Below are 68,355 nucleotides of genomic sequence, written 5' to 3' on the forward strand. Positions count from 1 at the left end.
TGAAGCCCGCTGTTAGGAGATTGCCGACCTCCTCCTGGATGGCTTGCTTTCTGTCCTCCCCAAATCTTCACTATTTCTGCACCACATGCTTGGCGTCGAGTTTCATAGCTAGTCGATGATCAATCACCTCCCTAGGGACCCTAGGCATGTTAGACGATTGCCACGCAAACATGACCTGGTTTGCCCGGAGGAAAGTGACGAGCTCGATTTTTTATTTGGGGTCGAGGCTGGCCCCAAACTTGACCATCTTGGCCGGTTCAGACGAGTCGAGGGGCACTGCCTTGACACCACCATCAACCTTCTTGTCCTTGGCGTCGTCATTGGTATCACCCTTGGCAGCATCGTCAGACTTGGAAGTAACGGCAAAACTTACTAGCTTGGCATCCTTGGCACTATCTTTACCCTTGGTGGCAGCTTGATGCTTCTGACGCTTGAACTACGCACCTCTTGAAGTAGTTGTCGTTCAACAGAAGTGTTTGACCATATCCAAGCTCTTCTTGTCACACTTTACCGCTGCATGCTGATCCCCCTTGATGGTTATGATGCCTTTAGGGCTTGGGATCTTAAGCATTTCGTACACAAAATGTACGACGGACATGAACTTTCCCAGCATTGGGCAGCCTAAGATCACACTGTAAGCCATCTCGAAGTCCGCAACATCGAAGGTTAGCTTTTTTGTGCGAAAGTTGTCAGGCTCGCCGAACATGACTGGCAACTCGATCTAGCCGAGAGGTATGGTCGATGAGTTGAGAGTTATACCGTAAAAAGGCTTGATTCCTACCTTAAGCTCTGTCCTTGAAATTACCATCTTGTCTAAAGTTTTAGCGAAGATGAGATTAAGTGAACTACCCCCATCGACCAACTTTCGATGGACCTTGATGTTAAGGATAGTAGGCTGGATGATGACTGGGTATCGACCAGGGTGTGGAACCGCAGGTGGGTGGTCAGCTTGGTTGAAGGTAATCGGAACCTCCGACCACTTTAGGTACCGAGTAGGCCCTGTCAGAGCCAGATTGACTTCTCTCTCGACCTCTTTGTGCTGCCTCTTGGACTCATACATGGAGGATCCTCTGAAGATGTGTGCCAAGTTCTGATCGGCCCCACAAAATTCGGGCTCATCATCTTTAGCATCCGGCTTGGGCTGTTTACCGTGATAATCAGCAATAGAAACCTTAAGCTTATCATCGATTTTTTTTCTTGATGATGTGGCATTCGTCAAAGTCGTGTTGGTTGGTCCGATGAATGCGACATCACTTCTTGCCACCACGACCCAAGCCCTTGTTATCTCCAGTGTTGCGCAACTTGCTCCTATCGACTGTGACTATGGTCGTGTCTGAACCTTGCGCTTGTCACCAGGCTTGTTCTTTTCCCCCTCATTCTTCGAGGACTCAGGCTTGTCCTTGTAGGACTTAGGGTTCTTTGCATGCGCCTGAGCTTCATCATGCTTTGCACAATTTTCGGCTAACTCAAAGAGCTCTTTGACCATATGTATCTTCTGGGTAGCCAGTTTCCCGACCAGATCTTCGTCTTTGACATCTCTCTTGAAGGTGATGATGACTGACCCGTCCGAGATTGTATTACGTCTATCATTGAAACCGCAAATGAAGTCACAAAGAGATTCGTCTATGCTTAGCTGATGAAGGTCATCTTCCATTCCCGGGAGCTCGAACGTACCCTGAAAATTGGCATTGAACTGAGCCTTCAGCTCAGCCCACGACTGGATTGAGTTGGGTGGCAGTTCAGCAGCCAGGACCTCGCAGTTCCATCAAGGGCGGATAACAGGTAATTGACCATTACCCTGTTGTCGCCACCCGCTACTTGAATAACAGTGGTGTAGATCTGCAACCACTCATTGGGATTGATCTTCGCGTCATACTTCTAAATAGGACCCGCTTTGCATTTATCGGGCCATTGTATTGACCGGAGCTCGGTCGTAAAAGCTTTGCAACCTCCGTCGAACTCTTCAGGAGGAGATGGAGGAGTACTATCAAGCCTGTTACTTCGAGCAGGGGAGTCATGTCGACCATCTTGTCCTGGGGATCTACGGTCATGATAACGATGGTTGTCCTCACGGTGTTCCTCACGGCGGTTGTCTATCACTCTCCGTAGATCGTGCCTATCATGAGGAATACGGTTCCTCAGGTCTTCCTAATTCCTACGCCTATGAATGGGGCAGTTACATTTTTGCCCGCGGGGTTACGCTTGGGCTCGACCACCTGAACTTCCCATCTGTGATCCCTCGACTCGGGAATGTCCACGTCTGTGGCGTCTTGAACCGGTGCCTTTCCGACTGGGGTGCCTAGAGTTGCTAGAGTTTTTTACTCGAGCAGTTTGGATCTGAGTCGCATCGAGTAGAGTCTTCACCTGGTTGACTATTGGGGTTAAAGGATTCACCGAATCCATTGGCGGAGGTAGCGCCTAACCAGGAGGTGTTTTCACCGCAAGTCGTTGTCGAAGATCCGGGTTCACCGAAACCTTCGCAACCCGTCGATGATGAGTAGTATCAAGGGCATGCAAGGCATCAGCTGTAGATGTCCCTGGTGGTAATTCGATGCTTGTACCATGGGCAGTGGCTGCCGCTGCTAGATCCTGAGGTATTCCCACACCATTATTTACTGTGGCGTTTGGATCTACCGCCATCAGGTCATCGAGTGGGGCACCAGCTCCTCTGGCCATGAACACAAATCGATCTGTTCGACTGCTCTGGCTGTTGATGGAGTTGTCATCGCCACTCTCCTGATCTTCTCCATCGCTATCTGTGTCCATGCACTGGAGAATGTTACGCTCCTTGGGATCCCAATCGAGATGTCCCACATTGTGGTATGTATCCAATGGGCTATACTCGAGAATACCGGTGTCGATCAGTCCACCTAAATTGTCCCAGTGGTAAACCATAGTTCCGAAGAAGATCTCAGATCCCAGTGGCGATGAGTAGATGACTGGTACTGACTCGAAGTTGTCATAGAAACTGGCATCAGAAAATCCAGTGCGGATGTGTTGTCGAGACAATGTCGATCCTGAAAAAGAGATGAAGGCCCCTAGCTGGTGCGCCAACTGTCCAATATTAGTTGCCCACGATATGTCCGTAATTGACTAGGGTACCTTCGAGATCAGGGATCAAGCATGAAATGTGAAAAACGATGTAGACAGGTTCGGGCCTCCGACTGGAGTAATACCCTACGTCAGCATCAAAATTGTATGATGTAGCCCCCGACTCTCTACTTGATAAATGGATCGAGTGGAGAGCAGAGCATAAGCATAAAAAATGTGCGATGTAGCCCCCAGTTCTCTGGTCGATGTGATAACCAAGATAAAGGAAGGAGCGTAGGCATCGATACATTATTCTCGAACACATGCTCGAGAGTGCTAGCCCCTGAATATATGGCTGTAACTTTACCACGGTCATCGAGTGAACTTGAACAGGTAGGTGAGCATTAAAAACCCACTCTGGCTTGTGCACGTTTTCACCACAACTCTTGATTTGACGCGCCATAACTACTACGCACCCCTCTTTGCCATAGAGATTAGACGGGTCGTAAACACCCGCTGATGCCTCGTCTTCTGTCAACTGCGACCGAGGCGGCCTCGTTATCCCGTCCGATATCATCGGATCTTGTCGGCTCTGTTCACACAGTGCGACCCGCCCCCGCCGCTATAAATAGAGGGGACTCAAGCCGTTTGTCTTTCACTCCGTCTTCTTCCTTTTTTCCAACGCATTGTTCGGTAGAACTCGTGGAGCTTAAAGCCATGACCTCCACTCCACCGTTGTCTCCCAAGCCAAGCCTAGAAATTGAAGGAGTAGAAACCCTCTCCCCAAGGCCTCTCGCCATGGTTCCACTCAGTTTCATCATCATTTCTTCCGATGTGAAGGAATCAAGTGAGAGGTCTAGGAAGGGAACAATGTCTGCCGGGTGTCATTGGCCCTTTACCCACAACCTCCAACGTTTCCTCACCACCGACATCGTGGAACGAGCGGCACAGGCTGCGTAGGAGGAAAACGAAGGCGAGAGTGATCTTGACAAGATCATTGACCAAGTCGCCGACGAGGTCTTTGGCAATGAAGTCCCCCGAGTTGCCGGTGGCAAAGAAAGCACGGTCATCTTCTCCGTCCACAACCGCCAGATCGCCTCTGCGTCTACGAAGGGTCCCTCGGGCTCACCGGCGCCAGTCAGCAGCTCTAGCAGGGTCTTTGCATCAGCCACTTTTCTAGCCCCTGCGCTGGCCGGCGTCCAATTTCCGGGGTGACCAGCTGCCACCCCAGGGAAGAATATAAAAAGATTCCTTGACTCGACCAAGGGCAAGTAGGGGTCCACGTGATTTTGAACTCATGGAAGTGGTGGATGTCCACTATTTGCAAGAGCTAGGCGGATCCTTTCTGTCAAATTTGCGTTAGCCATGCAGAGCAGAAGGAAAATGCAATAGGATAGTTATTCTAAGTGAATGTAATCAACTTACCTGTAACTTACCTTTCCTATGAATAAAACTGTCGGTGTTGGTCGATGTTCCACGAGTGCTGGAGTATCTCACCGTTTGTACTAGATAGCTGCACTCATCTAGGTTGAGTGACTTCAACTACTACGTAGGGTCCTTCCCACTTAGGTGATAACTTATGGCATCTGGCCTGTTTTTGCACCTTTAGTAGGACAAGATCCCCAACAACAAGTTTCTTGGGCTGGATTTTCTGACTATGGTATCTACGCAACGCTTACTGATACTTAGCCGCTCGGATGGATGCTCGATCATGGTGCTCCTCAAGTAGATTTATGTCGTCCGCTCGCAACTGCTCCTACCCCGCCTCCGAGTAACCTTCCACTCTAGGTGATCCAAACTGCAATTCAGTCGGGAGCACTGCTTCTGCTCCATAGACTAAAAAGAATAGAGTTTCACCGGTGGCCATGTTAGTCGAAGTACAAATGACCCATAGTATTGAGGGAAGCTCTTTCACCCAGCGTTTCGAGTAAGCCTTTAGCCTGTCAAAAACTCGAGTTTTGATACCCTCGAGATAGGCTTATACGGAGTCATCCAAGTCGGTTCGCGTTCGAGTAGTGCAACATTCGTGTCTGTGGGTTCTGCCTCGCTGACTGGACCAGACTACTAGTCAAGTTGGGCAACATCCATTCACTGAACTGTCAGGAAAGATGGTTTGATGAGTTTCTCGACAAAGACTCCTATGGGTACCAGAGCTTGAGAAGAAGCAAGTCTAGCACGTTCATCTGCACTAGAGTTATAACTCTTCCTGATGTGCGTTACTTCTAGCCCTTCGATCTTCTGCTCGAGTTTTTGCACCTCGAGTAAGTAGGCCGTCATGTTGTCGTCCGAGCATTGGTACTCCTTTTGAACTTGGTTCATGACTAGTTGTAAGTCCCCTTTCATGAGAAGTCACTTGATTCCAAGTGATGCAGCTATGCAGAGCCTGTTTACGAGTCCTTCATATTCTGCAACATTGTTGGAAGCTTTAAAATCTAATTGAACAACGTACCTGAGTTCATCGCCCGTTGGAGATTTGAGCACAATGCCAACCCCCGAGCCCTGAAGCGTGAGCGATCCATCGTAGAAGAGTGTCCAGTGGTCCTCGACCATGCTTGGCCTTGTTTCTTCAATGCTTATCCATTCAACGATGAATTCTGCTAGCATTCCCGACTTCAATCTTGTGCGTGGTGCATATCCTATGTTGAACTCATTGAGCTTGACCGCCCATTGTGCGATTCATCCAGTAGCCTCCCTAAATCGATTTGACATTCGCGCAGTTTGAGCATACTGACATCAAAAAAACAATTACAACTATAATAAATCATCGTATGACATCCTTCAGTGGATACGTCGTCACGACGGTGACCTTGTGCGGTTGGAAGTAGTGTCGTAGTTTTTGGGAAGACGTCAAGACTGCGTATAGCAACTTCTGCACTTGAGGGTATCGTAGCTTAGCATCGTGTAGGACTTCACTCACGCAGTAAACATGTTTTTGGACCTTGGCCTTTTTCTCGGGGCATTCCCGCTCGATCACCAGGACCATACTTACTACTTGCGGGGTAGCTGCAATGTACAAAAAGAGCTCTTCTTTTTTGTTAGGCGGTGTAAGAATTAATGGAGACAATAAATACCTTTTTAAGTCCTGAATGGCGTGCTCCGCTTCTTCCGTCCACTCGAACCGGTCATGTTTCTTTAGCAGCTTGAAGAAAGGCATCCCTCGCTCGCCCATCCTGGAGATGAATTGACTAAGAGCTACAATGCATCCTCTTAGTTTTTAAGCCTCTTTCAGTGTTCAAGGTGACTGCATCTGGTCAAGAGCCTTGATTTTGCCTGGGTTGGCCTCAATGTCCCGACTTGACACCAAGAAGCCGAGAAGCTTGCTGGACGGAACACCAAATATGCACTTTTTTGGGTTAAGCATCATACGATACTTCCTGAGGTTGTCGAAAGTCTCCTTGAGATCGTCAACCAATGAATCTCCGGTTCTCGATTTGACTACAATATCATCGATATAAGCTTCCACATTGCGCCCAATCTGGGGCTGCATACAGTTTTGAATACACCGTTGATAAGTAGCACCAGCGTTCTTTAAACCGAAAGGCATCTTTATATAGCAAAATACCCCAAAAGGGGTAGTAAAGGCAGTTTTTTCCTCATCCTCTATTCCCATGCTAATTTGGTGATACCTCGAATAGGCATCTAGAAAACATAACAACGCACTACCCGTCGTAGAGTCGACAATCTGGTCGATGCGTGAAAGAGGAAAAGTGTCTTTGGGATGGGCTTTGTTGACGTCGGTGAAGTCGATGCACATTCTCCATCTGCCATCAACTTTCTTGACGAGGACGGGATTCGCGAGCCATGCAGGACGACGAACCTATCGAATAAAGCCCACTTTTAGGAGTTTGTCGACCTCCTCCTGGATGGCTTGCTTCCTATCCTGCGCAAATCTTCACCGCTTCTGCACCACAGGTTTGGCATCGGGTTTAACAGCTAGTCGATGCTCGATCACTTCCCTAGGGACTCCAGGCATATCGGACGACTACCATGCAAACACGTCTTGGTTTGCTCGGAGGATAGTGATGAGCTCGAGTTCCTATTTGGAGTTGAGGTTAGCCACAACCTTGACCGTCTTGGCTGGTTTAGACGGATCGAGGGGCACTGCCTTGACGTCACCATCAGTTCTCTTGTCACTGGCACCGCTGTTGGTGTTATCCTTGGAGACATCGTTAGATTCAGAAGTGCCAACAAGACTTACAAGCCTAGAGTCCTTGACTACAACGGCGGCTTGATGCTTTTGGCGCTTGGAATTCGCGCCCCTAGAAGTGATTGCTACTCGACTGAAGTGTTCGACCATATCCAAGCTCTGCTTATCGCATTTGATGCTGCACGTTGATCTCCCTTGATCGTTATGACCCTTTAGGACCAACGCCCTGCGAGCTGTGGGGCCTAGAACCGCTAGGATTATTCGCTCAAGCAACTTGGATCTGAGCCGCATCGAGTAGGGTCCTGACCTGATTGACCATGGGAGTCAAGGGATTCGCCAGGTCCAGCTCCAAAAGAGATCTTAGAATCAGATGGGCTCCCTGGACATTAGCATATGGGGTGCTGAAAACATCACTACCGAGGCTTAGCCACGGTTGAGCCGAAGATGCCTCATGATGACTACCTTGGGGGAGTCCATCCCTAGATCTTGGTATCGATGCTGGTGGAGGTGTGCCCATCGGAAGTCATCGCTGAAGACTAGGAGGCACCTAACCTCCTGTGGTCCATTGATAGAGAGTTGTGTCAGGGGCATGTAAGGCTCCAACTGCAGATGCTTCTGATGGTATATCTCCGGCAAGTCGATGCCATGACTAGCGGCTATTGCTACTGGATCTTCAGGATTTTTTGGGCCATTATTTACCACGGCATTTGGATCTACCGCCATTGGGTCTGCATGTAGGATCTCAACTCCTCTGGCCATGAACACGAATCGATCTGTCCAGATGCTTTGGCTATTGACAGAGTCGTCACCGTCACCCTCATTGTTGTCAATGTCCATGCACTGGAGAACATTAGGCTCTTTGGGATCCCACTCGAGATGTCCCACCTCGCGGTATGCGTCCAATGGCCTGGACTCGGTAATACCAGTGTGGATCAATTCACATTGATGGTCCCAGCGGAAAATCATGGTTCCGAATGTGATCTCTGATTTGGCTGGGGGCGATTCGAGAGCGATCGTTGTTGACCCGAAGTGGTCGTAGAAGCCGACGTCGGAGAATCCGGTGCGGATGTGCACTCGAGACATAGTCGATCTTGAAAAAACAGAAGCCCCCTACCTGGCACGCCAACTGTCGAGGGTTAGTTCCTGACAATATGTTCGTAAATGCCGGTGTTACCTTCATGAATCAAAGATCGAGCATGAAGTGAGGCACACACGATGTATACAGGTTCGGCCCCCTAATTGGAGTAATACCCTACGTCCTGTGTGGATGATTATGTATATGAATTCATCCGAGTACAAGCAATATGTCTAGACCTATTACAGGGAGTAGATCGGATCTAGGCTATGCTAAGCTATGGATGAAGACGTTGAGTATCTCCTATGCTCAGGTCCTGATGCTTGCGTCTGGTTGCTTTGCGCCCAAAAAAAAACCCCTTGTGGGGTTTAAGTCTCCACCTTATATAGAGGTGATGTACCGGCTCCTATCCAGCCGTAGTTGATAGGAAGTCCTGTTTTTTGATGTTCAAGTAGATAGACGTTCAAGTAGATAGATCTACCCTGGATACTAGTCTTCTCGACTTGGGTAACCAATTGAGACCTTCCTAGTATTCGTCTCCTGGATCTCCAGGAGTATCAGGTACCGCGGATTTGGTTCTGTAATATCTAAAGTTATTGAACATACACAAGGTATACTCTGTCTATGTATAATATACTCCTTATATATATATACCTTATAATTAGATATTTGACACATCTTATACTGGAACACATTTCTACCTTATTTTTGAGGATTAGTATCAAGCGCTGATGCACTCATGCTCCTTATATCTTGCTGGAGTCAAAGATGGACCGTCTTGAATACTCTCAGCTAAGGAGAAGCCGTGGTACCACTACTTTTTATTTTATTCCCGTAACTAATTCTACATGTTCCTAACGTTATCTACTTGAATCCTGTCAGGATCAAACGGTATACGGAATACATCACTTGTGTGAGTTCACCGGGAAAATGAAACGTGGCCAGAATGCCAATGTTTGTCAGGCAAGTCGCATAGCCTATGTTTTTTTTTCCTTTACGGCATGTTTATTATATAATTTGTGACCAGTCCCACCTGAACTGTTGTGTATTCTACCTTAGATACTCATTCTGAATAGGTGTTTTGAATTTCAGGTTTCATCATCCATTCCTGTAGCTATCTGATCTTCCTCAGAGCGAATTGTTAGGGTAAAAGAGTCAGACCTTTTCCAGTTTTGCCATAGTTTGAACTTTGAATACTCATTTGCTGACTATGTTCTCTTCCCTCTTACCTCAGGCTACTTCTTTGTCTCGTCCTGCTGCTCGTTTAGCTCTGGAACCAATCTCACATGTAGCTGAATCTCCTAGAGCCGAGACATCCCAGGTTTCACCTGCAGTTGAATCGCCTAGAGCAGAGGCATTGCAGGTTTGCTTTGGTTGGAGTCTTTATTTGGCTGATTGTATTCAATGATTTTAATCTGTTGTGCTTGACATTTGTATTGCAGGAGCTCCGGGGTGTTGTCACTTGTCAGCCGAACATCTTCTACAAGGAGAGCATCATCTGATGCCAGCACATGTCACCTCGTCCTCGACTGAAGCTATCATGAGCACACGTGACCCAAGCTCGAGCCGATTTGGTGGGCTCAGACTATCTGGACTTTCAAGTTAAAGATGGTGGCACTGTCGGTGCCACGAGGTCTCAAACGGGGGCAACATCTACCATATATTTTTCTTGTAGTTAGGTTGTGCTACGGATGAGTCTCCTTTTGTCCAAGAGCCTCTCAATTTTCTAGAAAGGGGTGTCTCTGTATCTATCATCTATGGCGTCGTCTTGGCAACATGATAAGATTTTCTTATGTTTTCTTGTCATGACCGATGAATCACAACAGAAGTGGGAGCGCAGAGTACGAGCTTGGACGGCTAGGGGTGTATCTGTACGTACTTGCGGCCTACCTGGGGATGTATGTATGGTTGAACAATCTCTTTCTCGTTGTCTTGACAAGTTGAGATGGCGATGTTGATACTGTATCAAGAACATACAATACATGTAACAAGGTTTGGCACCTCATGAAGCCTAAGGTATTGGATAGTGAGGTAGGGAGATATCAGATCGAATACGGACGGATAGTATTAAACAATATTAAATACGAATATAATCATCTCATATTTAAATAGTGTCGGATACTAATGTCGAATTCATCCCGTTTGCACCCTTAGTACATCTGTCTCTGCACGTGCACATTCTTTTGGCCGCATCTACTCCACGGCACTGTCCGCCGCGCCGCCTCCAGAAAACCCTCCCCGGGCCGACGCCACCGCCGCCCTCCCAGGTTCCTATCCAACCTCCCTTCTCTCTCTCTCTTTCTCTCCCTCTCAGCTTGACTGAGCTCGTTTGATTGGATTGGATTCGACTGTTCTTGGCAGCTCGGAGGCAGGTGCAAGCTTTCCTGGAAGCCGCGCGCGCCGGCGACCTCGATTCCCTCAAGAGTACGTGCCAATTTCGACCTCTCTCCTATTCCTATTCGTTCCCGTTTCGGTTTCATCGTCGACTCAGCTTGCGCACCATCCCAAAATAAAGGGGACCATAAGCGAGCATCAAGTCTAGGGTTTACCTGCAAAGAGCCGCCATGGAGCCATCGCCGCCGCCGGAAAGAGCATCTTGGAGGACTTGTTTGTGCGATCTGCAGGTAAGCAAACACGACATCCACATCTGGTAGATGATCCCTTTTGATCTTGATTCTTCTGCTATCTTATCTTGGACAAATAATTTTCAATAGCGGCGGGGACTTGTTTGCAGGGGTGGATTGATGTCATCCGATTCCCGGGGCTGATTGATCTTGTCTGTTCCCTGGGCCTGCCGGTGCTGATTCACTTGGTCCTTTGCCCGCCGCCGCCGCCGCCTGCAGCACCTGGTTCCAACTCCCCCATGGGCACCAGGCGTCGTGGCCAGGCCATCTACGAGGCGCTCATTACTCCACCACTGGGGCTGATTGACCTCGTCCGTTGCTCACCGCTGCCTGTGGCTAGGCCTCCACCGCCGTCGCGTGCGGCAGTTGGCAATGTGGATGACAATGAACGGCAGCCACCGCCCACGGTAGGTTCCAGCCAACCCCTCGTGTGGATTTTAAGAGGCCAACCCCTCGTGGAGATATTTGCCGTGTATGCCAACTTCCCTTTCGTTGGCACCATCTTTGTCTGTGATGGGCGTTGGGGCAAGAGCACTTACTGGCGCGAGGACTGGGCCGGAGCATATAGGGATTTTGTTTCAGCAAGAAAAAAATGGCTATCAAACCATAGCAGAGGACATGCTGCCCACTCTGAATTCAAGGTATGCTGATCGTGCCATCTAGCTAGAATTCATCATCCCCGGCCTTGTGAATCGTGTGGATCCAATTCATCATATGATGCTCTCGCATATATGCATGCAGGATAAGCTGGCTCTCACCGGACCAAATCGTTTCATATCCGCCGATGGTGGCTTTCTCATTGAAGTTGTTATCCCCGCGACAAAGAAGAGACACCGTGAAATTTGTAAACTATTATGGAATTGGGACGATTTGAGCATGTATAACAAACCCAAGACCTGCACCATCATAACCAGCAGGGGCTGCGTATATGTCACCTGTGCGGTGCTGAGTGACGCCGTGGAGGCCACTGTGAAAGTCATGCTGCGCCTACCCTGGGAGTGCGCCAAAGTCCATGGTCACATCAGTGCGCGCATCAACACATTTAGCATTGAAAGCACACTATTTAGCAAAGACGTCGACAAGGCGGTGGATGTCTCCATCTCCAGTTACACGCTTGATTCTCTGCCACAGGGACATTCTGACCTTGAATTTTACCCCCCTGTAAGTCTTCCGTTGGCGCGATCTGTTCTTGCGGTGCCAATTGGAGCATGCCTTGAGGTTAAGGGGGAGCTGGTATTCAACGGATCTCATGTCATATCTGTCAACCATTCTATCCCGATCCAAGGTGAGAGTGTCAAGAGCGAATGGGTCCAGGACAACTACTGCTTTACTACTGTACGCATGGAGATCAGGTCGCCATTCTAGTGTACGATGGTGAGCAGGCCCCTATCAGGTTTTTCTGAAGATGGGGTCATCAAACATTTGAGAGCTTCTATGGCAATGCATCTGTTGTGATGGTTTTATCTCTACCTGCTTAACTCTGTTAGTGGGTGGTGCCCACTGTATATTCTGATTTAGGTTATTTAACTTTGTTAGTTCGTTTGTATTTTGTTATGAAATTTTAGTTAGTGATTCCAGCTACCGCCGACTGCTCTGGAGTTAGTTTCACCAATTCCGCTACGATTCTATATATATATGTTTCTAATCTAGTTAGCATATGCTTAAGATTTTATGCACAAACAAATGAGCAACTTGCATATCACTCACAAAACGGTGCGCGCAGTAACAGCTTGTCGGTACTCTGAATAATTGAAGGCACAGCACGCTCGTGAAAGATCTCAAGATTACAATTGCTACGGATATACAGCAACAGCAGTCAGTGTAAATCAGTAACTTACTGATCTTTTTGCACACGAAATTCCGGAGCAGTAGCAGCAGCAACGAACGAAGGCAATAGAGGAATGTCCCGTACAAGCCAGAATGCCAGATCATTGGTTGGCATAGATTTGTTTTGTTGGGGTGGGGTGGCCAGCGCTGGCGCTGCCACGGATGGAGCGGAGACAGTCGAGCCACTGCTCCTTGGGGACGCTGACCCGTGCACAACGGCGGCGCGGCGCTGGTGCTTGTTCTCTAATCTGAACGCCCATGTTACCGCCTCACTCGTCGACGAGCTTCCTTATCTGTTGAAGCCAGGTTATGCTCAATCAAGTCTACATACTTTCCTTAATTTCCTCATGGTGTGTCTCACTGCATGACTAGGCTGAGCTGAGAGCAAGTGTCTTTGAGGCCATAGAAGAGGAGGATCGTGTGGTAGAGAATTACGATGCTTGCTTTCTCAATTTGTCCTTCTCCCTTCTTATATGAGCATTCTTTTTCTTGCCCCCCTCTGGGTTTGAGTCACAACCTCTGCTATTGTGGCCAGGTTTGTTGCAAATTTTACACGTAATAATTGTACCAACTTTTGTCATTTTTGTAGCTTTAGGTTTCTCCCTAGCCTCCCTCCTCCTCTCTTTTCTGGGCCTCCCCGACATTGTAACATATCCTGGTGGTGCAGGTTTTGGGTGCCCAGATTCAGGCCATTTCTTTTCTCCTTCAACTGGCTACAAACAAAACTCATATGTTATCTTATAATCCTGAATGGTGTAGCACTTGTCAATGAAGTCATCTAAGCTCTGTGAGGACATATAGATAGCACTAATAGTATGACAACAAGGGAGCCTACAGAGCTGCTAATATCTACATGGGGATGTCTTTTCATACAGGTTCACAGTGTATCTCCTCTTATCATCATCTTTGACCTCAAAACCATCTTTTTCATTCCATAGAACATGACAAAGAGTTGACCTGTTAATGTTGATCTTCAACTTCTTGAAGATGTTAGGGCATATTTTCCTTTGCCACTTGTTAGTTTTTTCCCTGTTTTGTTGGATCCTTACCATGATTTTACACCTAATTGCCTCAAGCATTGAAATAATTGGAAAGAACCTGGCCTCAATGATGGAGTTGTTGAAAGACTCACACATGTTGTTATCAACTGAGTCACAGTTCGAGCCCAACTTGAACCAGGCTCTACTCCAGTGGATTGGTTCAGTGTTCATCATATCCTTAGCACCATCAGGAGTTATTTGAGCTAGTTTTGCTTTGCAATTGTTGAATAGGATTCTACAAGAGGCCTTTGCACATCTCTAGAACCTCTTCTGAAGTTTCTGGTCTATGTATTTTTTCTTCCAATTGGCATAGATTTGTCTGGCACACATTCTATGTTCTACTCTTCGAAGATATTTGCTGATGGCACCGAGCAACCCCTGCAACCATTAAATTGGCTCAAAAAATACAAGTGCATGCAACATCAAAATGCGAGGAAATAAAATGAGTTTTCAAGTAAGTACCTTTTGCTGATCTGATATGAAAACCCAACCTTCACCATCTGCACTGACGCCTAGATCCTTAATCAACAATCCAATGAACCATTCCCATGAAAGTGTTGCCTCCTTCTCCACAACTGCCCAGGCTATAGGGTACATTTGATTATTTACATCTCTACCTATAGCACACAATAGCTCTCCATTACATGCTCCCTTGAAGAAGCATCCGTCCAGCCCAACCACCCTTCTACAACCAGCTAGGAACCCCATTTTGCAAGCATCAAAGCACACATAAAACCTTTGAAACACATGTTTGACTATGACTTCAGGGTTCAAAGCAACTGCAATTGTGCTACCAGGGTTGCTTCTAAGTAATTCAGCTTGGTAATCAAACACCTTTGTGTACTCATCTTTAGTTTTATCTAGCACTTTCTGCAGCACAATGGATTTAGCTCTCTTGCACTTGGATAGAGTCACATCAGCCTTCATCTCCCTAAGAACAGTTTGTTGGATGTTCTGAAGCTTCCAGGTAGGATTGGCCTTTATCAACTCCCCGTACCTTTCATCAATTACATTTGCAGTCACAAGTTTGTTATCCCTCCTACGTGGGCAGTTCTGCTCATCAACAAGTGTGATAACCTGAAACCATTCACATTGGCTACGTCTCCCACCATAAATCAGTTAGGGACATCCTGCCCATGAACATTTAGCCTTGATGCACTTTCATCTTTCGGAAATATCAAGTGTCTATGGGTGGTCAATCCATACTTAATTAGAGATTTCTTCATTTGTTTCTTGCCTCTAAAGGTCATGCCAACTAAGAAGTGTGGAATAGTAGCTTTGGAGTCATACCTCAGCCAATTGCTTTTCCTCCTAACCACATAATTATTGTTTTCATCGCTTGCTTCATCATAAGAGTACTCCTCACTAGAGTCAAAGTACAGAGTGTCATACCCATCTTCTAAATCTTCAACCATGTTCCCTTGTGCAGTTTCAATCAAAGCAGCCACCATCGTAGAATTGCCCATATCTACCTTCTTGCCCTTCAGCTTTTGCTTGTAAATCTTGGCAAACAATTTGAGCTCTTTGGCTTCCTCATCATCTGCAGATGAATTGTCACTATTGGGCTGATAATCACTATCACTGTCCTCAGTCTGGTAGGGTTCAGAGTATTCAGGTTGAGAAGTCTTCTTACGCTTCTGTTTAGGTGTGTGTACCCCATCAGCAGCAACAGCCATGTCACTCACATAAGGCAAGGGCACTTCCACATAAATGTTAGCCACTCCTTCTGTTATGCAATCGCTCATGACACAACATACCTTGTCGTCTATTAATAATTGAAGGCATGAAGACAAATCTTTCCCAGGAAACAACCAATGCAGCTGCATTTCATCTGTAACTATCACATGATCACCAAGGCGCCCTTTGATCTCAGGCAAAGAAACCTTGTCTCGTTCCACATAGGACATTGCACTAATTCCGCCTAAGCACTGACCATCTGTACCAATATTCATGAACTCGTACCAATATTCATGAACTCATCATTGTAATGAAATCGGACTGGAAGCGAACCTAAATTTTCCATTGCAGCACAAAGATCCTACATGGTAAAGTGTAACTTTCAGTTTACTCGTACAAAAAATCTGTATGCAAAAACAAGTTGAATCATAATCCTATTTGACAATGTGTAATATTCAGTTTCCTTATACACACGAAGCATCAGGTATTCAAATTATGTATACTTTCACATTTTAACAAAGGTTCAATCATAATCCAATTTTGTCGCCATGAGTTACTAAAAAAAATTAGATTCCACAGAAATTGTGCTCCTGTAGTATGACTAAAAAGAGTACATTCTTAATTTCCATCACTATAGGAGCACATGTTTACTTATATATAAAATCTGCATGCAAAATTTCAGATGTCATGGAACAAGAGCACCTTGCGATTGGATTAAACCCCAACCAAGCCGCACTACTTCTTCCAAATCGAACTAAAACACATGTGCAGTACTCGAGCCAAGATCATGGATAGAAAGTAAATTTTGATGCATCTACAATCCCTAACTGAAATCCGCCAAAATCGCAAACCTAAACCTCAACGAGGAATAATACAAGGTCAAAGGAGACTAAGTGGTGTGAGAACTCACCTTTGCCTTGTCAACTCCGATCGGCCAATCCTTTGCGGATCGCAGGATCACCTCCCTATCGCCGCCATGGTCGCCGTGACAACGGAGGAGTCAAGGATGAACAGAGTTCATGCAAACGATACATTCGTAGGATCAGTTCACGTCATTATAGGTTAGAGTCCAGCGTGGCGTCTGATATAAGGATGAACAGAGTTCATGCAAACGATACATTCGTAGGATCGGTCCACGTCATTATAGGTTAGAGTCCAGCGTGGCGTCTGATATGGCCAAAACCGCCCATCAATTAGGCTATGCAAGCAAAACCGGTATGTAAAACTGAATTAAGGGGTTAATTGGCTGTCCATAAAAAGATGTAGATGTTAAATACCCGGTTTAGAAGATTGGGGGGTTATGCAAATGTCCGCGCATAGTTCTAGGGGTTATCCGGACTTTTTTCCTATCATAATCATTTCTTGAGTTAATTAGCATCGACAAAACATGTCTGCACTAGTGTAGATATATATAGTGACTGATGTTCTTGGTGTTCTTGGTGCTGCCATACGTACTTATCTAGCAAGCTTGAAATCTTCTTGAGAGTGGCCTCAGAGCAACTCTAAAAGCCTCGCTATCGTTCACGCCATCAGAGTGAGTAACCAAAATGAGCAAAAAATGCTCTCCAACAGTCTCGCCATTGTCCACGCCATTTTTGCGAGCGCACTATCCCAGTCCTCCCACACGTCAAGTCTGGCGTGTCTCTCCCCCACGTCATCCTCCAATTGCCGCTCGCTCCCGCCACTATCCGGCCTCCGCAGCTCTGCCCCGAGCCCCCAACGCCACCGGCCTCCGCAGCTCCCCTCCGGCCTGCATGCAAGAGCATGGCAGTGCCACTACAACACCACCCCAAGCCCCAAATCCCACACAGCCGAGCCCGATTTCGCCCAACCGAGCCTCAAATCGCGAAGAGGAAGGTCGCCCAGGGTTGTCCCCACCGTTTCCCACACGAATCCTCCATTTCCCCTGCTGAATTGAGCTTTTGCGCGTCATCTTCCCCAACTCCGGCGGTTTCCACTCAATCGCCTGGTCTCCAAGCAGAGTAGCCACCTCTCTCTCTTTCTCTCAGAAACCAATCTGATGCCGCCGTCACCCATCACGTGCCGCACGTCTGCGGCGCGGCACCCACTGCTGCTCCACGGTGCTGGGGCGGTGTCTTATTTTCCTGTGTTGTCTGCACATGATTGTGATTCCTTTGACATTTTAATTTTTTGATTGCTAGCTTGAAGTTGCAAGCTAGAGAGATGGAATTGCATACTGTATGAGGGCAAGGCTACCTGGTTTCTTGTGTCAATTCTTGCGCAAGCAAGCTTCTGTGTGCACAAATTTGGTTGAATTGGATTGGGTATGGTTAGTTAAAAAATTTTAATAAAATACAGGAGAGTGTAATATGGATAGTCTATTAGAGTAGGAAAAGATATAGAAGAAGAATCTTTTTAGATAGCCTTTCATATGGAGATATAAAGAGTGTAATTTGACTAGTCTGTTAAAGATGCTCTCACAAGATGTAGGACATCATCATTAAGGAAGAGATATCTGTTACAAGATATTTGAGATGTCGGTATTCCGATGCCGCTTCCCGCAGTGCATCAGCTTTCCTCTCTGGCCAGTTGAAGTGCTTCAAGATGGCGGTCTCGTCAGACTGCAAAGTTGTAAATTATTTGAGCACAAGTTACATCAGTAATAATAACAAGCGTGGACGGATATATAGAGAAGGAAAGGTGATTACCAGAGTTGAAAGTTGCTGATCCAGCCAATCCACGAAGGTGACTACTTGTTCTACACAATGCCGTGACCATGAATGAATGATTTTGGTAGTTGGTAGAAACATGTACTACTTACTAGCTAGCTAGCTAGTAGTATCTTGTGAATCATCAATCAATTGGAATTCTTTGCACGATCGAGCTCAGCTGTCCCATCAGGCTTCCTGCCTGCCTGCCCTCAGCTCTACCACAACACACCAGTTAGCGATCGAGTACTCTCTCCACTTCACAATTCATAATTCAGTGAACACAGCCTGCTATTGTCACCTCATATATATAGGCAACACTTACAGAAAGATATTAACGAAAGAACCAAGGGCAAACAGGATCACAACCAAGTAATTCATCCTTGAAACAAGAATCAGGACTCGCAGAAGATGATTCATTAATTTACCTGCAAAAATGTAAGATGGGCACAAAGAGGCACCTGGATTATATTTTGTAGAATGCAAGCAAGTGACAAGCAGCTCAGCTCTAAATTAAGGAAATTAGTGGGGGGACAGAATACTGGAGAAGTGCCTGCTGCTACTTATAGCTGCCAACAAACAACAACGCTGTTGGAGACGGTGGGAAAGTAGGCACGACAATTGGATCAAACAACAACACTCCTTCCCTTGACATCACTGATGGCTCAACCATATATCAACCCAACCGAAGCTTAAACAATTCAGAGCAGTTTTTGAGGAAGAAAAATGCAGAGCAGTTTCCAGGAGGCAAATCCCCCCTTGGTCGAGTTTTCAACCAATAATGCGCTAACTACTGTTCTGGATCAAAAGAAATTTTATATGATGCTTTCATTTCATGTCCTACCAATGCACGGGTTGGTCTTTGTTTGTTCAAAAACTAGCTAGTAGTACAGCTAACCTGAGTAGTTTGTGGTTGCTGTTGGACATGACGCGTTCAAGACTGATCACCTAAACTTTCAGATGGTTCAACTGAAAACGCACTCGACTGAACATTTGTGGCGTCTTAGGTTTTCCTATCAAACAAACTGCTAGCTGCAGGGAAGAACATAATATGCATGTACCAGCACACTTTGATCTGATGTCATGAAACTGCTAGTGCTTTTCTGGGACCATGTTATGCTAACAACTGAATTAAAAATATCTAATTTGAGTAGCAGCTCACACCTTATCAGCTTCAGACGTCTGTTCATAAATTGATAACTAACTAAACTCCAAATTTCAACACTACAAGTTTGAGTGTAGTGATAACCTATTAGCAGAGCAGAACCGCACAATGTTTGAGTTTCATTTTGTTCAGCTCACTCACCCATAAAACGGTTTTACCTACAACTAGATCGATGAGAGGCAAAGCAGTACTTGCATTACAACTAGTAGCAGCTACATCTACTCTACTGAGTGACCAGTCATAGCGAGTGCATCGATCAGGACAATCCTAGCTACTTAGTTCCAAGTTCCGACCACTACTAATTGGGGTACCATACAAATCGCCCTAATCATCAATCAACATACTTCATGCATCTACAAGCATGATCAAGCTAAGGCCTGATTCCCTAGCTAGCTAGCTCTCTACATCACCTACATTGCAATCTCTCCCCAAATTCTGGAGCTGCTCCCGCATGTTTTCAAACCATTCCTTCGATGTGTACACAAAATGCCAGCATCCAGACCACAGCTGCCCATGGCCAGCGGGACCGTGACATTGGCCTCCAACCATTGCCCGTGTTGGCCGCTCCTGGGATGACCGACCCAAACTCTGACGATTCGGAAGAGCCTGACCCACTCGCATTCAGCACTGGTGATCCCGATTCAGAACCAGATGCAGTAGTAACAGGGCTACCGGATAATGATGATGATGGAGTAGTAGAAGCGGGCGCAGGATTGTATCCAACAGTAGAGCTGCAAAGATGGAACATTAGTTTCACATTCGAATGCATCATTGCCAGAAACACATGCAAGAGGTCCATGTTATAATTTTCACCTTGATGACGATGATGAGGATGCAAAGACACAGCTCCCTGAGCCTGCAAAGAAGAGATAGACATAAGATCGTTCAGAACAATAAAGCAAGGCCTCTAGGCTTGTAGCTGATCAAGCTGGAAGCAAGAAAAGAGGAAGTTCTTACTTGGATTAGCACTGACAAGCATTGCCGTCCCCCCAAAGTCACAGCTGGAAGGTGCAGGATTCCTCTGGTAATAACTGTTGAAAGCGTATGACGCATGGGCCTGGAGGGTATTTGGATAGTAGCAGCTCCCCGATGGCTGAATCGCTGAACAATCTGCTCCTCCAATGCCGCATGCGTAGTCCAGCGCATTCTGGAGTGCAGCTTCAGTTGAGCCAGCAGCCTTGACCACGCACCAGACTTGCTGCCCTGACACAGCTGGCGCTGTGATTGGAGCAGGAGGCGCCATCGGGTTTGATGCTGCTGGGTTGGTCAATGGTGCTGATGGAGGGAAAGTCGAAGGTGTGGTGACCGCAGGATTGGTGACTGGCACAGTTGGTGAGGAGGAGGTTGAAGGTGTTGGCAGTGGATATATGACTGGAACTGGAACCGGCATGGTGGAAGAAGGGGGATTGGTTGAGGGGGCTGTGATGGGTGTGGGCAGAGGGTTCAAGGAAGGGATTGTGATGGTAGGGTTCGTGGAAGGCACGGTGATAATTGTTGGTGTTGGGTTCGTAGAGGGGACTGTTGTGATCGGGTTGGTCACCTGAACAGGATTCAAGTCATCATGGACACTATGTTTACCTGCACAACGATTGTACTTCGGTTCAGTTCAGTTCAGTGAGCCAAGTATCACTCATGAACACCAAGCCAAGGTTAACTAACTCTTGTGTCCAGCTGTATATCATGATAGAGAAAAAGCTCAACTCAGATATAGCTAGCACTCATTGGCCAACTGAATATGCAAAGATTAATAACTGTAGTGACGAAAATTGAGGAAGAGATGGATGGGGGTTTAATTAAAGTCAGACAGTGTACATGTAACACCATAAGGGTACCATCGACAATTCCTCTCAAAAACCGATCATTCCAGGATCTGGAGCCACCCTGCTAGCCAAGCACCTTCACTGTTAACTCCAACTCCATGACAGATCTGCTCCACCATGAATTTCTGGAGGAGAGCTGGAAAACCTGGAGTGGAGCTATGCCAAGCAGGCCCTAAGGGTAGCTAGCGGCATGTCCCCCATTTCCAAACAAGAAATTTTTGTGAAAACAAAATAGGGAATAATTAATCTCCCTAGCTAAAGCTCACTCAAAGGCCTGCAGCTGTAACTAGTACTACCAGCACCAAACAAGAAAGTAGTAACCTCGGACTAGTTAAGATTTGCAGAGAAATTGGAGAAAATTAGCCTAGATTTATTTGGAGTTTGGACGCTGTACAGTAAGACTAGACAATAGACATTGGTGACCAAATTAAGATGGGGTCTTCAATTAAGTGGCTGCAGGCAATGCTCTACTTAATAATAAGCTAGCTAATCCAACTCCATTCCAGATAGGGAAGGGAGCACGCAAATATTGATCGATTGAATCCAGGAAGAAAGAAAGAAGCAAAGACGAGCGAGTGGGGGTACCTGCAGCCTCTGCGAGGGGGAAGGGGATGATGACGAGGATGTGCAGGAGGAAGAGCAGCACCCTCGTCGTCGTCCTGGCCATGCTCCGTCCCAGCCCCAGCAAGCAAAGGCTCCTCCTCGTCGCCTGCTTCCTTGTGTGTTCTCCAACCAACCAACAAGCTAGAGCAAGAAATGGGTCTGCGGCTGCGGGAGGGAGTGGGGTGTGTCAGCGAGTGCGTGCTTTTTGCGGAAAAGCCAAGGGAGGTAGCCGCCGAAAGCGCAACAGGAGACCACGGCACAAAGACCATGCATGACGGAAGGGGAAAAGCAAAGATAAACAAACCTTGACTGGACTGGACTACCACAGGCACAGATTCATTGAGCTAGTAGAGCTAATCAAGACAATCATTCTCTCACCTCTCCTCTCGTCGACAACTCTAAGATTAAAGGTTTCTTTTTATGGTCTAGATTTTTATCGTGGAGAGATTTTCATTTTTTTAACGGTTTAATAGTTTCTCTTTATAGTTTCCGTCACGAAGAGATTTCTAAGTTCATTCCCTTTAGTACGTGATTATCTCCTCTTTCCCTTCGTGATTTCCTTCGAAGAGAAGTCGTTGGAGATAAGAAAGAATAAAGAGAATGAGAACGGAGAAGGGAATCGAGAAGATAACGAAATGAAAAGAATATGGTTGGAGGACCCGTGTGTACCATTATAAATGCCCTAATCATTTTTATTTGCTCATTAGACCCACTTAATCCTATGGGAAAAAGCGCATGTACGGCAACATGTCTGTGGTCATGTGCAAGCTTTTGTTCCCCATGGATACAACAACGTTATTCAGGCCTTTGCTGAGGCGGGTGATGCAAAAAAAACATGGAGCACACATTTAACCAGATGCAATCCGAGGGATGAAACCGGATACAACGACTTCTGTTGTCTCAGAAATGGGTTTAGCCAAGTAGGCAATGTGTAACTCTTGTAAGATAGGTTTGGCTTCTAGAAGTAACAATAGTTAATAGTTTCATATTGCTATTGGTATGTATGTTTATACCTATTTAAATGAAAGTCATTGTGAACTGAAATATAAAGTAGCTTTATTAGACGAGAGATGAGATTATATCATGATGACTGATAACTACTTAAAAGATCAAGTCACACTAAAGCAGATATATTTTATTTATTTGGTGAGTTGAACTACATTGGCATTTGTTTTAAGTGAAAAAGTCCATTTAACCTTCTAAAGTATCTTTTAGTCTACTTATCCCTCTAAATTATAATATCGACTCACATCACTCCCTATACTGGTTGCACTAAGTGATTTTAACGATATTGAAGACGTTTATAATATTGTCATGCCACATCACTCCATCTCTCTCTCCCCTTGAACGCCATGAGCTCCATACTCATTATCAATGCCTTCTCCCACGTTACACGTTACAAGCTCTATGTTCATTATTAACGTCTTCTTCCACGTCGCTACACCGCCTTGCCGTGCTCTTCATCAATTGTTGTGACTTTCACCATGTCTTGTACCAGATTGAGCATGTCATGCGCACACAAAAGTGTGCAGACCACCACAACTTCTATTTGGTGTGCCAAGAGAAGAACGAGCAACGGATTAAGGAGCGAGGACGAGCAACCCCCTTAACCCTTCTTCAAGCGTGCTCTTGCATGCTAATCATGACACACGTGTGCTACAATAAGATGCTAATTAATTGCATGCATGCACTCAATATAAAAGGACTGAATTTTGTTTATTGATTTGGTATGAGTTTGTGCCTGTCTGAGGAGTGAGACAGAGATGAGCAAGAGGCTAGGAGGAGGTGCAGCTCCGCACAAAGAGGAGCAGCAAGAGCATCTCGACACCTTCCCCTTCTTCCTCTGAAAATATGTTGACGCATAGCCATCGTCAGAGCCCTTGCATGAACGTCTGTGGAGAGAGATTGGGAGGAGAAAGAGAAGGGGAAATATCACGTAATATGGCAGTCTACATGGCAATATATACATCATTCCACATCATCAAAACCACTTAGTAAAACCGGTATAGGAGTGATGTGAGTTGGTATTACAAACTCAGGAGTTAAGTAGATCAAAAGATACTTTAGATGTTAAGTGGACCGTGACAATACTTCAGAGGAGTAAAGTGGAATTTTCCCTTGTTTTAACAACTACGTGCATGTAAAATATCAGGAACTCCAGCAATCATCTTCTTTATAGCCCTGCTTAGTCCTTGTTAGGTTTTACAAGGTACTAATTTATAAATCCCTCTGTTTATCACTCCTTATATTCCTGAGGTTTTTTTAAAAAAAATAATGGAAGTAGAACTCCTAGGTGGGCGGCTGGAATACATATTCAAAGGAGGACGGAGGGGAAGGAGAGGAACCTGAGGTGCCTGCGGCCTGAACATCTTGACTTTTTTTTTATTCAAGACACCGACTTTTCATTTTGGCAAGCAAATACAAGCTTTATATTTCTGTAAATATATGTGCCAAAAGAAAAATATATGCTACACTATGTAAGCAGTAGTGTATTTTCTGTTATTTAACTATTTATCGCCTTTGGAAGTTGAGCTTTGAAATGCTGTAGCCGAAGAGGGTGGCAAAGAGGATGGGGAAGGCGGCCAGAACTACAGCTGCTAGTGGTAGCAGCTCACGGCGAAAACCAAAGTAGTCTCTCACAAACTCAGCCACGGATTTGGTCTCTCCGAAAACCTCAATCTTCTTGTCGTCCTCATACCCAAATTGGGTTGTGAAGAAGACGTTAAGTGTCCACGACATTGGGGAGATGTAGTACAGCCATAGCCACCATTTCGGTATTTGCTGCAATACAAGCATCAATAAGCAAATATGAATTAACCAGCACCGTTTAATCTTAGTAGTATATATACATAATATAAGATTTTCAGTCAGTCTATTTGTAATCTGAAACTAGACTCTTCTTTTTGAACTCGTGCACAGAGTGTGCGTGTATGTGGATTTAGTAAATTCTTGGCTGAAGGTGAGATGAAACGAAGAAATTATGTGCAATAGAAAATGGAGGATTTGCCACTCCATTGGAGTGCATTTGAGGATTTGTCACTCTGTTTCACTGACATGTGGCCCTAGGAGCTAAATGTCGATGATACATTCGGTGGCAAATTCTCAACAAAGTGGGTATAACTGGAAGGACTTACTGGAATAGGAACAATGAAGCCGGACATGAGGTTTTGTATGGTGTAGAACATGGATGCCAATATGGACGCCACTTGGATGTTTGGGGTGAGTGATACCATCATCATTCCAAGGTAGAGGAAGTAGAGCAATGTGCAGAGCATGGTATACATGAACCAAAAAAACTTTGCTGCTGTCCACGCGTACCCAATCATCGGGTATGCTATGAACATGAACAACACTATCTGCACAAATACATAAGGAATCTCCATTGCAACCTACTTGAAAAAAAAAGAAACAAATAAAGTCAAAGTCTGCAAATACTAACATTAACTATATTAAGTGCTGCGAGCTCTGAACTCTGAAACTAGTAGTGAGTCTATGATTGACCTGTGCAAAGGAGTAGGCCCAAGGAGAGTACATTCCAGCAAACCTTTCTCTGTACACGACAGAGCGCTCGATGGAAACGAATGGCATCACCGACTGGCAGTTGTTGATGCCAGCAAACAGAGTGGTGCCATACATGCATCCCAGTATGGTGAACATACCTTGCTGGTTATTTCTACCCACAACCAAAATAAGCATCAGCACAACCATCATGAATTAAGAAAATATAATTAAGAGATAGGGCGTGACATGATGCACAAAGTGGTGGTTTACATACATGCGGTTTATGTCGCCTCGCTGCCAGAATAATGCCCCATAAGCAATGCAGGCAACTGTTATGAACACAATTCGCACCAGGTTGTAGGAAGGGGTTCTCCAGTATGATAAACATTGCTTCCAGAGGCAAGCTTTGAACTGCTCCCAAAACTTCTGCGGATGCCTTGTTGGGAAATGGAGATCGCTTGTACCCAGAGGTGGCGTGCTCAAGCGCTTTACAAGTGCGTCCATATCCCTGCAATCACCAACTACTTATTAGCACAAATATTATGCAAAACTTAATTTCTAGCAAAAACGAGAGCACTTGTGCCAAAAAAAAAATCGTCCTAATCAAAACTGCTTTTGAGAGCCATGCCTCTTTTTTTTTCTTAAGTATTAACATCTCTCATTTGATATGGAACTTGTTTTGATTGTTGTATTGTGTTAAAATGTTATTAATAATCAAGTTTGTTAGTGACATGGGCATGATCCCAGAGTTAACTGTGATGATTTTCCAAAGCTTACTTGCACATTGATGATTCCTTGTAAATTTGTGTGAAATTGCATCCCAATTGAACTTCTATAGATGTAGAAGTAGCTTCTAGCATCCATGTTGATGGGTTATAGTTGACCTTGATCTTGGGTACCCCAGGTATTGCCTGTAAAGAAACAGAGGAAATATTTTCACCAGTATGTTAACAGTTGATGGTGGATTATCAAGGATAAAATCCAGTTGATGGTGGATTATCTTTAATTAAAACAGAGTGTAGTTTTGATCAATATAGCATGTGCCTACTATGTGTTATGTACATTGGAAATCATCAAGATTTGGAGAAGTCTGTACGACTTTTTGAAAATATAGAAAAGTAAGGTCCATTTGATTTAGTTAGGTCCATTTGATTGATTGAAATCACATATATGAATATAAATTATATATGTACAAGGACAAATTAAGCTATTTGGTTACCTGGAAATATTCAATGACCTTGCATGAATGGTAACCAAGCGGCCCACCATAGATCAACTCTCCACCCCTTTTCAGTAGCATCAACTACATATGAATTTACAAGCTATTCATTAATATATGGCAGTATGGTACTTCAGTGCTTCACTATTATGTGAAATATGGCCTGACAGAACTGATGATCAATAGTGCACATTAAATTAGACACAATATCTCTGGTCCTTCTTCAAAAAAAAAAAACTAGGTAATTTTACACTTAGCATCTCAAACACTTAGGCCACAAAAAGGGTTTAGGCAGGTTCTGTATTGAACATAGTTTGGGGTTCTTTACGTACAACTAGTATAGATGGATGAATTTCAGTTCCAGCAGACTGAACTGTTAAGAGTTTACCTGCGCTAGCATGGATTTTCATGCAGGCCCTCTAGTGCTTCATACTAATCTCAGGCTATATGAATCTAAGTGCCCCACCCTGTACTTTATCATGTTCCTGGAAGATGAGCAAATGCTTCACACTACTTTCAGGTTGAAGTTGCAAACTGACAATGACCTCATAAGTACCAGATGATGAATTTGCACAAAATTTTTAAACCATGAAAAATGTCCTTCCTAAGTACCTCGTCAAATGCTTCAAATATTTCGATACTTGGTTGGTGAATGGTGCACACAACTGTTCGACCTGTATCCGAAACATTCTTTACTGCACGCATGACAATAGCAGCTGCTCTTGCATCCAATCCTGATGTTGGCTCATCCATGAATATGATTGAAGGGTTGGATACAAGCTCAACTGCAATTGTGAGCCGTTTCCGTTGTTCCGTGGATAGCCCATTTACCCCTGGTATTCCAACCAAAGCATCTTTTATTTCGTCCAACTCAATTGTTTCAAGAACTTGATTGACAAATTCCTGTGAGGGAAAATAATATTTGTCATCTTGCAGTTCTGTCTAATTGTTGTAGCACCTAATATACAATTATGCAAATGAAAGCCTTGTATCTATTTCTTTTCATTAACAAGTATAACTCACATTTCTCGTTTTGGAGTCAATTTCTGTTGGAAGGCGCAACCAAGCTGAATATGCAACAGACTCACCCACTGTGATCTGTGGGGAGTGAACATCAGTTTGTTCACAGTAGCCTGATATCCTAGCAAAAGTTTGTTGAATTTTAGGATAACCTCCTATTCTTATATCTCCTTCAATAACACCGCCAGTTTTCCTCCCAGCAAGAACATCAAGCAGGGTTGTTTTCCCTGCTCCAGTAACCCCCATGAGTGCTGAGAGGACCCCTGGCTGGAAAGCTCCTGTGATGTTGTGGAGTAGTTGTAGTTTTCTCTCCATATAACCTTGCTCCCTCATTTCCTGCAATGAGAAAACACTTTTTTATTTGTTCATAGATGTTACCTAAAAATGTTTGCCGGTAAGTTGCATTTTTCCTTGTTTAATTTACTTCATTGGTAAGCACAAGTGTCTGCCATGCCCAGGTTTTGATCCATCAAGCATAACTTTCTTTCACAAGTAACTGTCATGACTCTTGAGAGTACGATAATTACCGCAGGTGTGTCCACATAATAATTCACATCCTGAAATGATATTGTTAGGGGCGTGAAAGGTAGTACCATCCTCCCTGCACAAGATTTGATTATTGAAAAATGAGTTCCATTTCACTGTCACTTTGAGCTGTATTTTGTTGCACAGTGCAGAACCCGACTAACCAATTCTGTTAGGAGTCAAAGAAGCTTCTGCTTGTGACATATGCATCCCATTCTCCATGTCCTTGGACATATCTTGGTCTCTTCCATTAAATGTGGTAAGATTATTACGAGAGATAATAGCTCTAGAAGTTCCTGGAGCTGAGGATTAGGTACATGGGAGGTTAGAACAACTTGTGCTTGTGAATGGAACTATTATGCTGCATTTTCGTTGTTTATATAATTCTCAACATATGCTTTCATCGAGTTTACAATTCATGCAATTCAGTTGCACTTGAACAAGTATTCCAGTTTTTTATTCAAAGAAATTCCAGATATAATGCACTTACGCTTTTTAATAGTCAAGCCGATGGAAAAACCTATATTGAACAAAAAAATAAATCCAGTCAATGCTCCAATTGAAATCCAGTAGAAGTAGCTGGAGAAGTCTAGCCCTCTGTCCATTAATATCCTCCTTCCAAGTGTCATACCAGAAATTGTGAACTATCAACATAGAAAAATTAGTATTGCGCAGGAGTGCTGAAAAGTTGCATTTTACATATTTTTATATAATTTTGCAATGTGATGGCATCAGCTCTGCATAATCCATTAAGAGGGGACAAGTTGTTCGGTTAACGCCTTTACGGACACGGCCATGAAAAACCAGGCCTTCAGTTCCACCAACAAGGTAGTAAACTGAAGTAAAATATAGAAAACAATGTTATACTACAGCAAGAACGACAAAGGCTTTGCAATTGCTCCCAAAGTCCAAGAGATGGGATTTGTTATGGAGTACATATTTTTATAATTAGTTCAAATTTGGTATGTCAAAGTGTACCTTCAGCCATCTTGGTGCCAAGAACTCATTTCCAGTTAAGCCGATCTCAGCATAGGACAATGGAGAGAGCCAAAATCCCCATTTCAGCCAATTAGGCATGGATGCTGTAGCAATATAACACAAAAAGTGTTAGCAATGTCTGTTCAATAGTTGAGCACAACAATATACTTATGTACAAAAGTAGGGCCAATCTCTTGCTAGAAATATGAATTCATAAAAACAAGAGAGTGTCTTACGCCGAGGAATGATGAAACCCCCAAATAGAAGGATGACTAGAAATGCCATTGTACCACCCACTGAACCAGCCACCATTGTTTGGCAGTACGAGGCAACACATCGAAACATTGATAATGATCCGGTGTGGATTAGGAAGAGGATGAGGAGATGACGGAAGAATCTGCACTCACGAACGGTGCGTATTAGAACAAAGTAGCTATTGCGTCTTAAAAAACTAGGTTTTACATATAAACATTAACAGATATGTCAAGATAGTGTTAGGTAAGGGAACCTATGTCAACCAGATCTCTGCAAAACCAGTGAAAGAATCCACCTATGCATTTTTTGGCTAGACTGAAAGAGAATGGGCATGTACATGAAATCCTTAGGTGGCCTCTTAAGTTACAAGGCTTATACAGAAAAAAAAAATGTTGGCACACAAGCATATATACAAAACTTGAGTATAGAAAACGTCATTAAAGTGAATTAGTTATTCCTATTTACTCGCTACTTCGGCTCCACAACACAAATTTAATTATACCTGGATGCTTCCGGAGTATAGCCAATGAGGAAGTAAGATATTGATGTCCAAGCTATTGACTCAACTAAAGAGATTGGAACCTTTAGGATAAAAGCTGGTATTGCATAAGCCCATGCAGGATAGAAATAGTAGTCTCTTTGTTTGTAAAAGACTGGGAGTCTGCTGATTGCCATGGCCAGCTCAGGGAATCCATTCACCATCAGCAGAAGTAGTGCATAGAACAGTGAACCCATGAAATAGTTAGCATGAACTCTATCAACACCCATATGTGTGCGGAGAAATACCGTTCCAGTAATAATGGCAAGTAGTCCAAGCTGCAGTAAAAATATGCACTATGTTGAGAAAAATATAAAATCATACTCTTAGTTCATGTTAACTGTAAGATATACTTTCTTTTTACCAAAAACACTGTATCTGAAGTCGTGTAATACAGCTAATCATGTAAGCGCATGAGAATTCAAGTTCTTAAAGTTACATTGTGTAGGAAGTGCATGTATATTAAGATTTTGTGCAAGTTCACAGTGTTCTAACTCTTTTGTAATGGGAGTTTAGTGTAGATTTAGCTATGGCCCAAGAGTTCACTTTTGTGAGTATGTAGAACTACCTAGGTACTGCAAATGGCTACTGAAAACCCGTGTACTAAGTGTAGTTCAATTAGTCCCTGTGTTCTTCAAATATCAAAGAGATCTCTTAATTGTTGGGAGGTTTGATGATATACACCATATCTTGGATTTGAGGAAACCTAAAGCTATAATATACATCTATACTTCTCTTAACCAAGCTATATACTAAATTCGTCAAAATTGTTGTGGTTCCACTAAAAACATGCGCAATAGGTTTTACTTTTTTTGCCATTGTGTCATTAGTTGGCTTTAACACTGTTAGGTCAACAGGTTTTCAATGGCACCACAACAATTTCGACAAACTCAATGGCATTTTTATAACTGTGAGAAACCCCAGTGGCAGAATGACCGTTGTCCCTTCTTTTAAAGTAAAAGGTGACTCATATGCAGATAAAGATATAGGAGTTCAAAATTCTCATTCTTTAGTGCAAACGCTTGATTGCAATGTCCACAGTAACACAAGAACTTCATCAATATATTCCTGTCTTCAGAAGGTAGAGAAATGCAAAAGTTTTGATACATTTCTGTTCATGGCTAATACTGCACATAATACATGTGGTTTTCATATAGTGAGTGCGAACAAGAATTCAATATATGATAATCAATATCTAGTTCCATGTATTAATGTTGAATTGTAAAACCAGGTGCAAAATTTTCATACTTTTTTCCATACTAAATGTATTCACCAGATCAGCAGTATAAATTTATCAACAAATATGTTCTCCAAAATATAGCTTTCAAATGACTCACTTGAACAGCTTTTGTTATGTAGATGAAGGCATTCCGTTTCATGAGGAGAAGCTCTCTTGCGAAACATGCCTTGAGGAGTTCCCACTTGGATAACGAGTAGATACTGAAGGACAAGGCCTTATTATGGCCATTCGATTTGTCATAAGGCTTTGAAAGCTCCTCAGCAAGATTCCGACCAACTTGAGATGCTTTTAACTTATCACAGAATTGGTCAACAGTAACAAAACTGTATGTTCCTCCACTACGGCTCCAATATTGTTGTTGATCTTTTTTTGACAATACCTATACATAAGTTTGTAAGAATGAAACATTCCTAGTTTTTGATGCTAAGTTTTTCTATTACCCCAATGTATACCAGATTACCGTAATATATACCCGATTGCTTCATACTAATAGTTGTAGTCATTTTAATAGGTGTTACCCCTTGTAAATTGCACAGATGTTGAAACTTGAAGCATGTTTCTACAAAAGGTATGTATTAAAACCACTCTATCAACCTACGTGTCCAGTTTAGCTGTTATGCATATTGCACCAAATGATATGCTAAGGCAGACAAAATTTGACATGCCAGATTGGCATTCAGCATTACTGCATAAACATGGAGATTCTATTAGAGTCTACAAGATCTAGAAAGGCTCAGATTGCATTTCTGTTATGAGGCTTAGAAACAAATTAAGATATGCAGTACCTCCAATGCAGTCTCATTTAGTTGTTGGGGGAAAAATGAGTAAAATGCAGGACCCATATGCCCTTTACTTCTTGCTCCACCAAATGTTATCAATAGACAATAAGTAATAGTATGATGGCTTGTAGGAACTGCTAGATGGTATTGGTGCTTGTTTTTCCATAACCACTTTAGTATTGCACTATTACTCAAAGTTGTAAATTAATAATTTTAGTACCTCTTGAAGAAAGTCAGCGGCTCCTTTCCTCTCCGGGCACTTGAATCCACATGATTCAAAGAAACTCATAATGCAACTCTTAGACCCATGGTATACAATTTTTCCTTCAGCCATCAAGATAATATCATCAAAAAGCTCATAAGTCTCTGGTGCTGGTTGAAGGAGTGAGACTAGTATGGTAGACTCTGAGATATGAGCCAACTGCTGGAGGCAAGAAACAATCTGGAATGTGGTGGAGCTATCCAACCCAGTTGATATTTCATCCATGAAGAGAGCTTTTGAGGGTCCTACTATCATCTCTCCTGATTGTAAGACAAAATTTTCAGAAAGGAAACAAACATCCACAGTTGTTACAACTGATTTTAGTTATCTTATGTAGACTAGCTGTGCTTGGGAATATATAAAATGAATGTACCACTTTAAGACATATCCCTTAATCAGGGTGACTTGCATGGTTCTCATCAAAAAGGTTTTCATGACTTGCCCCGTATTATTAGATAGTTATAACAAAGTGTTACAATAGTATATGTCAATTAATTAAATAAAAACACAATCAGAACCAAGTAGCAGTGAAACTGAAATGGTGTATAGCATTCCATCAGAAATTAAAGAATTTTAGTCAATAAATTGTAGTATCTAATTCAATCCCTACAGAACTGTAGTTCGGATAACAAAACATCATCCTCAAACAATTCTAAATATTGTAAAATCACCTGTGGTTAGTCTCTTCTTCTCACCGCCTGAAATACCTCTTCTCATTGCATCTCCCACCATTATGTCGGCGCATATGTCAAGTCCCATGATCTGTCAGTTAAGGAAGAAGAGCTTATGCACAGGGCAATTTTCTTGAGCATAATTCTACTTCCTTGGGAAACAATTACCTTCATAATGTAGTCTGTTTGCATGCTCCTTTCTAAACCTTCCACAGATATCGCCTTCATATACGTGTCGATATCAGGCTCAGGGGTAATCCCGGCCTCCTTCTCCCTTCTGATCACCTCCTTGATGATTTCTGATTTACAGAAGCAAACTTGGTTTAGGAGTAGAGTGGCTGAAATGATGAACTATACTTGTTAGTATGGTCGATGAAGCTAGTGACCTGCTCTGTTGCCAACACCCTGGAATCTTGCAGAGAAGTCGAGGGTCTCTCTGACAGTCATCTCAGGGACATGGAGGTCATATTGACTGATGTAGGCTGCCGTCTTCTCCGGAACAAACTCATTCAGCTTCACGCCATTGTACTCGATTTCTCCTGTTACCTTGAGATTGGTGTTGAGCTTGCCTGCGAGTGCCTTGAGGAGGGTGGTTTTGCCGCAGCCTGGGGGTCCCAGGAGAAGTGTTAGCCTCGAAGGCTTGACGATGCCGCTGACATTGTCGAGGATGCGGATCCTCGCTTGCTGCCGGTTGAAGCCCAGCATGCTGCTCACCACCTGGAGGTTGGAGACGACGGCGTTCCAGATGGTGGGGAGCGGCTTCCCCTGCACCACCTGGCATTCCACCTCCACGCACACGTCGCGCCACCGCACCTCCACCGTCGCCGGCCGGACGCCCACCCTGTCCATCCTCTGCCGCTGCTTCCGGAGCAGGCGGAGGTTGTCGCGGTGGATGTTGGCGATGAGGGTGTCCACCACCACCCGCCGCTCCGCCGCCCCCAGCCTCCGCACGTCCACCACCTCCAACGGCGCCGCCTCTCCATGGTCTCCACCAAGAAGGCCAAGGCGTAGGCGAGCGTGGAGCAGCGAGGTGTGGAGCCTGTCGGAGGTGGGCAGCCTCTCGATGGCGGCCCATTTCAGCTCAACCTCATCCTCATGCTGATTGTCGGAGAGGGAGAGGGAGCGCGACAGGCTCTCCCTGAAGCTGGCCAAAGTGTTGATCTCCAGCGACAGTGATCTCCGGCCGCCCGTCTCCGGCTTATGATCTTCTTGTGCTTCTTGATGACCCAGGTGGTCGTCCCGATCCATCTATACAAGCAGGCCAGGGCATGCATTTGGTGTGATAACACAGCATGCAGCAGCGAGATCGATCGACTTCCTTTTATTGTTGTTGGAACGGATGCTGATGGAACTAGCAAGTCAACTTGCTATCTTCCATACCCTTTTCTTCTCTTCCAAGATTACATTTTTTTAGTTTAGTTGCTTGACTTGAATTCAGTATTATATATAGTTTTCCTTTCATTCACCAGTCTCGCCAAAAACTAGGCATAGATTTCATTTTGGTTAATTAGCGTGCGCAATCGATTCTCAGTGATCTAATTAATTAATGTAAGCTAAGGTAAGCAATGACGTTGCTTGCACTGGCCGGCCGGGTAATTTAATTTAATTTAATTTAATTGGATTCCGCCATGTACCATTGCCAGGCCACAAGGACTGATAAACATACAGTGAACCCTCTAATCACAAAAGAAAATAATGTAGCTTTGAACATCGCATCCAAGAAAGTAACTTTGGTCATTAACCTAGCACATTCCCACTGCATATGCACCGGATTGTTTCATTTTGCCAGAGAAGGAACGAAGGAGCTATTTTATTTACACTAATTCTGGAACTTTGTGTTACATTTTACATCTAACTACATACATACACATGCTGGGCTACTTGGAAGCAAATTTCTACAGCCGACCGTGAATCAGCCAAATGTCTTTTCGCTGCTGTAGCACATGTAAAGGAAGCCATCCTCATCCTTGTAAGATTCATATACACTTCCCATGAGGCTAGCTGTAGAAATTGCATAATCAATATCAATCGAAGCAAGACATATTTCAGTTTACTCCTTTCAACTTTCACATGGACGTACAGGTCGCAAGGGAGGGGCAAAATGGCCGAAAGCTTCAGCAGGGAATTAAGGAGGAACAGCAGATATATGATGAACAACAAGCGCACCTGTTTGGGGCAAAGTGTTGTTGACAAACACGAATAGCGCTGTTCCAGGAGATAGGTGTAACCTGGAACGTAGTATGAAAATGAACTGCCCAACCGGCATCTCACATGGAACCAGGTACCTGCAATCAAAGTTGTATTACATCAATTTCAGGCTTCCAAAAGGATGATCAAATACCAGCTTCCAAAACATTAGGCATGCAGCAGCACAGAATCAATAAACAATCCATCGCTAGTAATGGGCAGGGCACAAGAGTCGAGACTGAGTTTCAAAGTAGTAACACTTACTTCCTCTTCTCCATTTCTGGTAAATTACTCCTTGAAAACCTTTGAACAATGACCTGCACATACAATACAAACTAGTTCATGAGTGTTACGTTGAAGCAGCTCAACAAATGTGAAATAGAGAGATTCAATTACAGGCAAAAGGGGAATGCAGAATTTATTTAGGCTCACATATGATAAATTTCAGTGAACTCACTTCTTCAGAGTAAAACGCCTCAATGGTTTGGGCTACAAATTGCAACGTTTCAGTTGCCAAGGGATCATCTTGGTAAGAATTAAGAAACCTTGAGCATTTGCAAAATTGATATCCATCGGAATAAATATAAATTATTTTCTTATTTCTATTTTATGATTGACCATTCGGAGGAACAGATTGCTATCACGCAAAAGAAAAGGAATTGCTCAATGAATCTGCCGTAGGGAATGGTATACTCCAGCATGAAGAATATAACGCCGATTCAATCTGCACTTAACTTGTGCTCTTACAGGTGGTGGTAGCACAGCAGTAGCAACTAACTGATGCGAACAACAACATATTTATATATATATACAGCCTAGGTTTTGGAAGGCGGAGAAGGGGCACGTACGGGGATCCTGGCGGGGTAGTTGGCGATCATGGCCGCGGATTCCGCAGCCCTCTCCTCTGCGTCCATCGATCCCCACCCAAACGGTGCAAAGATTCAGGATCAGCACCCAAAACAAGACACCTGAATGGAAGAAAGAAGGACAGATCACTGACCAAAGGTGAATTCCTGCTTGAAGGGTTTCATGTCGAATCAAATCGTCCTCTTCCTTCTCCTTGCCTCAAGCTCCTCCAATCAATCGGCCGCCGCGATTGCTTGCGGAAAGGAGAAGCCAGCCAGCCAAGAGGAAGACGATGAACGGAAAGGAAAGTGGTGGATGGGCCTCGGCTGGTTCCTGGAAGGAGAAGCCCAGCCCAGCCCAGCCCAGCCTAAACCCAGCAGCAGCAGCAGCAATACTACCTATCAGCCCACTGGACTGCGTAGTTGCGCTCCGGTGGCGGTGTCTCTCTCGTCTCGTCTCCTCCCTTCTCCCTTCTGGCTCGCCGCCACCGCCGCCGCCGCGGGAGAGAAGAGAGAGAGGATGGCCGACGCTCTCGACATGCCCCTCGACGACCTCATCTCCAAGAACAAGAACAAGAACAAGCAGCACAACCAACGCCCCCGCGGAGCTGGAGGCCCTGCACCCACAGCCCCCCGTCGCCGCTTCAACACCCGCGCTGCCGCTGCCCCTTACCACCACCACCGCACCACCTCCTCTTTCCAGGTGAGATTAGATCGCTACCCCCCCCCCCTCCTCTTGCTGCTCTTTCCCCACCCCACAACGCACGAACCCTAACTAAACCCTAAATCCATGCATCTTCGCCTTCATCCAGGCACATGCGCGGCCCATGGCGTATGGATACGGGGCCCAGCCGCCGATGTCCGCCCTCGACACGCCCACAAAGCTCTACATCTCCAACCTCGACTACGCCGTCTCCAACGACGACATCAAGGTACTAGTTCATGCCTCAACATCACTTTGTTTACATCTGATTGATTGATTCATCGATTGCCAAATGCTGCTTATTATGCCAAGGAAACAAACAACATTCCATCTTTCATCGTGTTCTACATTTTTACTTCTAGAGGGAGTTGCTTCACAATTAACGTGCTCTCGCCTTTGCTTAGGAACTCTTTTCTGATGTTGGTGATATCAAGCGTTTCTCCATTAACTATGACAGGAGTGGAAGATCAAAGGTTTTACCTTGCCTTCTAACACCCGCACTCCATTTTTTTTCTTGGGTTCAGTGCTCATTATTGTGACTCAATTTCGACAGGGAACTGCAGAGGTTGTGTTCTCAAGAAGATCGGATGCTCTAGCTGCTGTTAAGAGGTACAATAATGTGCAGCTTGATGGCAAACCTATGAAAATTGAGATCATTGGAACAAATATTGAGGCGCCACCAGTCGCTACCTTGGCCTTCAATCCACCAGCTGCAAACTTCAATTTGCCGTTCAAAAGGTTAGTAGCATCATTATCTGCCATATGCCTATCCTATTTTTGTTGCTGCAAAACATTGCTTCCCAGAAATACTGTACTGCTTTCCAGTCATTACCCTTTAGCTTGATTAGAATTTGCACAAATAGGTAGCAACCGGTCGTGCCTGTTAGAATTTCTGCAGGTTGGTTTCTACAGCTATCCAGCACACTGAAAGTACAAGCAGGACAGGGATTTTCTGAGTTTCCGATACTCATATTGAAACTCCCATGGAAAAAAAATGAAACAGATCTCTTTTCTGTCCTGTGGGGAATAAGTATGCAGTCATATTAGTGATACATACATACAGCCATGATGCTCATTTTTCATATTCAGTTTTTGTTCCGGTTGAAGAATCATCTGGAAATTCTGCATTGAATCATCAATATTGCCTCTGCATGATATTAGTGCTTTCAAATCGTGAAATGTGAGATGAAAACAAAATTGAGTCGCAGCTATCAATTGCTAATTTAAGATTGCATTGGTATATGATTCAACAATATCAACAATGTTTTATTGTGCCCTAATTTATATATTTTTAAAAGATTTGGAGTAAGAAACCAAGTACTTCAATTTTTGCAGTGGACCTGGTAGGGGTGGTGCTGGAGGATGGCCTCGGGGTAGAGGTGGATTCGGTGGGCGTGGGCGTGGGCGTGGGCATGGGGGCCGTGGACAAGGGAGGGGAGGGCAAGGGAGGGGAGGGCGTGGCGATCAGCAAGTTTCTGCTAAGGATCTGGATGCTGACTTGGACAAGTACCACGCTGAAGCAATGCAAATCAGCTAAACTGTTCTGCAACTGGGTTGCTTGCATTCAACACAGCCTGCAGGTCTTCCTTTGTCCCCTTTTGTAGGAATAGACGCAGACACATGTGTAATGGTGAGCGGGTTGTATTTTGGTTTTGAAGAAGCAGCATTTGCATTGAGCGTGTTGGGTGATGAGAGGAGGGTGAGAGTCTTGTTCATCAGCTTCTTAAGGTCGCTGCATGCAAAGTTGAACTGCGTGATTGTTTGTCTTCAATTTGGAAGAGTTATCCTCCAAATTTAAATTTTGTAGTATTCCTTGAATTTGTACATCACTATGCTACTGAGGTTGCAGCAGCTTCAAGTCAAGGATGTGCGCCTCCAGCCGCAGAGCCTCCTTGGTGATCTCTCCCATGCACAATCCGATGGAAGCCACGCAGCACGCCAGCAGCCCCCTCTCCTCCTCCCCCTCCGCTTCTTCTTCCTCCTCGTCCAGCAACACCTCTCTTGCGTGGACAAGGAAGGAGCCCACTACCTCCTCCGGCGCCATGGCCTCTTCCTCCCTGCAGCAGCGTATGGTTCCATGTCCGGCTTCAGGGTCGTCATGGGCCTTGGCATGATCCTCCTCTTCTTGAACAAGTGATGACGAGTTGGCTGCCAGCATTGTGCAGTAGTTGAGGGAGGTGGAGACGACCCTGTTGAAGTCGTCATCCCCACCGGCGTCGACGTCCATGTCCATGAGGGCTGCCCGTGCCTGCAGGTAGACATGGAGAAGCTGCGCCATCCTGCTCATGCTGCCCTCGATCTTGTCGTAGCAGGCCGTAGGGAACGGCGGCAGCCACAGGTAGGTGGGCTCGCTGCCGGCCTGCGCCGCGTGCTTCCTGAGCAGAGCAAGCTGCTGCTGCACCACCTTCACCCTCAGTTGAGATTGAGAAAGATTAGGAGCAAAGCAGCCTGCGAGGCTGGCGATGCAGCCGGTGAGCTGCTCCCTGGCCTGCACCGACGGCCTCGCCCCGGGCTGGAAGACAAGGTCCGCCAAGACGGCACATGAGATGCCTAGGAAGGTCTCCACCAGCCGGGCGATGGTGAACGCCATGGGGGGCTCGTCGTACCGCCGCCCCATGATGATGACGACCGACAGCGCTGCCGCCACGCCGCCGGCAGGGCCGTAGGCGCGGCTGCGTTTGAGGAAGGTGGCGAGGAGCATCCAGGGGAGGATGGCTAGGAAGCGCAGGTCCATGGTCAGGAGCTGCTGCTGCGAGAGGAGGAGGCAACCCAGCACGGCGTAGACAGAACCCAGGGCGGTGCCGTGGGCGCGCGCGATGGCCACGGCCCATGTGGAGTCACGCCCCGTGCTCATGGTGGTGGCGACGATGAGACCCGACCAGAAGCCGTGGTCGTTGCTGAAGAGCAGGCCCAGCAGGACACCGAGGCCGAGCGAGAAGCCGCACTTGGCCGCCGCCATGAGCCGGCTTCTCCCTATACCTTTAGGTCCTAGCAGGCTCTGCAACAAGACGTTTTGGTGGTGCTTGGTGGTCTCTGAACAATTGTGAGCCTTGTCTTCTCCTCTTCCGACAAGTCTGGGATCATCTTCTAAATTCACTTCTTCTTGTTCGTCCGACAAGTCGGTTAGTTGTTCATCTAAACTCACCAGCTGCTTGGCTGCTGCTGCTGCTGCTTTGATTATTGGAGAGGAGGTGGCACGATGGAGCTCATAGAGGGAGAAGAGGAACAAGAAGGGGGCCAGCTCCTCGGATCTCTTGCTGCTGCTCATCATTGGCAAGTAGAAGTAGAGTGACTTGGGCTTGCTGCTGCTCTTGTTTGGCTCTAGGAGAGCGAGGCGTATTTGGTCCCTCATCGTCATGACAGGGCCGATATCGATGTTGCCGCCGCCTCCGCTGCTGCTCCCGGCGCCGGCGGTTTGCATCGCCAGTGCGATCTGCATTCCCGTGAGGGGCATCTCCATCTCCATATTGATGCTGACTTCTGCTGCTCGCTCCCACTGCAAATCCTCCTGCACGCATATATACACTCATCGTAAATTTATAATATATTCACCGGATCCTAATATTATATTCTCGTGCTCCATCATGAAGGAAGAAGTGAACTTATTTAGTGCTTACTTTGATGGCGTTTATGCGGTGGAGGAGGGCGGTGCTCGCCGAGGCCAGCCGCTTCGCCTCCGACATGCACGCCGCCATGCGCCATCGTCGCTGCCGGCTACATATTGCCGATGCCTCGTTGGCGACCATGAAGAAGAAGGCGTCGACCATCACCCTCACCCTCTCCGCCGCCAGCACCTTGTACTCCCTGCTCTTGTCCCTGGCCTCGCGGGTGGCCAGCCTCGGCCAGGGCACCAGCACGGCCAGCAGCGCCGCCGCCACCCCGAGTGCCGTGCACGCCACCACGTTGGCCGGGTGCAGCAGCGCGAAGGCACCGGTGGGGTGCACCCCCTGCTGGAACTTGGCCACGTAGATTATGATGATCTGCCCCAGCGCGATCCGCTTCGCCACCGGCCCCGCCGACTCCGGCAGCGCCACCGCGAACGTCGTCAACGCCACCACGGCTGAAGTGGCCAGCACCGACTCCGCGGCGCCCGTGCGGTGCGCGAGCCATAGCGCCAGAACGGAGGGCACGGCGCCCATGAAGGTGGCCTGGAGCGCGCTGACGGCGGCACGCAGGGCGGTGCCAAGGGTAGCGTCGGTGACGATGATGACGGTGACCACGTAGGAGAAGGCGGGGAAGGTGATGTGGCGGCGGAGGGCGGGCGGGGCGTAGAGTGAGAAGAGGCCGACGATGGTGCAAGCCAGGGCGGCGCGGAGGCCCGAGGCAAGGGACGAGCGCCAACGCCCCATGACCAGTTGTCGGGCCTCGTCTTCTTCGTCTGCCCGCCGGACTGGAGAGCTGGGTGGTGATGGTAACGTCGGCGACGCTGCTGCTAACTGTAACTGCTTCGTTGTTGGTGGCATTGCTCAATTTGCAACTGATGATCGATGTATATATATCTATGAATGGCTTCCCTATTTCTTCCTTGATATATATATATATAGCTTATATAGTTTTGTAACAACCGTAATATACCATATAATAGCTAGTATCTTTGGTATTCCAAGGAAGCATGCATGCAGTAGAACTAGAATAGATCGATAGATGCAACGGCAAGGCATGCAATGGCACAGCTATCTATCTAGCTTATATAGTGAGTGATCGATAGATGCGTGTCATATGAGAGGCTGAGGTCGAGCGACCCCTGGCCCTAGCTAGTAGCTACGTGCGTAAGTCAGAGAGAGAGAGAGAGAGAGAGAGAGAGAGAGAGAGAGAGAGAGAGAGAGAGAAAGATAAAGCAAGTACATATCTTTCAATCTGCGTTAGCAAGTGCTTGCTAGATAGATCGCGCGTTACTTGCTGGAGTAATATTTAAAAAGTAGGAGCTTGTTGGTACCTCAGTGGCCATTCTGGTTGCTCCACTGCTTTTGCATCATGGGACGTCATCCATCCATTGACTGACCGACTGGTCCTTCATCCATCCAATGTATGCATGCACATATATATATGATTAGTGTCTTTTTTAGAGGAAATTAGTTTCCACTATACATACATGCTTTGCTCGATCAACCTGTCAAGAATTAATGTTCCTTCTGTCACAAAAAAAATGAGGTTTTAGGGTACGTACGTCCTACGACTCAAACTATCTAAATTTATCATAAGTTACTTCTTGTTTATTGATTTTGAACCATTGAAAATGGTAGGGTTAGATTTGTCTCAAAATTAGTTTCATAATGTTACAATTTTGCTATGTTTTATAAAATATTATAATAGGATTTATAGTCAAAATTCATCTCTGTGACCGCGTCGATGTCAAAAACAACTCTACTGAGGAACTACATGTGCTATCCAATATCTACGGTTAGCATATACTAATACCCCTTCTTTCTTATTTACATTCTTGACAATCGACATGTATACTCAGCTGATGCGGAGGAATACGATCTCAATGTTAATTATTACCAGTTAGCGATCACATATATATACACGATTCTGACTTCAATTAAGCCCCATATGTATATGATCAATTCCATTAGTCATTGTGGTAACCTTTTTTTCATACTAACAACTATATGCATGTATATCTAGATAGTGTACCAATATATACAATGCATGTTTTTTTTACCTCGCACTCAAGCTCGGATTTCCTGTACTCCATTCGATCGTCATGCACTATTACAGCACACTCTCACTGTGTATAAGATACATGTATTCCTTGGTATTTTACTAAGAAAGGCTTAAAGGCATACATGCATGTTTATACAAAGAGTACAGGGCACGAATGCGTTACACCTCAACATAGAAAAAATAAGTGGATGCGCTAATATTTCCACTAATGTTTGACGTATCAAACCCAAGAACTTGCTCCATATTTGGAGTGTGTACTTTGGGACGTGGCGAATAGAGCTATGAACCTAATTTTGCAGAGGAGGATCGGATGGCCGCAGGAGGGCGTGAAAGGTTGAACGAAATGGCACGCAGCACAACAGGGTTAATTAAAGTTACTTGCCAAATGGCAAAAGCTAGCTAGAGGAACTCCACTTATAGGTTGCTTACTTTAGAGAGTACATGCATGGTTTTAGGCGTGCAAAAGTGAGAGCATTTGGCTCTTTTAGCCCTGTGTTTTGCGTTTTTGGACTCTCTCAATAAATTACAAAAATGGTAAGAAGCGATACACACATATCCTAAGAGTATGTACAACACTTCATTGTGGGTGGTAGTTCCGCAGAGCCATGTAAAATGAGATGACACCATATACGAGGAAACACATGAGATATTGGTTTGTAGAGGGAGGGAAGGGGGAGGGTGGCGCCATCGCCGAATCTAGAAATGCCAAAAACAAAGGCGGATGACAAGGGAAGGTTACCAATGGACGCTGGTTGTGAATGGTGTGGGATGTGGTCAAATCGCGACAATGCCTTGTTGTTTAGGGAATAAGCGGGGCCTTAGGGCTATTTTGGTGGTAGCTAGATCCGACCGGAGAGCAACAAGAAGAGAAGTGGAGTTGACTAGTGATTTGAGATAGCGGAGTGTCCGTTGACAAGGGAAGGGAGAAAACAAGATAGTTTTCTGAAGGAGAGGAAAGGGTCATGGAGAAACGGGATGTATTAGGAGCCTGGGTGATTTAGTAAGGTTTTAAGTGTAAACTATGGAATAAGGATGTAGTTGTAGGGTCGAACAGAAATTTTTAGTGATGAGTTGAGAAAACCATTTTGGTCCAACAAATCCACCATGCATTATGGTATATATATGGTGCCATGGTGATAGCCTCGCCTACATGTAACTCTCTTTTTCTTCTAATCACCACCGTTGCGGTGGCTTGCAATGTGTGTACTGTAATGTAATTCTATATATCACATTAGCAAAGCACATGGAAACTAATGCAACGAGCCATCTAAGACTATAGTTCCACAATACAGCAGCCCACCTACAACAGATAGAAGTGTGACTGGTTTAATTTGCTGGTGCATCGTGTCAGGACAGATGTCATCTTACGTTTCTACGCATGTGTTGCCCTTGTGCTGTGTAGGAAGGAAACACATATCACCTCCTCGATCAGGTGCATGTGCAGTGAATATCACAAAATTTCTATTTTCCGGATAATTATTTTATGAGTTTTTGAGATTATTGTTCTCCTTAAGACATTTTCTTTTGTGAATGGCAGTATTTCTAATGTAATTTGGACTTCTTTGGTGGTGAAATTAAATTAGGGGTGAAAAATTATGTGCAATAAATTTCTAACATTAATACTGTAGCATATAAAAAATAGTATATGAAGTGTGCTACACCGTTAGCCACTTCATAATATGAACCTTGGAAAAATATTAGATATTTTATAGAGGGAAGAGCCGAAGGTGACTATTTTTAGAATTCATAGGAGGGACATTTTGTCAAAACAAACAACTTATCGGGATAGTAATGCCATTCTGTAGAAGTGGCGGTTTTTGTTGGGTGGCTCAGTTGATATAGGATGTGGCTATGCTCAGCCGGCGCCGTACGCGCGCGTACGGGTCGTCACGGACAGACAGACGTCCCTAGCAACGAATGGATGGTTATGCATGGCTGCGATGGAGCTAGCTTTGGCCTTTGGAATGCATGGAAGGGGGCGCATGACGTGTGTACCTAAATTCTTCTCACTCGATCCCTCGATCATGGCCAGCAGACCTAGAACAAAGTTGGTTAAAGGCACCACGCACACGCGCACTATCTTCCCCACCAGACCAGCATATTGTGCCACTGCTCCATTATATCTTTCCCGCCAATTTGCAATATTCGCATCCACAAATTCTATATGTACTACTGTATATATTCCCTCCGTTCCTAAATACACCACGTCCTATATAGCGTGCAATCAAATCAAATATCTCTAAATTCAATATTATGAAAGTATTTTTTATGATAAATTTATTTGGTCCTATATATGTATATAGTACCAAATGAATTTGCTACGAAAAATATTTTCATAATATTGAAGTTTTACAATATTTTGTTATCATACATAAATAAAAAATAACAGTCAAAGTGCATATTAGATAACGCATTGATGTTGAAAATGTCATACCTTCACAAACGGAAGGAGTACATAATATCCCAATTGCCATATATACACGTTCAAAATTGCACACAACCAAAATCAGTGGAAGTGCTTATATATAGCGTGTGCCATAAGAGGCGCACTTATGGTGCGTCAGTGTGATGCACATGCATCTAGGCCATCCTTGTAACCAGCAAAGAGAAAGTCGAATTTAAACCATTACTATGCATAGAACTAATTACTTTTTTAATGAAATAATATCAATAGATTCTTTTTTAATATTGTCAGGAGCTATGGCCTTTAGTTACCAATGAGTTGGGTACCTGGGTTTCTGGACGAGTGTGGTATTCAATACACTACTACAGAATTGGTCATAGATGACAGCTCATCACTGCCGATTGTGCAAGAACCGGCAGTGCAAATGCATCACTATCGGTTCTTAATCTCTCACGTCCGAACCATAATGAAGCTGCTAAGAACCGATACTAATGCCGACTATCAATGCCTGTTTGAATCGGCACTGATAGTCGGTATAGTGCCAATTCTAGTCACGAACCACTACTAATGCTTGCTACAGTAGATTGGACTTGGAATTTTCATTCAATGGGATTTTGGCTCATCCTCGCTTCCGCTCGGTTCAGTCGGCTGATACATTTTGTAAGTCATGCACTCCACGTTATCTATTCTTCTTCTCCTCTCTCTCTATCTTATCTCTTCCCCTCCTCTCTATATGTCTCTCCCTCATCTGACCACTCCTCGACTTCCTAGCCATGTACTGCATGGTGCTCGGTGGGGATGCGTCCTACACCGCGAGCGCGGGCTACATGCGGCGGCTCTGTGGACATCCTCCACTGCATCGAGTCGTGGGCGCCCGACCAGCAGCGCTGCGCATACAAGGTCATCGCGCGCTTTGAGTGGAGGGACTCGACTGCCTCCAGATTATGCCCGGTGAGCGTCCTAGCTGGCTGGTTGGATTGAGGTGGATTCTGATTTCTAGTTCTAGAGCTGTGTTTGGGGAGTATGGCTTGTTCATCGGGGTGTGACTTCCTACAATTTGGTGTGGTATTGTGATTTGTAGGGGCGTTGGAGCTATGCGGTTTCTTGGATGCAAAAGCTGATTAGCTGAGTGTTTGCTAGCTCCAAAATGTAGCTGAAATTGCTTCCTTGGGATTGACTGTGAGTTGAACTGCTCTTGTTCCATGAACTTGCTTAAGTTGATCGATTTGGGATTGTGCGGCAGGGACAGGGAGGCCTGGAGCAAGCGAAAGAGGAGGAGTGCGCAGTGGGCGCGGTCCATGCGGCAGGAGCACGCGAGCGAGCAGAGGAGATTGATGGAGGAGAGGGCAGTGCGATCAGAGCGAGCGCGGCGGTGGAGCACGCCGACGGTACCAACAGTCGAGCTAGCTCAATTTCGAGCCGGCTTGTTTTCTTTTTTTGGCCCCCGGCCCACTTATCACTGCCGCTTCAGGGCTCTAACCGGCAGTGATGGGAACTTTTAGTACTAGTTCTAGAACCGGCACTGTCGGAGGGTGAACTCCTCAAGTGGGGATCCGGAGGGACCCCCTTTGAGATTCAGCCGGGGGGATGATTCTGAATCCATTTTGCGGGTGAAATAAATGGGCGTAAATGTGATGCAGGTGGAATGGAATGATCGAATGCAGGAAGTAGTAAATGCTCAGGAGATTTTTAGACAGGTTCGGGCCGCACTGAGCGTAACACCCTACTCCTGTGTGTATGCCATAACTGCTCTGAGAATGTCTCTCTGAGTGTTTGCTGGGTTACAAGAATATTTATCTAGTCTAGAGCTTCGTGCTCCTTGTTCTTCGGCTGGTCTAAGCTTATGTGCTTGCCGCCGGTTGCCGAGGATTTGATCTGGTCTGACCTGATCCTTCTTTCTTCGGGGAGCTCGCCCCGCCTTTATACCCGCTGGGGCGGTAGCGTGCCCAGAAAGGGTGTCGCGAGTTCCAAGGCGCCATAAATGGAAAGCAACCATCATGGGATGTTGCGCGAGGTGACGGGGAGGGTTGAAAACGCGCCCCCGTCCGGTCTTGTTCGTCATCATGTCGTTCTTCAACGGGCGCCGCGGGGGGGGGGGGGGGGCACCGAGCAGCCCGGCGTGCCCGCCCGGTCAGAGCAAGCCTGACACAGCAGGGCAGCAGGCGGCGCGCCTAGGGCTTCGCGATGTTATCCCGAGGCACGCCGATGTAGCGCGATAGGACCTGTGCATTAAATGTCCCCACACCTCCCTACCAGGCCGTGGCAGGGACTGGCAGATAGCATGGGGGGAGCAGTTGGAAATGACAGGCCACGCGCTCTCTTAAATGTTGCATCGGGCCTCTCACCAGTTGACACCTCACCGCTGGGCCTTTGTGGGGGCCACCGGCGAAGGACTTCTCAGGCCCTCGGGGAATCGAGTGCTCGGGGGCCACTGTTCGCTGCCCCGAGCACTCTCTCCCGGATATGCCCTTTCTTAGTCCTCGGGGAATCGAGTGTTCGGGGGCCACTGTTCACGGCCCCGAGCACTCTCTCTTGGAACTGACTGTTCGGGTCCTCGGAGAACCGAGTGCTCGGGGGCCATTGTTCACGGCCCCGAGCACTCTCTCTCGGAACTGACTTTCCTTGGGTCCTCGGGGGACTCGGGTGCCCGAGGGCTACTGTTTGCAGCCCCGAGCACCCTCTTCCCGGTACTTAGCTTTTCTTGTTGTCGGGGGATTTGAGTGCTCGGGGGCCACTGCTTGCAGCCCCGAGCACTCTCTTCTTGGCACTTGGTCTTCTCGGGTCATCGGGGAACTCGGGTACTCAGGGACCACTGTTCGTGGCCCCGAGCACCCTCTCCCGGGACTTGGTCTTCTCGTCCCTCGGGGAGATAACCCCCGCGGGAGGGCGCCACGTGGCACTATGCTGATTTGACCTCGGGACTCGGGGACCCCTGGTTCCTGTGTCATCGACAGCAGCCCCCGGGCCCATTGGTAGGCGATGGCCCAGAGACTGCGAATGGGGCCCTCGTCTTCATCGAGGCCGATCCCAGCACCGATGCCACGTGGCTTGTTTTTAGGCGCTTGTCTCTCTGGCCTAGGCTTCTGGTATGGCCCAGCGGGGAACCGAATGGACGTGTGTCCATCCGTCTCTCGAGGCGTGTGATAACGAGGCGGGCGGCACACGTGGTAACCGCGCGGATCGAGGATAGTGCGTCTGGCAACCGCACGGATTGAGGGAGATTCGCCTGGCGCCCATGCTGAACGAGGAAATTTGTCTCGCCGAATGCATCGCAGAAAGAGCCGTTTGAAATCCCCAGGATATAAAAAGGAGAGGGGAGCGAACCGTTGCCCCTTTACGCCATTCTTGCGATCAACACTCTTGCTTTCTTCTTCCTTGCGCTCGAGAGCTCTCGCCTTCCCTTCGGCCCGCAGCGCACTTTCCCCCCACCCTTTCTAGCACACTCTCCACCCCCGAAAAAATGGCGAGGGTAGGAAGCAGCCGCCGTGACAAGGGGCCTGACAACGTGCTGTTGGAGTCGAGGATCGTCAATGAGGAGGGGGCGGAGAAGGTCCGCAAACTCATGGTGATTGAGGGCCAGCGGGAGGCGTCGGTGGTTTCGCCGGTGAGCTTTCCGCCCATCACGGACCGGCCAGAGCGCTTCGTCGTCTTCGTCTCCTTTGTCACCGCCGGGCTGGTGCCGCCATTCTCCACGTTCTTCCTCCAAGTACTGGACACGTTCGGCATCCAGCTGGTCCACTTGAGTCCAAACTCAGTGGTCATCTTGGCTATCTTTGCGCACTTCTATGAAATGTTCGTGGGAGTGTCACCGTCGGTGGCCCTGTTCCGCCACTTCTTCGTCCTACGGCCGACCGGAAGAAGTGAGGATCCTCCAGCGTGGATGTCGTCGGTTGCTGCAATTTCCGGCTGCGGGATGGGCTAGCCGAGCTGTACATCCTGCAAATACTGCGGAGCAAGTGAGAGGACTGGTGGCGCGACTGGGTCTACATCGACGTCAGCCCCCACGACCGCCTCAAGATGGCGGCGGAGCCCCACAGGCCGACCTGGGAGGCGGCCCTGGCGGAAGACGAGAGGATGCGGCCGGTACTGAACTGCATCGATGACTTGCGCCGGGCGGGGCTAACGTCGGTGATGGTGGTGGCTGATTATCTGCGCCGCCGCTTGGCGCCCCTGCGGGAACGGGCCCGCCCTTGCTGGATGTACACGGGCCCCAACGACATCACCAAGACCCTGATCGGCGAGGACAAGAACCTGGATGAGGGAGCGCTGGCGGCCCTGCTACGGGTGGTGACCGGCGTTGAAGACCTCACTCGGGCGGTCCTGCCCTGGGAGCAGCTGGCACTCTGCGCGGACCCGGGCCGGGTGGCGCTGCAAGCGACGCTGCCGGAGTTCGACGCCCAGGGTTTGATGGACCGTCCGGGGTGCCGGAACCCTGGGACTATCCAGATTCCTGGGGTGGATGAAGAGGCGGGCGGCGCTCAGCGGACTGGCGGCGGGGACGCTGCGGGCGGCAGGCCGCAGGCCGGCCGTGGAGCCGTTGCAGGCAGCAGCCATCAGGCCGACGGTAGAGGTGCCGCCAGTAGCGGAGCGGCGGCTCCGGGGGACAAAGGAAAACACCCTCGGGTGTTCGTGCCCCAGCCGTCGTCCTCGTCGTCGCCGTGGCCTCCACGCCTGGAGGCGGGCGGCGCGAAGGAGGGAGGCCGGGGCTGCTAGTCGTCGGGCACGGAGTCCGCGACGGAGGCGAGGTCCAGGGCACGGGAGCCCGAAGACCAAGGCTGGGCCAGCGGCGCTACAGCGGGCGCCCGGGCTGACCCGCCACCGGAGGCACGCTCCACGGCGGCCCCTCAACGGCCCGGGGGATAGAGCCCCCCGCCGAAGAGGAGGAAGACGGACCTCGGGCCAAAGCCGCAGGGCCCGGATTTCAAGATTCTAGAGTCCCAGTGGCAATACCGCGGACCGAAGTCTACGTGAGTTCTTTTCTTCTCCTGAGTGTGTTTGCCCGGATATTAGTTTACGGGTACTGACCTTTTTCATTTTCAGGTCGCCCAAGGACCCCGCCGGAGACCAGAGGCGGCCAGAGGTGCCAAGGCTGGCTCCCGCTCCCGAGCCGAGCGCGCTCGTGCCTGAGCCGAGTGCGCTTGCAGAACAAGAGCCGCAGGCGCCACCCTGCCCTGAGCCGAGGGCAGCAGCCACGCCCGAGCAGCCGGCGCCGTCCGAGCCCGCCCCAAGCACTTCGAGGGCGGAGCGAGCGGCCGCGGTGGAAGTGGCTGGATGCAATAACTATCCCTGAGGGAGATCCCTACTCCTGTATGGATGCAATAACTGTCCCTGAGGGAGATCCCTCAAGGATGTAGCTGGTTACAAGAAATATGATCTAACTAAGAGCTTGAGGCCCCTTGTTCTTCGGCTGGAGCTGTCCTCAAACTTGCTCACAATGTTTCCGTTTGTTGGCTTGGTTCGTTGTGGGGTTGGTCTTCTTTGTGAGTCAACTCGCATCCAGCCCAGAGCTCTCTCCTTTGCTTCTGTGTTGCCGGCTCTTTTAAGCACTTACCGGCTACGCCATGCCCCGAACGGGAAGGAGGGGGGCACAAGTTCCAAGACGCCATCACTGGGAAAGGCGTCATCATTTCTCTGGGTGAAGTGACCGGAGGGTGGGAAAAACGCCGCCCGCCCGGTCACCTGTCACTGTGGACGTCCTGGCAACGGGCGCCATGGAGGGGGCCCACCGGGCAGCCGTAGAGCAACCCGACGTGCCCGCCCTGTCTTGTTCCTCTACCACAGTAGGGCGGCAGACGGAACGCGATCCTCGCGATGAAACCGGCGATACGGGATGGGACCCGTGCAATTAATAGCCCCACGCCCCTCTACCAAAGCATGGCAGGGACTGACGCTGCGGCGGGAGCAGTTGGATGTGTCAGGCCACGCACGCTCATTAAATGCGGCTTCGGCCTCTGACTGGCGGACACCTCATCGATGGGCCCCTCGGGGGCCTTTCTGGGTCATTGGGGAACCGAGTGCTCGGGGGTACTGTTCACCTCCCCGGGCACTCTCTCCCGGGAATGCCTATCTTTGTCTTCGGGGTACCGTGTGCTCAGGGGTACTGTTCACCTCCCCGAGCACTCTCTCCCGAGCACTCTTGCCCGATCCTTCGGGGAACCGAACGCTCAGGGGCCACCACGTGCAGCCCCGAGCATTCTCTCCCGAGCACTCTTTGTGTGGAACCTCTGGGAACCGAGCGCTCGGGGGCTGCTGCTCGCAACCCCGAGCACTCTCTCCTGGAACTTTAGTTCTTCTGGTCATCAGGGAACTAGGGTGCTCGGGGATGACCTGGCACCGGTCCGAGCACTTTTCTTCCCGGTACTTAGACTCCGCGGATCATCGGGGAACTGGGGTGCTTGGGAACCAATGACTGTGGCTCCGAGCACCTTCCCCCGGGACTCAAACTCTCCTTACCCCGCGGGAGAGACCTCGCGGGATGGCGATACGTGGCGGATGGCTGGCCTGGCCTCGGGACTTAGGGACCCCCGGTTCCTGATACACCGACAGTAGCCCCCGGGCCCATTGGCAGGCGATGGCATGGAGACTGCGGATGGGCCCTTCATCGCGAACGAGGCCGAGGCTGGCGTGGACGCCACATGGCAAGCTTTCAAGAGGTGGCCCTTTAGACCCGGGCCTCTGGTACGGCCCAACGGGGAGACGAGCGGACGCGCGTCCACACAACTCCCGAAGGGCATGACAACGGGAAGGGCGGTACTTGTGGCTACCGCGCAGATCGAGGACCTCGAACCTCCCGGAGGCGGATCGCGGGGAAGCCAGCGCTCCATCGGCGCCCGACCGGCCTGCCGACCCCTTCCTGGCCGCGATCGAGGGCGTCCAGGTGGCGGTCGAGCGGCTGGGGTCGGCGGTGGACGCGAAGGAGGGGCAGCTTGAAGCGGAGCGCGCCAGGCTGGACTCGGAGAGGGCGCAGCTTGAACGCCAGGGAAGAGGCCCGCGCGGCGGCTGCGCGAGAGCAAAAGCTTTTGGAGGATACCCGCGCGGAGGTCGCGCGGGAGCGGGAGATTTTGAAGACCGCCCGCGCTGAAGCCGTGCGGGAGCGAGAAGACGCCGCCCGCCTGGTTGAGGCGTCACGGCAGCAGGCTGCCGAGGCCCTTGCCAGGGAGGGGCAGGCGCAGGAACGGGAGGAGGCGGTCGCGGGCCGCGAGAAGGCGGCGGAGGACCTCCGGGCTGAGCTGACCCGTCGAGAGGGCGAGGCCGATCGGACGCACGCCAGCCTCCAACGTTGGAAAGATGAGCTCCAGAAAATTGAAGGAGATATCCGACGGTGGGAAGAGGACGTCTCCATCCAGGAGGTCGACAACGAGATCACGGCGGTGGATCTGGGCGCCTGGGAAGACTTGCTGACCCGCCGGGAGGGGGAGGCTACCGCAGCGGCGACGGCCGTTGCCACCAGGGAGGAGGAGAACGCTAAACACGAGGCGGAGCTGACCGCCTGCGAGCGGGCTTTGTCCGAACTGGTGGTGCAGACGAAGCAAGCCGCCGGCCCCGCAACCGACGCCGGCTCTTCTGGCGCGGCCGGGGGCCAGGGACTCGAGGCGCAGCTGCGGGCTGCGAAGGAGAAGCTCGAGGCTGCCTTTGTCTCGCGGGTCAACCTGCAGCAGATGTTGGAGGACGTACTCCGGTGGATGCGGCGGGCCATGGAGAGGGCCGGCCTTGGGCGACTCGTCGCGGACGAGAAGAGCGATGCCCCCGGACGACACGTCCTGGGGCTTGAACAAGTCTGCGAGCGCCTCGAGGCGCTGCCCTGGGCCGTCCCGGAGCTTGCCGCCCGGGAAGGGCGCGGATTGGCTCACGCGGTGGCCGAGCACGTCCTGGCCTGCTACCGGAGCAGAGACTCGAACTTCCCGCTGGAGCCAGCGCGGGAAGGAGTAGTTGAAGCCGAGGGAGAGGCCGCCCGGGAAGCGGTTCGGAGCACCGCTGCCGAGGTGGCGGCCGGCTTCAGGTGGGAAGTGCCGCCGCCGCCAGCCCCTGTGGATGGCCAAGACGACTCCGACGCCGACTCTGCCTCCGATTAGGCTTTTGTAGTAGTTTCCTCTTCTTTTATTTTTGTCTTGACTGGATGTAAATATGGGAGTGATCCCTTAGAAATGCTTGTATTCCCCTTGCGAATATAATGGAAGCTTTTCTTTGGGCTCGCAACTCCAGTGTTCTTGAGTACTTAGCGTTTCTTCTGATGTTTTGCCTTGAAGCCCCGGGGAGTACTCAGTCGGACCGTTTCCGACCTTTCCGTCCCCGAGAACGAAGTCGTCCCGATCGTCTTTCTTGGCGCGTTTAGCCCCCGAGCCCTCTCGAGTCCGCATCGACTAAGTCAAGAGACAAGGACACGGACTTCCTTGCTCGGGAGATGGAACGATCCAGCGCGGAACATGCCATGACCGGTGAACACTTTTTCACCTTGCGACCACTCAGTCAGCAGACCGGAGACACACACGGGCGGGAATGCGACCAAGAGTCCCCATGGTTCGGTGGTGCTCGGGCTTAAGACGGACCGAACCGAGCACCGACAGCCCGCCCCTGAGGCCTAGGCTCCGGACTACTCGAGTGGCTCGAGCGGTAGGATTACCCAGGGAACCCAGGGACTCGGTAGTGCTCGGGGCCCTTAAAAGCGGACTGAACACCATGACCACCATGAAAGACTTCGATCGGACATTACCGCACGTACGATACACCTTTCAACGGACCGTTCTGTCGTTCTAGGAAAAAGTAGACACACGGTAGGGTTTTGTGCGCGAGGAGACCATCTCACCGGGCAGATTAGAATACGAGGGCCCCCGAGGATGACTCGGGAACAAAATACTATTGAACGTAAATTCATCTGAATTTAATCACTCACCGGACAGCTGTCGGCCCTTCGGCTGGCCGATCCAGGAGGAGCGTGCGCTCCGAGCTCGGGGTGCCCAGGGGCTTGGTTCCTTCAGCCGGGGCGCTCGAGCGTCAAGGGGCACGCGAGGAGCCCGGGGTCGGGTGATCTCGACCGCTCATGCTTAAGCGATAGGACCACCCGTGGTCCCTTAGGGCCGAGCAGCGACCTAGGCATCAAGGCCCTCGCGATCGAGCTGCTTTTGCTTTGATTGTCGACCTGTGACTTAAGAGAGAATAGGGAATTTCTTTGCCTGGTGCGCTCTGTTAGTGCGGTACTTGTTATAGACTGCTCTCGTTTTCGACCCGAGACCTCTCGAATACCCAGACCGGCGGACAAGAGCAGGCAGAGGCATAACCCAAAGGTCCTATGGTTTGATAGCGCCCGGGTGTGACAGACCAGACCAAGCACCGACAGCCCGCCCCTGGAGCTTGGGCTCCGGACTACTCGAGAAGCTCGAGCGATAGGATTACCCAGAGCGCCCAGGGACTTGGTGGTGCCCGGGAGCCTGCCACGACACCGAACACCACAGCCTACCACGTCGGACGTAGGTTAGCGGGAACTGCCCACACGCATACCGAACGGGGTTCTTTTATCAGCGAGGAAAATGAGAGAGCGAACTTTTTCTCGCACAATCGAGCATCTCACCAGACAGATTAAACATATGGAATCCAGAAAAGTGAAATTGACACAACGATTGTACATTAATATTCACACTGGATTGATAATTTTTTACAAGGTTGTGTGACTTACCCAATTAGTGGTAGCCCCCGGTCAACTTGGGCGGGGGGGAAGCCCCCGCCTGGTTGACCTGAGCCGCGAGCGTGGCCATCTACGGGTAGAACTTGCGCAGGTGCTCGATATTCCACGGGTTGGGAAGCGGCTGCCCATCTTCTACTGCCAACCTGAAAGAACCTTCTCGCGGGACCCCGATCACGGTGAAGGGACCTTCCCACATAGGGGACAGCTTATTCCTTCTTTCGCGTGACTGGACGCGTCGGAGAACTAGGTCCCCCACCTCGAGAGACCGGGCCCGGACATGGCGTTGATAGTAACGCCGCAGACTCTGCTGGTACCGAGCCGCTCGGACGGCGGCACGCCGTCGGCGCTCCTCCAAGTAGTCAACGTCGTCGCGCCTCTGCTGCTCCTGTTCGCCTTTTGAATAGGCATGCACCCGAGGGGAGCCTAGGGTGAGCTCAGAGGGGAGGACCGCCTCAGCGCCGTAGACGAGGAAGAATGGAGTCTCCCCGGTGGCGCGGCTTGGCGTGGTCCGATTAGCCCATAGCACGACGGGCAGCTCGTCCACCCATCCCTTCCCGTGATTTGCGAGCACGTCATAGGTCCGGGTTTTGAGGCCCTTCAATATCTTCGCGTTGGTGTGCTCAACTTGCCCGTTACTCCGAGGATGAGCGACGGAGGCGAAGCAGAGCTTGATGCCGAGGTCTTCGCAGTAGTCCCCGAACAGGGCACTCGTGAACTGGGTGCCATTGTCGGTGATGATCCGGTTCGGGACGCCAAAGCGACTGGTGATGCCGCGGATAAACTGGAGCGTCGTGTTCTTGGTCACCTTGATGACTGGTACCGCCTCTGGCCACTTGGTGAACTTGTCGATGGCGACGTAGAGGTACTCATAGCCCCCGACTGCTCGGGGGAATGGACCCAGAATGTCCAGCCCCCAGACCGCAAAAGGCCATGACAGGGGGATGGTGTGAAGAGCCTGAGCTGGCTGGTGAATCTGCTTTGCATGGAACTGGCACGTCCTGCAGCACCGCACCAGCTTGGAAGCATCCTGGAGAGCTGTAGGCCAGTAGAAACCTTGCCGGAAGGCCTTCCCGACCAGCGTGCGGAACGATGAATGGCCACCGCACTCGCCCTCGTGGATCTCAGTGAGAAGCACTCCGCCTTCTGCCCGGGAGATGCATTTCAGGAGGACGCCTCCTGCGCTACGCCGGTAGAGATCCCCATCTACTATGGCATAGCGTTTGGACTGCCGAGCAACTCTTTCGGCAGACGCCTCATCCCCGGGAAGGGACTTTTCCTTCAAGTACCCTCGGATGTCGTCCATCCACGAGGCATCTTGAGAACATTCAGCAATTGCAGCGCACTCGCCGGACGGCGGCACCTTGACGGGACTTCCCACTGAGGGCGCCGCCGGGGTCCCCTGAATTGGGTTCGAGGTTTCCCCTTCATCCTGTTCGGCAGGCAGGATGGAAGGCCGTGTGACTCTTTCTTCAAAGACTCCGGCAGGGACGCGCGCACGGGAGGAGGCCAGGCGGGAGAGCTCGTTGGCCAGAGCGTTGTCGCAGCGAGGGATGTACCGCAACTCAAGGCCATCGAAGTGCCTCTCCAGCTTCCTGACTGCTATCACGTACGCCACCATTTGAGGATCCGTGCACTGGTACTCTTTGGACACCTGGTTGACCACCAGCTGGGAGTCTCCCTTGGCCAGGAGGCAACGAATCCCGTGCCCCACCGCAGCTCGGAGGGCGGCGATGAGACCTTCATATTCCACCATGTTGTTGGATGCGCGGAACTGCAGCTGCACAACGTACCAGAGTTCTTCACCCGTTGGGGAGGTGAGAACCACTCCGACCCCCGCGCCTTTCAGCGAGAGGGAACCGTCGAAGTGCATGATCCAGTACCCGGGCACATCGTGCCCGGGATATGCAGAAATCTCTTCGGGGATGACCTCGGGGACGGGTGTCCACTCTGCCACGAAGTCAGAGAGCGCCTGGCTTTTGATCGCCTGGCGATTGACAAAGTGCAGGTCGAATTCCTCCAGCTCCACCGCCCACTTGACAACACGCCCGGTGCCTTCTCGGTTCCGGAGGATGGGTCCCAGTGGATACATGGTAACCACCGAGACCTTGTGCGCTTAAAAGTAGTGGCGCAGCTTCCGGGAAGCAATGAGTATGGCGTAAAGCAGCTTCTGAGCCTGGGGATACCTTGTTTTGGCCTCCCGGAGGACTTCACTGACGAAGTACACCGGTCGCTGTACCCGACGGGCCCGGACGACGGCTTCACCCGAGGGGCTGTTACAGCCCCCAAGCTCGGCGGCGTGGTCGGGGCTGGCCGGGTGCTCGAGCTCGACTCCCTGGTCGGGAGGAGCAGAGTGCTCGGACTCGACCCCTTTCTCGGGGAGAGCCAAGTGCTCGGGCTTGAACCCCTGCTCGGGGGGAGCCGCGAGGACGGGTGAGTGCTCGGGGGCCGCCGGGAGCTGGGACCCAGCACCTGGCCCCGCGCACTCATCGCGCTCCACCACCAGCACCATGCTCACGACCTGAGGAGTGGCCAAAATGTAAAGCAGTAGGGGCTCGCCTTCGGAGGGAGCCACCAGCACGGGTAATGAGGTGAGGTACTTCTTCAGATCGCGGAAGGCCTGCTCGGCCTCCGGTGTCAAGTCGAAACGACCGGTCTTCTTCAGAAGCTTCAAGAGGGGGAGCCCTCGCTCCCCGAGCTTGGAGATGAAGCGCCCGAGGGCCGCCATGCAGCCAGCGAGACACTGGACCTCTTTGAGTCGAGCTGGGGGTCGCATCTGCTCGATGGCCCGGATGTTCTCTGGATTGGCCTCGATCCCTCGGCCGGAAACCAAGAAACTGAGGAGCTTGCCCGCCAGCACCCCGAAGACACGCTTCTCGGGGTTGAGCTTGAGGCGGGTGGTGCGGAGATTGTTGAAAGTCTCGGCAAGGTCCTTGAGTAGGGTGGCGCGGTCTCGGGACTTGACCACGAGATCGTCGACGTAGGCCTCGACGTTGCGGCCAACCTGCGAATCAAGGGTAATGCGAATGGCGCGCTGGAAAGAAGACCCAGCACTGCGCAAACCAAAAGGCATTGAAATATAACAATAAGTCCCCACCAAGGTGGTAAAGGCAGTTTTTTCTTCATCCTCTAGGGCCATGCGGATCTGGTGATACCCAGAGTTTGCATCTAAAAAACATAAAAGATCGCATCTCGCGGTTGCATCTACAATTTGATCTATGCGGGGCAAGAGAAAAGGATCTTTAGGGCAAGTCTTATTTAGATCGGTGTAATCTATACACATGCGGAGCTTGCCGTTGGCCTTCGGGATGATAACTGGATTCGCCAGCCAGTCAGGGTGGAGGACCTCTCGGATGAATCCGGCTTCAAGGAGCTTGCTGACCTGCTCCCGGATGAACTCCTGGCGCTCAGGCACCTGCCGCCGGACCTTCTGCTTCACCGGGCGGGCGTCCGGACGCACCGCCAAGTGATGCTCGATCACCTCCCTAGGGATCCCAGGCATGTCGGACGGTTGCCATGCAAACACGTCTACGTTAGCCCAGAGGAAGGTGACGAGTGCGCTTTCTTATTTGCTGCCCAGGTCACCGCCGATCCGGACGACCTGGGTAGCGTCTTCGCCCACCACGACTTCCTTCGTGGGAACAGAGGCGTCGGCAGCGAGTCGGGGTTTGGATGAAGAGGGTCCCGGGCCCCCTGGGAAGCCTTCAACCTCGGCCTGAGCTGAGACCAAAGCCATGTACGACTGCTCGGCGCAGGAAACGGCGCCGCCGGAGTCGGCAGTCATGGAGATGGGGTCTGCTGGGCCCGGCATCTTAACCGTCAGATATGCATAATGGGCGACCATCATGAATTTGGCGAGCACTGGGCGCCCGAGGATGGCGTTGTAGGGGAGGGGAGCTCCGCGACGTCGAAGAGGACGTTCTCCATGCGGAAATTGTCCCGACTCCCCAAGGTCACGGGTAGCTCGACCTGCCCGAGAGGCAGGGAGTGCCCGGGCGTCACTCCGCAGAATGGAGGCGACGGATTTAGGCGCCAGGAGGGCACCTGCAACTTCTCGAAGGCCTCTTTGGATAGGAGGTTGAGGCCTGCACCCCCATCGATCAGCACTCTGCCGACCTTGACATTGCAGATGGTGGGTGTCGGTGTATCAGGAATCAGGGGTCCCTGAGTCCCGAGACCGGGCCGGCCATCCGCCACGCGTCACCATCCCGCGAGGTCCACCCTGCAAGATAAGAAGAAGCTAAGTTCCGGGAGAAGGTGCTCGTGGCCGCCACCTCTGGTTCCCGAGCACCCCAGTTCCCCGATGATCCGCAGAGTCCAAGTACCGGGAAGGAAGTGCTCGGAAGGGTTCTCGCCTACCCCCGAGTATTGTAGTCCCCCGATGATCCAAACAGCCAAGTGCTCAGGAGAGAGTGCTCGGGGCTGCACGTGGCGGCCCCCGAGGACTCGGATCCCCGAAGGTCTCACCCAAGTGCTCGGGAGAGAGTGCTCGGGGCTACACGTGGCAGCCCTCGAGGACTCGGTTCCCCGAAGGTCTCACCCAAGTGCTCGGGAGAGAGTGCTCGAGGCTGCACGTGGCAGCCCCCGAGGACTCGGTTCCCTGAAGGTCTCCCCCAAGTGCTCAGGAGAGAGTGCTCGGGGCTGCACGTGGCAGCCCCCGAGGACTCGGTTCCCCGAAGGTCTCCCCCAAGTGCTCGGGAGAGAGTGCTCGGGGCTGCACATGGCAGCCCCCGAGGACTCGGTTCCCCGAAGGTCTCACCGGAGTGCTCGGGAGAGAGTGCTCGGGGTTGCACGTGGCAGCCCCCGAGGACTCGGTTCCTTGAAGGTCTCACCGGAGTGCTCGGGAGAGAGTGCTCGGGGCTGCACGTGGCAGCTCGAGTGCTTCGGTAGTAGGCCAGGACGTGCTCGGCCACTGCATGTGCCAATCCACGTCCCTCCCGGGCGGCAAGTTCCTGGACCGCCCAAGGCAGGGCCTCAAGGTGCTCGCAGACCTGCTGCAGCCCCAACACTTGTCATGCGGGGCCGTCGCCCTTCTTGTCTTCGACGAGCCATCCGAGACCACCCTTCTCTATGGCCCACCGCATCCGCCGGAGTATGTCTTCCAGCATATGCTGCAGGTTGACCCGCGAGACAAAAGCGGTCTCGAGCTTCTCCTTGGCGTCCCGCAGCTGCGCCTCAAGTCCCAGGTCCCCGACCGGACCGGAAGAACCGCCGACTGCTGCGGAGCTGGCAGCCTACTTCGTCTTGGCCACCATCTCGGATAAGGCGCGTTCACGGGCGGTTAGTTCCGCCTCATGCTTCGCGTTCTCCTCCGCCCTGGTAGCAGTGGCCGCTGCCGCCGAAGCAGCCTCGCCCTCTCGATGACTCAGTTCGTCTTCTCGGCGATTCAGCTCGCCCTCCCGCCGGGCCAGCACATCCTCCTGCTGGGCCACCGAATCCTCCCGAGCGCCGAGATCCGACGCCGACAACTCGTTGTCCACCTCCCGAAGGGAGACGTCCTCCTCCCAGCGGTAGATCTCCTCTCTGATTTTCTGGAGGTCGTCTTCCCAGCGCTGGAGGTCGGAGCGCGTCTTCTCGGCCGCGCCCTCCCGGCGGGTCAGCTCGGCTTGCCGCTCCTCCACCGCCTGCTCCCGAGCTGCGACTGCCACCTCCCTCTCCTGCGCCTGCCCCATCTGCGACGAAGGGCCCATCCGCCGTCTCCGTCCCGTCGCCTACCAATGGGCCCGGGGGCTACTGTCGGTGTATCAGGAACCAGGGGTCCCTGAGTCCCGAGACCGGGCCGGCCATCCGCCACGCGTCACCATCCCGCGAGGTCCACCCTGCAAGATAAGAAAAGCTAAGTCCCGGGAGAAGGTTCTCGGGGCCGCCGCCTTTGGTTCCCGAGCACCCCAGTTCCCCGATGATCTGCAGAGTCCAAGTACCGGGAAGGAAGTGCTCGGAAGGGTTCTCGCCTACCCCCAAGTACTGTAGTCCCCCGATGATCCAAACAGCCAAGTGCTCGGGAGAGAGTGCTCGGGGATGCACGTGGCGGCCCCCGAGGACTCGGTTCCCCGAAGGTCTCCCCCAAGTGCTCGGGAGAGAGTGCTCGGGGCTGCACGTGGCAGCCTCTGAGGACTCAGTTCCCCGAAGGTCTCACCCAAGTGCTCGGGAGAGAGTGCTCGGGGCTGCACGTGGCAGCCCCCGAGGACTCGGTTCCCCGAAGGTCTCACCCAAGTGCCCGGGAGAGAGTGCTCGGGGCTGCACGTGGCAGCCCCCGAGGACTCGGTTCCCCGAAGGTCTCCCCCAAGTGCTTGGGAGAGAGTGCTCGGGGCTGCACGTGGCAGCCCCCGAGGACTCGGTTCCCCGAAGGTCTCACCGGAGTGCTCGGGAGAGAGTGCTCGGGGCTGCACGTGGCAGCCCCCGAGGACTCGGTTCCAAGAAGGTCTCACCGGAGTGCTCGGGAGAGAGTGCTCGGGGCTGCACGTGGCAGCCCCCGAGGACTCGGTTCCCCGAAGGTTCGCGCAAGATCGTCCGACGACCCGGAGGGTCCCATCGTCGGGGTGTCAGCCAGTCAAAGGCCCAATGCCGCATTTAATAGGCACGCGCGGCCTGACATCCTGACATCCTGACATTCTCAGCTGCCCACGCCCTGGTGTCAGATCCTGCCATGCTCTGGCAGGGGGGCGTGGGTCCATTAAATGCACGGGTCCTGTCCCGTTTCACCCGGGTGCCTCGGGATAACGTTGCCAAAATCGAAGCGCTCCGCCTGCCACCCTGCCCTGGCAGAAGATCAAGACAGGGTGGGCGCACCGGGCACCTCTGTGGCTGCCCGGTGGGCCCTCTTAATGGCGCCGGAGGACATCCACAGTGGCGGGTGGTCGGATGCACGCCGCAATTTTCCACCGCCCCTGTCACTTTGCCAAGACGGAATGATGACGCCTTTCTCCGTGGCGCCTTGGCATTCGCGCCCCCTCTTTCCCATTCTGGATAAGTCGAGGTCGGCGCGCCTATAAAAGGAAAGGATGGAGAATACATAGAGTCATTCCGCCTCAGATCCCGAAGCTCTCGATAGACGACTCCTCCTGAAGCCCGTGAAGCAAACCCCCGACAGCCCTCAAGAAGCACCCGAAGCCCAGATCAAAAAAATAAAGAACATCACAAGCAAGCTCAAGCCAAGCTAGAACACGAGAGCCTCAAGCTCTCTGTAGACAGCTCACCCCTGTAACCAGATACATCCTTGAAGAATTCCCTTCAAGGAGAGATATAACACTCGCACAGGAGTAGGTTGTTACACCCCCGTGCGGCCCGAACCTGTCTAAACCCCGGTGCATCCATCTTTCTTGCACTAGGTCGATCATCTCCCACCACCAGCCACTGCATTTATTTCCGTTCCCATTTATTTCCCAGACAAGCTCGTTCAGGATCATCCCCCCGGCCGAATCTTTAAAAAGGGCTCTCTCGGGATCCCTGCGATAGGAGTTCATCCTCCGACAGTGGGGGACACCACCAGGGGTAGTCGCCCCACGGCTGCAGTACTCGCGGGGTGATCGGCCATGCTGAACATGATCGGGGCGTCCGACCACCTCAGGGGCCTTGCGGCCTCCTCGCTCGGGGTTGCCGAGCACACCTCGCGCCGCATGACCTTGATGCCACGGCGCGAGGAAAGCGTGTAGGCGCCTCCGTCGATGAAGGCGATGGTATGCTCGGGCTCCTGGAAGTCGAGCTCGGTGTTGCCGGGGGTGGCCTCAGCATCTCCTCCCCCACGAGACTCGTCGCGCTCCCTCTGGCGCTGCTCGATGAGGCCTTTGACCGTACGACACTCCGTGAGATCGTGCCATCTGGTCTGGTGTATGGGGCACCATTTGCCTGGCTCGGGCCCCGCGGGAGCGGGGGCCCTCGCTGGAGCAGGAGCCCGGGTGGGTGCCGGGGCTCTTGCGGGAGCTGGTGCCCTTGCTGGTGCCAGGGCCCTTGCGGGAGCCGGGGCCCTTGCGGGCACAGGCGATCTTTCATCTGCTGCCCGGCGTTCTTGTCGGCGATCGGGCTCTTGGGCCATCCTGTGGGCAGGGCCCTGGGCCGGCTCGAGAGGAGCGGCTTCACGCTTTCTTCTTTTTTTCCTTTCCCGCCTGTCGGAGCGGGAAGAACTTGGTTGGTCGGCGGCGGGGCAATCAGGGCGCGGAGCATGCCATGCCCGGGCCTCCGCCGCCTTGGCGCACTTGTCGGCCAGTGCGAAGAGTTCCACAGTGGTCTCGATTTCGTGCGTACCCAGCTTTTCGAGCATCCGCTCGTCGCGGACGCCCTGTCGGAAGGCGACGATGACAGCGTGGGGGCTATCCGCGGGATGGTGTTGCGGACCTGGCTGAAACGCTGGATGAAGCATCGCATCATCTCCCCCTCTTGTTGCTTGACGGCGTGGAGGTCGCACTCCAAGCCGGGGCGCGTGAACGTGCGCTGAAAGTTAGCCACAAACTGGTGGTAGAGGTCATCCCAGGAGCTAATAGATCCTGAGGGTAAGTTCATGAGCCAAGAACGGGTAGAGCCCCTCAAGGCAACATGGAAATAATTTGCCATCACCTTTTCACTGCCCCCGGCCGCTTGGACGGCCGTAGTGTATATTTGGAGGAACTCGATGGGGTCGATGGACCCGTCGTACTTCTCCGGCAGCTTAGGGCGGAACTTGGAGGGCCATTTGACCCGTCGGAGTTCACTAGAGAAGGCACGACAGCCGGTGCCGTACCCCATGGCGCGGGTGGCATTCCTTGGCGGCGAATGCCGGCGAGCCGGGGATTCCTGGCGATCGTGGGCCGGAAAAGAGGAAGCCTGGTCCTCAGCCTCGGCCTCCTGTCGGGTTTCCTGCTGGCGCTCGAGGGTGACACGCGCATCTTCGTGGCCCCTCCGCTCATTGAGACGCAAGCGGAGGTCCTGGGCTTCGGACGCGGCCAGGGGGGTGGCGCTCCGCCTGGAGGCCCCCCGGCCCATGCGAACGTTGCCAGTTGATGAGCCGGTTCTGGTAGCGCCACGCTGGGTGGTGGTGCGAGAACTCCCGGCCAGCACCTGGCGGCGAGCAGTGCCGACCAGGGCAGCGACGTCTTGGATCCAGCGGCCTTCCGAAGTGTTCGGCGTTGCCTAGACAGGCGGATGCCTGAGGAGAGCGTGCGCCGCAAGTAGCGCACTTCCGGGGCCGGCCTCGCCGAAGGCGAGCCTACGCCGCAGAGGCACCCAGCGCTGTCCAGAGGCGGACCTGGCGGCCGAGGTTTCGACCACCTGCTGGGGGTCGGACGGCACACCGGCGGCGGTGACGGCGGCCCTGCTGGGCCCAGCGCCCTGGTCCCCTTGGGAGGGGAAAGCCGCGTGTGCAGATAGTGGCTGCTGCTGGGACGCAGCAGCGACTGGGGCCTCCTGGATGACGAGCAGCATTTCCTCACTGTTAGTGGAGCCGGAACGTTGGAGACGGTGTCCACCGGCCATTTTTTCCTGCGGAAGAAAACGAACGAACAGATTCAGTGATGTTCCCCCCTACCTGGCGCGCCAGCTGTCGGAGGATTAACTTCTGTCACAGGGATCCCGAGAGACCCCTTTTTAGAGATTTGGCCGGGGGGATGATCCTGAATAAGTTCGTTGGAGAAATGAATGAGAGTAAATGCATTGGCCGGTGGTGGGGGATGATGACCTAGTGCAGAAAGAAGTAAATGCACCGGAGTTTAGACAGGTTCGGGCCGCTCGGGGGCGTAATACCCTACTCCTGTATGGATGCAATAACTGTCCCTGAGGGAGATCCCTCAAGGATGTAGCTGGTTACAAGAAATATGATCTAACTAAGAGCTTGAGGCCCCTTGTTCTTCGGCTGGAGCTATCCTCAAACTTGCTCACAATGTTTCTGTTTGTTGGCTTGGTTCGTTGTGGGGTTGGTCTTCTTCGTGAGTCAACTCGCGTCCAGCCCAGAGCTCTCTCCTTTGCTTCTGTGTTGCCGGCTCTTTTAAGCACTTGCCGGCTACACCATGCCCCGAACGGGAAGGAGGGGGGCACAAGTTCCAAGACGCCATCACTGGGAAAGGCATCATCATTTCTCTGGGCGAAGTGACCGGAGGGTGGGAAAAACGTCGCCCGCTCGGTCACCTGTCACTGTGGACGTCCTGGCAACGGGCACCATGGGGGGGCCCACCGGGCAGCCGCAGAGCAACCCGGCGTGCCCACCCTGTCTTGTTCCTCTGCCACAGCAGGGTGGCAGACGGAACGCGATCCTCGCGATGAAACCGGCGATACGGGATGGGACCCGTTCAATTAATAACCCCACGCCCCTCTGCCAAAGCATGGCAGGGACTGACGCTGCGGCGGGAGCAGTTGGATGTGTCAGGCCACGCACGCTCATTAAATGCGGCTTCGGCCTCTGACTGGCGGACACCTCATCGGTGGGCCCCTCAGGGGCCTTTCTGGGTCATAGGGGAACCGAGTGCTCGGGGGTACTGTTCACCTCCCCGGGCACTCTCTCCCGGGAATGCCTATCTTTGTCTTCGGGGTACCGGGTGCTCAGGGGTACTGTTCACCTCCCCGAGCACTCTCTCCCAAGCACTCTTGCCCGATCCTTCGGGGAACCGAACGCTCGGGGGCCGCCACGTGCAGCCCCGAGCATTCTCTCCCGAGCACTCTTTGTGTGGAACCTCAGGGAACCGAGCGCTCGGGGGCTGCTGCTCGCAACCCCGAGCACTCTCTCCCGGAACTTTAGCTCTTCTGGTCATCGGGGAACTAGGGTGCTTGGGGATGACCTGGCACTGGCCCGAGCACTTTTCTTCCCGGTACTTAGACTCCGCGGATCATCGGGGAACTCGGGTGCTCGGGAACCAATGACTGTGGCCCCGAGCACCTTCCCCCGAGACTCAAACTCTCCTTACCCCGCGGGAGAGACCTCGCGGGATGGCGATACGTGGCGGATGGCTGGCCTGGCCTCGGGACTCAGGGACCCCCCGGTTCCTGATACACCGACACCCTGATTTTCAGATTTCTCAAATTTCTAAAATTTTCCAAGATTATTGAATAGCTTCACCAATAGAATAGGTTTAAAACTATTTTCTTAACCAATCAATCAATATAGGTTATTATTTTGTGTGCATTGCATGCTGAGTTTTATTAGGAGCCAGATAAATGCATTAGAGTTTTTTTTCTTTCTCTTTGGTGTTTTGAGTGAAAAAGATTTTGAAAACGTTTTTACAAAACTCAGTAGTGAATAAGTTAAGGATCTTAATGGTTGGAATTCAAAATCTTTGTTCATCATCTATTGAATCTTTGATTATACCTTATCCTTCTCCAAGTCAATTCAAATCCAAATCCTTGTTTAAAGCCAATCTCTCATCTTTCTCAAATTCTACCCAAAATCCAAATTCAAATTCCTTATATAGTCCTATTCGTGTTCAACCTCATCTTTTTCGTTTCTCTAAATTCACTCCAAACTCAATTCAAATTCAAACCCTATTCAAATTTCTCAGCAAATTTTTTTTTCTAAACCCTAGATATAACTGAATTGTCTTTGGGCTAAATCTTGCTCAAGTCCAAACCCTTAGCCAAGTCTTCTAGATGGCCCAACAAAGGATCCACGAAATCTGCAAATTTTCGCGGAGTCCTAAAGAGCCTTATCTTCGTATGACATTTCGGAGTTCAAAACAGCCTCAAATGCAAATCTTGACAATACCAAAGTTGTAGGTCTCGTCGAGATTTTCGATTTTAACCTATAGAAGTTCTCTTTTGGATAATGGAGCTAGGAGTTATGGCCCCCGAAATCAGTGCTGCGCAGAGAAGTCCGAGTTCAAAAAGTTTATCTTGTAGCGCATATTTCGAAATCAAGATGGCGTTTTCAGAAGTTCAAATGACTACCAAAGTTGTAGATATTTTCGAGTACTACAATTTAGAATCAATAAACATCCAATTTGGAGTCCGGACGATGGAGATATTATCCTTCGAATACAGAGCTGTGAAAAAGGAAACCGTAACCGACTCGAACTCGAATCCAATTCGTGTTCGGTTTGGACTCCACCTCAACCAGCCGCCTCTAGACCTATATATATGAGTTGCACGCCCTCTCTTACCCCTATTCTATGCCCCCAAGCCCTAGAAGTCACTGCTGTCCTGTCCGTGCATCACCGGAGCGCCGCCGTTTGCCGGAGCCGCCGCCGCCGTCACTTGTGATGCGCTACGTCATCGTCTCCACGAATCCTCCTTCCTCGACCATCAACGAAACATGAAGACCCCTTCTTATACTCTCTTACTACTATTTTAGCATCATACTAAGTCCCTAGCCAAGCCCTAGCCCCTGCCAAAGCCCGATCTACGCCGCCACGATCGTCACCGTCGCGGACAGCCGAGAGACAGCCGCGCTGTAGCCGATTGGCATCGATGTTCCCGACCGACCAGATGTCAAATCACTGAGCCCTTTCACCGGTGCATGTCCCATAATGTTCCCCACGCCCTCACCAACCAGTTCGACCAGTAGAGCAGCCAAACCACCGTAATTAAGGTTGACATACCCGCTGTCCGGTTTCTGCACGAGTTCTGCGCGCGCACCGAATTTGCATTCGCGTCCCCCGTCAATCCGAAAGCCGTATGGATGCACCAACCACGTCACGGTGTGTCCCATGAAGTCTTCTACGTTACCCTAGGAGCTCATACCCATTTGTGTAGCAACACGACCAGGACGCCGTTGCCAACCACAGCACATCGCAGCCATCACCCGTCTCATCTATGATGATCATTCTTCCTCTCAGTGGATGATCTACCAAAACCCATGCCATAGCATTGTGTTCCCGGGTTATATGAACATTTTTGTTCAAACGGTTTCTCAAATTTGATAACCAATCTCCTTGAACGTGAGAGTCTTCGTTCCTGCATCTGTTCGCGGTCACCACCAAACCTAGAAGCAGTCATCGCTGTTTTTCCACTACCTCGGATGACCCCTTCCAAAACCAACCATACCACTGAGTTAGTCTTTCCGCGTTCTACGTCATTCTTCCCTCGTTTCACTGAAACACCACTGAAACCGACATCGATGTCTGTGGCCACATGCCCGATCGTCATCTCCGACGAAACCCGAACCACCATTGCTACATAGAGTGACCAGTAGTATCCTTAACCTAGAAGCGCAATCTTCGGCCTTTTTGATCCATCATAGGTGGTCGATACTAGATCTCAGCGTATCTCTTCTTTAATCCCAGATGGTACTTGCATAGCATGCCAAATCAGCACCACATCATTCTCCTTAGCCTAGTCAGTGAAGTCTAGTCTGCCCTACACTTCTTAAATCTTGCGCAATAATGTTTTCAAGCCTGACACAGTGATTGCGCAATAATGCCTTTCCCATAGAAAGATAGTTTCGGAAAATCAGTATTTCCTTTTCAGTCTAATCCATCTTCCGAAAGTTGCTCTCTTTTCATCTTAACTCCGATTTAGACGATTCTTGCATCTAAATATTTCTAAAATCATCCCTATCCAACCATAGTTTTGTTAAAGTGTTTTAATGATATTTGGTATGTTGTTCTTAGTGTTTTCCTTTATGTTATTTGTCGGTAGTTCTCACGATTAGTCGATAACGTTCCGAAGCAGTTCGAGGGATTTCAAGACCAAGATTTCGATAATACTGAGCAGCATTGGGAAAAGGCAAGTGTCCTTGATCATCTTCAACCTATGTTTTTCAATGTTTTGTTTTACAAAATTGCATGCAGTATCAATATGATGGGTAGTCACCTATGTTAGGGTTTTCCCTAGATTTTCCCTTATCATCCCTTGGAATCTAGATGGTTTATGGTTAGGTGTCTTTTATGGGTAGATTGCTTAGCTATGCTTTTGGGATATTGGGAAGTGTCATATACTTGACTAATGAACATATGCAACAATAGTGGTTAATTGGTTAATGGTCTAGCAACATGGAATCTTAGGACTTGAGCAAAGTGGTTTGGATGGTTGTCATGGTTATGATGTTGGTTTAGTGTTTGCTCAAGTAACCTAAGTAAGGACCGGTTCGTGGAGCGACAACCCAAGAAGTAACATACCAACCACGAGGCTGAGATGGGTAAGGCATGACATACTGATTAGAGTCTATCCAGTGTTTGTTGGGTCAGCACAAAAGGGGGATTCTGGGTAGGAGCTTAGCTTATGTAAAACCTGGCGGTGAAATCTAGTGGGCAGACACATACTGGATTAGTCTCTGGTTGGTGGCAAATGTCATGAAGTGATTCTTGGCGGCACACC

The 68,355-nt window shown here is 49.9% G+C and overlaps 7 protein-coding genes across 10 annotated transcripts; 2 read left to right on the forward strand and 5 right to left on the reverse strand.

Moving 5' to 3' along the window:
- Positions 1–10,342: 10,342 nt before the first annotated feature.
- LOC133904408 (uncharacterized) lies at positions 10,343–12,453 on the forward strand. Its single transcript, XM_062345910.1, has 5 exons — positions 10,343–10,519; positions 10,614–10,676; positions 10,768–10,876; positions 10,987–11,517; positions 11,618–12,453. The coding sequence occupies exons 3-5, from the start codon at positions 10,817–10,819 to the stop codon at positions 12,239–12,241; spliced, it is 1,215 nt and encodes a 404-aa protein (XP_062201894.1). The 5' UTR covers positions 10,343–10,519; positions 10,614–10,676; positions 10,768–10,816; the 3' UTR covers positions 12,242–12,453.
- Positions 12,454–12,904: 451 nt separating this feature from the next.
- Positions 12,905–15,650, reverse strand: LOC133905320 (uncharacterized). The gene is made up of 3 exons (XM_062347084.1): positions 15,034–15,650; positions 14,206–14,845; positions 12,905–14,121 (listed from the first exon to the last, which is right to left on the reverse strand). Exons 1-3 carry the CDS (start codon positions 15,648–15,650, stop codon positions 14,002–14,004), a joined length of 1,377 nt encoding a protein of 458 aa, XP_062203068.1. The 3' UTR covers positions 12,905–14,001.
- Positions 15,651–17,780: 2,130 nt separating this feature from the next.
- LOC133904409 (flocculation protein FLO11-like) lies at positions 17,781–21,925 on the reverse strand. Of its 3 annotated transcripts, none has more exons than XM_062345914.1 (6): positions 21,660–21,925; positions 20,212–20,832; positions 20,068–20,110; positions 18,551–19,985; positions 18,090–18,307; positions 17,781–18,002 (listed from the first exon to the last, which is right to left on the reverse strand). In XM_062345914.1, the coding sequence occupies exons 1-4, from the start codon at positions 21,739–21,741 to the stop codon at positions 19,712–19,714; spliced, it is 1,020 nt and encodes a 339-aa protein (XP_062201898.1). In that variant the 5' UTR covers positions 21,742–21,925; the 3' UTR covers positions 17,781–18,002; positions 18,090–18,307; positions 18,551–19,711. The 3 variants fall into 3 exon arrangements, with proteins under 3 accessions (XP_062201898.1, XP_062201897.1, XP_062201896.1); XM_062345913.1 differs by having other exon boundaries at positions 18,518–19,985; XM_062345912.1 differs by having other exon boundaries at positions 18,090–18,347; positions 18,518–19,985.
- Positions 21,926–23,825: 1,900 nt separating this feature from the next.
- On the reverse strand, positions 23,826–34,034 carry LOC133904413 (ABC transporter G family member 41-like). Of its 2 annotated transcripts, XM_062345916.1 has the most exons (19): positions 33,052–34,003; positions 32,834–32,964; positions 32,666–32,756; positions 31,953–32,254; positions 31,051–31,332; positions 29,678–29,991; positions 29,157–29,317; positions 28,921–29,024; positions 28,433–28,586; positions 28,107–28,244; positions 27,945–28,018; positions 27,421–27,753; positions 27,010–27,300; positions 26,398–26,481; positions 25,956–26,089; positions 25,453–25,686; positions 25,179–25,350; positions 24,812–25,066; positions 23,826–24,458 (listed from the first exon to the last, which is right to left on the reverse strand). In XM_062345916.1, the coding sequence occupies exons 1-19, from the start codon at positions 33,911–33,913 to the stop codon at positions 24,189–24,191; spliced, it is 4,386 nt and encodes a 1,461-aa protein (XP_062201900.1). In that variant the 5' UTR covers positions 33,914–34,003; the 3' UTR covers positions 23,826–24,188. The 2 variants fall into 2 exon arrangements, 1 of the variants encoding a protein (XP_062201900.1); XR_009907483.1 differs by lacking the exon at positions 23,826–24,458 and having other exon boundaries at positions 24,927–25,066; positions 25,179–25,340; positions 33,052–34,034.
- A 346-nt stretch (positions 34,035–34,380) lies between these two features.
- Positions 34,381–35,992, reverse strand: LOC133904416 (autophagy-related protein 8D-like). The gene is made up of 5 exons (XM_062345918.1): positions 35,853–35,992; positions 35,701–35,756; positions 35,117–35,169; positions 34,832–34,950; positions 34,381–34,666 (listed from the first exon to the last, which is right to left on the reverse strand). Exons 1-5 carry the CDS (start codon positions 35,881–35,883, stop codon positions 34,578–34,580), a joined length of 348 nt encoding a protein of 115 aa, XP_062201902.1. The 5' UTR covers positions 35,884–35,992; the 3' UTR covers positions 34,381–34,577.
- Positions 35,882–38,263, forward strand: LOC133904414 (THO complex subunit 4B-like). Its single transcript, XM_062345917.1, has 5 exons — positions 35,882–36,400; positions 36,510–36,629; positions 36,805–36,873; positions 36,954–37,138; positions 37,736–38,263. The coding sequence occupies exons 1-5, from the start codon at positions 35,882–35,884 to the stop codon at positions 37,935–37,937; spliced, it is 1,095 nt and encodes a 364-aa protein (XP_062201901.1). The 3' UTR covers positions 37,938–38,263.
- LOC133905322 (uncharacterized) lies at positions 38,235–41,041 on the reverse strand. Its single transcript, XM_062347091.1, has 2 exons — positions 40,018–41,041; positions 38,235–39,908 (listed from the first exon to the last, which is right to left on the reverse strand). The coding sequence occupies exons 1-2, from the start codon at positions 40,861–40,863 to the stop codon at positions 38,235–38,237; spliced, it is 2,520 nt and encodes an 839-aa protein (XP_062203075.1). The 5' UTR covers positions 40,864–41,041.
- Between the last annotated feature and the right edge of the window lie 27,314 nt (positions 41,042–68,355).

Source organism: Phragmites australis, chromosome 22, assembly GCF_958298935.1.
Source record: "Phragmites australis chromosome 22, lpPhrAust1.1, whole genome shotgun sequence".
In the NCBI taxonomy this organism is placed as follows: Eukaryota; Viridiplantae; Streptophyta; class Magnoliopsida; order Poales; family Poaceae; genus Phragmites; species Phragmites australis.

Bases quoted from the DNA above. Each gene is read 5' to 3' on its own strand.
- LOC133904408 (XM_062345910.1), top strand. From the start codon at position 10,817: ATGGAGCCATCGCCGCCGCCGGAAAGAGCATCTTGGAGGACTTGTTTG. The intron at 10,877-10,986 runs GTAAGCAAACAC...ACTTGTTTGCAG, and splicing joins CTTGTTTGTGCGATCTGCAG to GGGTGGATTGATGTCATCCG. The intron at 11,518-11,617 runs GTATGCTGATCG...ATATGCATGCAG, and splicing joins CTGCCCACTCTGAATTCAAG to GATAAGCTGGCTCTCACCGG.
- LOC133905320 (XM_062347084.1), bottom strand. From the start codon at position 15,650: ATGTCCTATGTGGAACGAGACAAGGTTTCTTTGCCTGAGATCAAAGGG. The intron at 14,846-15,033 runs GTATGACTCCAA...TTATGGTGGGAG, and splicing joins AGGAAAAGCAATTGGCTGAG to ACGTAGCCAATGTGAATGGT. The intron at 14,122-14,205 runs GTACTTACTTGA...TAATGGTTGCAG, and splicing joins TCATATCAGATCAGCAAAAG to GGGTTGCTCGGTGCCATCAG.
- LOC133904409 (XM_062345914.1), bottom strand. From the start codon at position 21,741: ATGGCCAGGACGACGACGAGGGTGCTGCTCTTCCTCCTGCACATCCTC. The intron at 20,111-20,211 runs GTAAGAACTTCC...TCTTCTTTGCAG, and splicing joins GCTTGTCAGTGCTAATCCAA to GCTCAGGGAGCTGTGTCTTT. The intron at 19,986-20,067 runs GTGAAAATTATA...CCATCTTTGCAG, and splicing joins TCCTCATCATCGTCATCAAG to CTCTACTGTTGGATACAATC.
- LOC133904413 (XM_062345916.1), bottom strand. From the start codon at position 33,913: ATGGATCGGGACGACCACCTGGGTCATCAAGAAGCACAAGAAGATCAT. The intron at 31,333-31,952 runs GTACTAAAATTA...ACTTATGTATAG, and splicing joins CCGCTGACTTTCTTCAAGAG to GTATTGTCAAAAAAAGATCA. The intron at 27,301-27,420 runs GTGAGTTATACT...TTTCCCTCACAG, and splicing joins TTGACTCCAAAACGAGAAAT to GAATTTGTCAATCAAGTTCT.
- LOC133904414 (XM_062345917.1), top strand. From the start codon at position 35,882: ATGTCGAATCAAATCGTCCTCTTCCTTCTCCTTGCCTCAAGCTCCTCC. The intron at 36,401-36,509 runs GTGAGATTAGAT...GCCTTCATCCAG, and splicing joins GCACCACCTCCTCTTTCCAG to GCACATGCGCGGCCCATGGC. The intron at 37,139-37,735 runs GTTAGTAGCATC...CAATTTTTGCAG, and splicing joins TTCAATTTGCCGTTCAAAAG to TGGACCTGGTAGGGGTGGTG.
- LOC133904416 (XM_062345918.1), bottom strand. From the start codon at position 35,883: ATGAAACCCTTCAAGCAGGAATTCACCTTTG. The intron at 35,757-35,852 runs GTCAGTGATCTG...CGATGGACGCAG, and splicing joins CAAGCAGGAATTCACCTTTG to AGGAGAGGGCTGCGGAATCC. The intron at 34,951-35,116 runs GTAAGTGTTACT...CTTTGATTGCAG, and splicing joins CCAGAAATGGAGAAGAGGAA to GTACCTGGTTCCATGTGAGA.
- LOC133905322 (XM_062347091.1), bottom strand. From the start codon at position 40,863: ATGCCACCAACAACGAAGCAGTTACAGTTAGCAGCAGCGTCGCCGACG. The intron at 39,909-40,017 runs GTAAGCACTAAA...ATATGCGTGCAG, and splicing joins ACCGCATAAACGCCATCAAA to GAGGATTTGCAGTGGGAGCG.